Source organism: Crotalus tigris, unplaced genomic scaffold (genome assembly GCF_016545835.1).
Source record: "Crotalus tigris isolate CLP2741 ecotype Arizona unplaced genomic scaffold, ASM1654583v1 scf7180000017555.296843, whole genome shotgun sequence".
Taxonomy (NCBI): domain Eukaryota; kingdom Metazoa; phylum Chordata; class Lepidosauria; order Squamata; family Viperidae; genus Crotalus; species Crotalus tigris.
Window position 1 is genome coordinate 1 of NW_024096471.1, and position 72,089 is coordinate 72,089.

Here is a 72,089-nt window from a genome sequence, read left to right on the forward strand (position 1 = left end):
TTTTTCAACACAGTCTTTAACAGAGAGACACCAGCATTGAAATGTAAAGCCAAAAAATTGTACCGTTTCTTGAATAAGTCGTTGTATCAAATTTTGTCAGATGTCTGAAATAGAGTATAGGCTGTAGTTCCTCAAAGATCTAAATAAAAGTTTTATTTTTGATGAGATCAGGAAATGAAAGCAATATCACAGTGGGTATTACCACTTTTAAAGAATTATCAAATTAGCAAAAGCGAAAAGCATTTTGTTTATGATGCCTTGATCTACAAATGTTTTTGGGGGGCAAGTTCAAACGCAGAAAATGAACATAATGTACATCATTGGGGAAAAAAAAATAGCTACAGTTCTTAGAAATGTGGGCTTGAAATTTGTGAAACTCAAATGGCCTGTGACAAACTATTTTCTTATGCAGCTCTGGAACTGTTGAACCAGCCTGTATATAACTTTTGGGGTGAAAGACTATATGAAGAGATGTGCCTTCTTATTTGATGCCACTGTATTTACTTGCAAGCTGTGACAAAGTGATTGGCACAGTTACCTATATGCTCTCTGGCACTTCTTGTGGAATTTTGCCCAAGTAAGGAGCACAATACAAGAATAACCATGTTTACTGCAACAATTGTTGGATGTCTGCTTTGCAAAAATGAGGAACTGGAACAATGGAAAAGCAAAGATTTCTATAGAAGTTGAGGGCTACCACACAGAAAATCCTAAGAATCTGATTAGCTGGCCAGTTTGGAGAAGCTGGGCAAGTGCTTGTCAATGAGGGGGGTGTGTTCTATTGTTAGGCAAAATGGGCTATCTGGCTGTGGAATTCTGGGAATTGAAGTCCTCATGCCTTAAAATTGTCAAGTTTGGGAAACACTGCCCTAGATGAAGGCATTGGGGGGGGGGGGAGAATTGTTTGTTTTGTTTGTGGAGGGTGTGTGTGATATACCAGCAGAATCAAGTTAGGCGCTGTCTGAATTTTTTATTCCAAAAAGATTCACCATCACTGGATTAGAGACTTCGGGGGTTTAACAACTTTAATAAATAAAGATGTGTAAATGCATGCGCGTCACTGGTATTTATTAGCAGCCAATCAGATTGGATGGTTAGCACTCACTCATATATAACACTGATGTGTTATATAAGTTACTACACAAACAGTCTGAGCTGCTTAGTACTTGTTACCATATATACTTCAGGACAGTATTAAAACATTAAACTTGACTCTATTGACTGCTTTGGGAAAATGGTACTGAAACAGCTGATAGAGCAGGCAGAGCGCACCTGTTTCATAATGCTGAAAAACCAGTGAAACCCTGAAAATGGTTCACAACACGATTTCATCTGAAACTACAACAGATTTCAATTCTGGCATAAAGCTTTACGGTACACAGGAAACCTTCCTTCATTTCTATAGTGCGTTACCCCTGAATATTTGCTCGGATACTATCAGCTTATATTAAACAATAAAATTACTCAGCAGTGGAAAAGTTCCAGAATATGAAATTGTCTTTCTACATTTCAGTTCTGTTCAGATAGTCAATGAGATTAAGATGAGTTTCATTTTCTGCGCGACAGTGACAAATAAAAGAACTATCACCGCAGGTGAAATAGCAACAAAAAAAATAATAATAAGACAAAAAGATATTGTGAAATTTCCTGAAGTGTCTGCTTACTTTATTTGCAGAAATATTGGTGAAGTGATTAGTTTGGTAGAAGGCTACGCTTTTTTCCCCCTTTGAATGTTTGTGGAACTGTAGTTTTGCTCTCCTGCATTCTTAGTCTGCTGTCTCTCTCTCTCACACACACACAAAAACACAGTGGTGCTTTTGGCCCACCATTTCCTGCAACAACCAAATGTCTGATAATGATTGAGACAGAAGCTAAAACAATGGGAAAAGTTGTGTTTTTAAGTTGGCTCAGACTCTTCATTCTTCGCATCACAAAATAAATTAGAACAGTTTCAGTTGTGTTACAATGGCACTGTGCAACTGGCATGTATTTATGACAGCTGCAGTGTCCCGGGGTCATGTGATCGCTTTTTGCAACCTGACATGCAAAATCAATGGGGAAACCAGATTCACTTAACAACCATGGATGTAACAACTACAGTGATTCACTTAACAACTGTGGCAAGAGAGGTTGTAAAATGGGACAAAACTCACTTAACAACTGTCTTGCTTAGCAACAGAAATTTTGGACTCCATTGTAGTCATAAGTTAAGGACTACCCTCTGTATTCCCTTGTTGCTCAAGAAAAGTTTTGAGTGCCCTGCCTTTCCCTAAAGGTGTCTTTAGTTAGTTACATAATAGAATTGGAAGGGACCTTGGAGATCTTCTAGTCCAACCCCTTGCTCAAGCTGCAAACTTTAATTATATAATAGAGTTGGAAGGGACCTTGGAGGTCTTCTAGTCCAGCCCCCTGCTCAAGCTGGAAACCTTATACCATTTCAGACAAATGGCTGTCCAGTCTCTTCTTTAAAAATTGTCCAGTGATAAAGCACCCACAACCACTGAAAGCAAGTTTTTCCACTTGTTCATTGTTTCTCACTGTTAGGAAGTTTCGCCTTAATTCTAGATTGTTTTTCTCCTTGATTAGTTTCCACCCATTGTTTCTTGTCTTCTGGTGCTATGGAAAATAAATTGACCCCCTTTTCTCTGCGGCAGCCCTCACTGGAACACTGCTATCATGTCACCTCTTATGCCACGATATCTTGTAAATGGTACCATCAATTAGCCAGGCATCCCAGAGATTTATTTTTTCAGACAGCGTTGATATTGCCTATCACAGGAAAGAAGGAGAAGGGACTTTCATAGCATTGCAGATAGCAAGCCAAGTGAAAATATAAATGGGAAAGGATTTGGAAGCTACACTGAGGAGAGTCTGGATTCAGGGCATGGCAAGATCCAGTCCTCATGGCCTTTCAGGAAAATGGTAGTTTTCGAAAGCCAATTTGACTTTGGATGCCCTATTTGTATCTGCAACCTGCTTTTGGTTTATTAGGATTGATATTCTTTTGGGCCTCAATCACTTGCAGCACTATTTAATTTTGCCATCAGCACCCAAAAGAATATTAGAAAGTCAGCTTTTTATAATAGAAACAGCTTCAGGAAAAAAAGTGTTATATATAGTCAAAAGAGCATGGTTGTTTTTTAAAAAAACCCATCTGTGGTACAAACAAAATTTATATTATATTTATACACTGCTTCCAACATCAAAGAATCTCTAAGAAATTACAGTAAAAGCAGTATAACACATAATACATAAAAGGATATGGAATATGAAATAGTAGCATTTGCAAGAGGCATCTAGATGACTGTATAGAACAGGAAGCCTTCGTTTATTATCTGTCTTAGTGACTTTTCAGAGTTACAATGGTAATGAAGAAGTAACTTACGTTTACAACTGTCACAAGCTCATAAAGCAAAGGAAAGCTGAAGTAAGATCTATAAACACAGCAGTGGTTTCACTTTGTGACCACTTTGCTCCAAGTCCAAGTTACCAGTCCCAATTGTAATCACTAAATGAGGACTACCAGAACTGCAGAGGGAGAAGTCTAGAGTGTAGTTATCACCTCAGAGCACTTCCACCATCAGTCTGCATTTAGCAGTTCTGCATATTATCTTGGTGATCAAAGAGGAACATAACAGCGAAGACTCATTTGAGATTTATCCTGATCCCAAACCATTAATATATATATAAGTGCAATATATACACTAGGGAAAAATAGTGAAACAAGCAATGCCTTTCTAATTAACCTCTATCCAGACAAGCCAAAAATATTTCAACTACACCAAAAAGAAAACAGCAAAATCATTTTTTTGCAATTCTGTTGGAAGATATAGCTGTTATAACTGGAACATCAAAATCGAAATACGCTTCTAGAAATAGACTTCTAGAAAACAGCTCTGCAGATAGCAATTTACTGGAAAAGGCTCATTTAATTGGGGGCCGTCTTCTCACAAAATACATATTTGCATAAGCAGCGATAAATAAACTATCTATAGAAAAATGTACGGCGTTAACTGGGAGGCTGCTTTTGCCCAGAAATCAAACATCTCCCGCCGCCTCCACAGCCGTGTATCAAAGAAGCCGCCGGCGCTTACTCATCCTTTCCAGGAATGAAAGTAGGCGGAGCTCTCACACTTTGTGTACGTGATCAGGAAGGTGGAACCTAAACTTGTCGCTGTGCATGCCGGGCGTTGTAGTTTTTCTATCCCGCTTTCAGCCAGCGACCGAATGGGCATAAAACTACGAATCCCAGAAATTTTAGCGCTGTTATTTGGGGCAATTTTCACGGCGCCTGGAGTTTAATCACACGTGGGAGTGGTAAGATCAGAAAGATCGGATTGACCGAGACGTAATTCCTGGCAGTGTAAACTTGTAACTAGTTTATCTGGGCTTTCATCCAGAGAAATCCAGGGGCGGATTCCGTTTATAAAAAACACCTGAAGAGGAAAGTCCCGGCTAATTCTGATGGATGGGAGATTTTTTTTTAGAGCTCCTGAAAAATAGTTAACAATATAATCGTTTTTATATTTGATTGCTCACGCATACAGAGTAAATACCGTTGTTTCCCCGCCCCAGTATTTTTATTTGCAGCTTCCTATTCAATAGATTGCTTCCAGTCTCTGGTGCTAAAGTTTCAGATCGTTTAGAGCCATGGGGAATGGGATGAATAAGGTAAACTCTGCTTATCTTTGTTTTTTATTTTCGGGGTTGTGCTCGCGTGCGAGGGTTTAGGGGACCCCCCCCCTCCAGGACAGAAGCCTTCCGAGTGCCCCCCCCCCTTTCGGGTCCTTGCTTTGATCAGTACAAAAGGCTATGTTGAGTAACCCTTTGAAGAACATTCTAGATGCTGCAAGGGCTAAACAAATTACAGTAGCGTTTCGTTTGGAAAGCTGGGGTGTTTGCGGAAATCGGACGCGTGTCCGCCTCTCTGCGTGAATGCCATCTACACGTGCAACCAGATCCAATGCCTATAATGTATTCGGAAGTGGCTGGCGCTGAGTTCAGTGGATTTTGATTGCCGTTTACTCCTGCCGCTTCCTAACGGGGTTGCTCAAACAGTATAACTCCCGTTGGTTTCTAAATGGGGCTTACTCGAAGGTCGGTGGATTTAAAAGTTGGAAACCACGCGTTTTGCACCGCCTCTGTTAGAATACCTTGGTTTAGCAGAGAGTGAGAGAAAAATAGTTGTCCTAAAAATAGAAGACAAAAAACGCCCGCCTCGCTCATTAAAACTGCGCCGAGGCCCCCAACGCGCAGCTTAATCGGCAGCTTCGAGGTCTGCATTTTCAAAGTTTAAAGCTCAGCTCCCTTCCTCGGTGACTATTGGCGTCTTTCTCATTTGCATATAAAGCCGGAAATGCTTGTGATCATCAAAGATCTTGCAGCTGGGTTATTCAGCAGCTGGGCGAGGCTGCCTGGGCGCTTTAAATCGCTCGCATACCTCGGGAGCTTTTGCGAGTATTTTGTCTGCCGTTTGCTCTTTGCCAACGATGCTGTGATACGAAAAGGGAGGCCTATTGCCTCGATCTCCACACTCCTCCTATTCCCCCCCCCCTCCAAAATCCATTATTTCCATTTCCATTATTCTGTCTGCTGCTTGGATTGGTGGGAGATGTTTATACGTTTTCATTTTCAGTTATAGTGGAATAACTTGAAGGTAATTTGTGACGGTACTTTTGCACCTCCAGGTAGTCCCTGATTTACAAGGGTTCATTTAATGACTGTTCGAAGTTACAACCGCAATGAAAAAAGAGACTTACGACCTTTTTTCACCCTTAACAATTGTTGCAGCACCCCTCTGGTCACCTGATCAAAATTCAAAGGTTTGACAACTGACTCATATTTATGATGGTTGTAATGTCCCCTGGGGTCATGTGATGACATTTTGTGACCACCTGACAACCTAAGTCAATGGGGAAGCCAGATTCACTTAGCATCCTGTTCCTAACTTACCAGTTGGAATTATTTACTTAACAATTGTAACGAGAAAGGTTGTAAATTCACTTAAGAGCGAATTTTGGAAAGTTTAAAATGGCAGAGGTACCTGAAGGAAGTTGAAGTTATGTTTGAGTTGTAAATCAAAAATAGCATGCTGAAATTGAATCTGGGGATGAATAAAGTCAAAATTAACAGGTATGATACATTCAGAATTTCTAATTCGGGTTTCCACAAGCTATGAAATTTATTGCCAAGAGATCATTTCTATCATTTTAGTCAAAGTGGTTGTGATGCTGAGGTTAATAAGAATTTTTGTGCTATATATTTGGAGATCCCCTAGTTAAGGGGTGTCAAACTACCGGCCCGCAGGCCAGATGTGTCATCCGGAAGCCGTGCCCACCCCATTGCCGGCAATGGCAAAACCGTCCCGATATGTTGCCATGTCTGCCCTAGTTAGAGAAGATTGCTATAAGTCACTCCCCCCCCCCAAAAAAATTTGGTAGCATATACCAGTTGAAGTTTACAAATTGTTTTAAAGAGGGCCTTGTCATGGATTGTGTTATTGCATTCAGTTCTTTAGATAATCACATAATTAGCCTAAGCCACATCAAGACTTTTTAAGGAAGGTGGTGGGATGCAGATGCTATTTCTATTTGCTGATGACTCATAGAATCAGCTCATAGAATCATAGGGCTGAAAGGGATCTTGGAGGTCCCTTTTAGTCCAGCCCTCCTGCCAAGCTGGAGTCCTTATACCATTCCAGACAAATGGTTGTCCAATCTTGAGATGGAGCACCCACAACTCTGGGAGGCAAGCTGTACTGTACTATTGGCAAATTCTTTGACTGTCAGGAAAGTCCTCCTTATTTCCAGGTTGAATCTCCCTCTGACAAGCTTCCACCCACTGCTTCTTGTCTTCTCCTCAGATTCTATGGAGAATAAATCAGTGTCCTGTGACAGCCTGTCAAGTATTGGAAGACTGCTGTCATGTCTTCTCTGAGCCTTCTCTTCATTAGGTTAAACATACCTAGTGCCCTTAGCCGTTCATTGTATGATTTAGCTTCCAAATCCCTTATCTTTGTTGCTCTTCTCTGCATTCTTTCTAGGGCCTCAGCATCTTTTCTGAATCATGGTGACCAGAACTGGATGCACTATTCCAAGGGTAGTCTCACCAGTGCAGTATAAAGCAGTATTATCAGGTCCCGTAATCTTGATGCTATCCCTTTGTTGAGGCAGCTTAGAATTGCATTAGCTCTTTTGACAGCTGCCGTACGCTGCTGAGTCATATTTACCTCCTATTCTATAACTATGCATTTGGTTTTTCCTGCCTAAGTGCAGGACCTTACATTTCTCACCACTGAATTGCATCTGTTTGGATAGGGCCCAATGCTCGAATGTGTCAAGATTCAGAAGAATCTTGAGTCTCCTCCAATGTGTTGGCTTGTCGTCGTCCCCCCGCCCCAAAAACAAAACAAAAAAAGCATTGCTAGGAGAACCATTAACTTGCAGAGTTGATCTTTTGGGCCAATGCATCAGGTTTTTTTTCTGAGAGGAGATGCAATGCTTAGCTCCCAAGAAAAGAGTCTGGCCACAAACAGCGTTTCTGACTTGTCTGTTTTAAGGCTTTTTAAAGCGTTGGTTGCATTTGTAGGTTTCCACAACTAAAAAATGTGTTGCATGTTTCCTATAACCTTAAATGTTCATATAAATCCGGATTGTTTACTTATAACTTATTATTCATTGTGTATAAGCACCATCACTTTTTCTGTTGTTTTTTTAAATTTCGTTCACTTAAGTTTTTGGTTTTTTTTAATTGTCCTTTTTATTAGTTTATAATATAAAATACAAAAATACAAAAACAATAGGAAAAATAGGGGAGGGAAAAGAGAAGGGAAGAGTGCAGAAAAGAAGGGAAAAAGAAAGAAAAGGCGTTGACTTCTATTCCCTTTGGTGCAGTAGAATAAGATACTAACATCAAACCTCAACTTTTTACTTTTACCTAAATAGTATAAACTAGCCATTTACTTATTAGATAGATTTGTTGATATAGAAATGGCACTATCACTTTTTAAAATTATATATCATGTAATCATAGATTAGCTAATTTGTAAACATAATTATCCTATCTGGATCTTCAAGATCAGAAAACAGCTGTTTTGGATTTTCCGTGCTTCTCTAGTATCAGTTTTATTGATTGATTGCTTTGCTTTCCATTCAGTTGTGTCCAGTTTTTGGAGATTGCCTGCAACATTTCCTGCAGTTTCCTTGGCAAGGTTTTTCATAAGTGGTTTGCCATTGCTTCCTTCCTAAGACTAAGAGAAAAGGCCTGGCCTAAAGCAGGATTAAAACTCACAGCCTCCCATTTTCTAGCCTGATGTCTTAACTCCACTATACCAAGTGACCCTCACAGGATATCATATTTAATAATGGCCTTTGTCTTTAAAAATGGGTTTATCTCTTATATTTGAGCTTTAGATTTTATTCATTTTATGAAATTCCCAATATTTGTACAACAGAATTTATAATAGCTAGTGGTGCAGGCTTATGAAGGTGAAATCCTGCACATACTATTCATTTCATGTTTATCAACATAGATATTGACAAAGTACAGAAATAATGTAACTGATTTGACTGTAAGGTTGGGTAGAAGGTGAATGCCTGCTCTAGAACTAAATGCACAAATTTTAGAAATGAGGTTTGAGATACATATCTGCAAATAAGTAGAATGGAGAGATTTTCAAGAAACCATTCATTGTTCTAAATTTCAACATGTCCATGCAATTGTAACTTTATTAGCCTATAAGGTTTGGAGAGGAAACAGGGAGTAGCTTGAATGTCTATTGTTGTTTAAGCTGTGTTTAAGCTCAGTTGTGATGACTTCATTGCAAGGTGTGAGGGGGGGGCACAATAAGGGAAGTGGGTGTGACCATAACAAACCCCATCCACTTTACACTTTGATACTTCCCTTTGTAATACATGGGCCGTCTTGGCACAAGAACAAAGGATAGGTTGTAGCAGTTGCCCTATTGTATTCAGGGTCAACTTGGAATGAGTAAAGGAAGTTCCTTGCTGAGTGAGGGGGCTTGGCCATATTTTTATTCAATGACAGTAGCTAGAGCAAAACTCTGTTTGGCACTAAAACAGCATGCAAACATCTAATGAAAATCAAGTGCTAAAACTGCAAATTTATATGCCTCTGGATCTGATCTGACCTTCATAAATTGCCTTAGTTGGTCAACTGAGTCTATCCTTTGGTTAAAGCTATATATGGTTTGGACAAGAAAAATCTGCTGGAGGGATTACTTCAATTTTCAAAACTCCCTTTGTTCTTAAGCCGGGGAGGCTTACTTCCTTCCCCTTACTGACCAGGACCAACCCCCAGAGCTTGCAAACAGCTGCTGTTGCCACAGTTGGTGCTTGGATCATCTGGCTATTGTTTGTTCCTGTCTGACCAATTGGTAATGCCACCCAAGGTAGCATGTCCGCTCTTGGAACCTACATAGAGTGGAATGAGAGACATTCACTCCACATTCTTCCCTCTTCTCTCTTCTCTCTCTCTCTCTCTCTCTCTCTCTCTCTCTCTCTCTCTTTTTGTCTCCAGGTTGTTTTTCTTTTTGCCTTATTTTAGATTAGACGCTCTTTAGCATCATAGGCTCGGCTGGATTGCTTCCTGCTTATTCTAGAGGATGGTGTAGCTCAGTGGTTCTTAACTTGGGCGATATTGCCCCCCAGGGGGCGATTTCATTTTTCAGGGGGGCGATGGAACGAAAAGGAGCGACACGGGGGCAAAGGAACAAAAAGGGGACGATATGGGGGCGATGGAGCAAGAAGTTTTGGGGACACTTTTGAGACTTTTTCGTACAGTGAATCGCTGTATATCTGTCGTACAAAAACATCAGATCACTCGCTATTAGTGGATTGAATTATGTTTTCAAATGTTCCTCCAGCTAGCTTCAGTACAGAACACCGTACATATGTGAAGATGCATCGCTTATCTTCATGCGCGTTGCGCAGCAGCCTCTACCCATACAGTGGCGCGCCATTGGCCAGAATATGGGAGATATGGGGAAAAGACTGGAAATAAATTATTTGCATCAATATGTCCTGATGACAGTTTTAAAGAAAACAAAAAAAGTGTTTGCATAAATTGAAGAATTATTTCCTATGTTGTGATTGAGGTTATGTTGGGGGAGGGGGGCGATGACAACTTCCTCATTGGCTCAAGGGGGCGATTCGTTCAAAAAGGTTAAGAACCACTGGTGTAGCTCATCTTGCCCACTAAGATGCTATAAAGTAAGAGGCAACCTGGTGTCTTCCCTTTGGCTTACATGGGCCAGTCTTGGCACAAAAACAGTGGCCAGGTTTTGCACTGCAGCTTCTTCCATAAACCAAGAGCAATGGGGCTTCAGAGCAAGCATTGACTTGGGGCCATTTTATGCTACCATATGCCAAAATGTGATATATTACTTGAGTTACTGTCATTTCCCGGTTGACATATATATATATATATATAAATATTTATTAGTTATTTTATTCATGTGTCATTTCTCTCTTCAAACTAACTCAACGTTCTCTGTTTTTTTCCTCTTGCCATTCTGAGCTGGGCATCGTCTTATCAGAGTGAAGGCTGATTCATGGCTTCCAGACAAAATCAGCCTCTTCTATTTTCTAAATTTTCCTAGTGGCAGTGTTTACTTATGAACAGGCTTTAAATTATATTATGAGAGCACATTATAAGACATTTCCCGCTTTGATTGTAATGTAAAAGCAGGAAATACGTACATACATACCACCCAAATTATTATACTTAAAAGACGTAAGCGTTCTTCCATACATCATCATTTTCATTTCCTGAACCCTCACCAAAAACATTTTGAAACTCAATTGCAATATTGAGAATAAGTGAAAATTACTGTGCCACCTTAAACTGTTGTGGGTCCCGCAGCAGCAGAAACCCTCACCCACATTCCTTTTGAGGAAGAAAAGAAAGAAAACAACTGAATAGTTTATGACTTTTTCATTGTTTTCATGATGGAGAACATACAAAACTCTTGTTCATGTTGTTGCTATTCATCTTGTGTGAAAGGAAGCTGCAGAGGTCTCAAGTTAGCATTACTCTTGCAAGACCTTAAACCCAGGAATTGGAAAAGGGGGTTAGTGTAGCAAAAAAAAATCCTCTTCAGTGGAAGGAACATCTCAAGTAATAGCAGAATCCTTTTTAATCTTAGTTCCCCTGGCCATATTTCCCAGTGAAGTAAATCATTCAAACCTCTGAATAAAATCAAGTTTGAAATGTGAACTCTCTACACTGCATAATTGCACAGGGTGCTTTCTAATACCCCATCTTACATTTGCTTAAAAAATTATCTGGGCAGGTAGGCACACATCCAAGCAAGCATTCATGGTTTTTATTTTCCAAGAATTTCTGTGTCACGTATTCTTTGCAATTAAATTGATACGAGAAATTAGTGCTTTGTTTTTCAATATTCTACAACTATCTTTAAAAAAAAAAAAGTCAGTTGGGGCAAGGAACCTGGCAGGGTTAAATAATGGTGGACTTGTAGTGTATTAATTTTTTTTAGTTTGATTTGATAATGTGCCACCTAGTCAGTGCTAACTCTTAGCAACCACCTAGATAGATCTTCAGTTTGATCAGTCTCTGACTTGGCTAATCCTGTTTTTCTTTGGTAATACAGAGATACACAAGAGCTCAGAAGTCCTACTGCAAAATCTAGAATAATGTTCTTGCTGCAGAATAATTGTACCTGCTTTGTGATCACATTATTTTTATCCTTTCTATTGGATTGGGACAGCCTCCTCCCCCTGGTCCCCCCCCCCATATTTGGGCTACCCTGTCATTATTGCACTTTCAAAGAGCCTTGGAATTCTCGATCTCCAGGAAGATATATGGGGACACTTGAAGATCTTGCTGTCTATTAAAGGATGTTGTCAGGTTAGAGTTAAGTTAAGTTAAGTGTGGATTGTTCATTTTTTAATGTTATGTTTATTATCTGTGAGCTGCTTGGATTCTTCAGAAGTGGAATTGCAAACAAGATGAAGTAATAAATACCTCTGATGAACTTTGTCAGTATTGTTATGAATGTCAGTATTAAACAGTAACATTGTTTAATGAAGTGGAAACTGTCATTCATCTAGAATTCTGAGATATCATAGTTGGTCATGCTGGCTTGGGTTTCTGGGAGTTGTTGTTCTGCTACAGCTGAAGCACTACTAGGATCGCAACTTTGTAAAGGGATGTATTATTGGCCTTTACTACATTATACTCCTAGGGCAGAGTTTCCCAACCCTTCTAGCTTTGTGGACCAGCGGTGGGGAGAGGGGGATGGTTCAGCAAGTGGTGGGCAAGCACATGTGGCCACAATTCACCCAAATGGGGTTCATCTGCTTGGCCACTGCTCACACAAGTGAGGATGCACACACATACATTTGCCCACCACTTCCGTAGCCTGGTTCCAAACAGCTCAAGGCCTGGTAGTGGGCCACGGCCCAGCGGTTGGGCATCACTATCATAGGGTAATTACTATGTTTGGTTGTCCATGTCTGTAATTTCCATATCTGCTCATTAGGATTGGATCGATAGGAAAATAGTTATCTACTAGAAATACGATTCTGTCTAATGTTTTTTATTATAGGATAAGGAGAAATTAGGAATCTTTTCATAATATCTAGCTCTAATGCACTTGACTATGGGGATACAGAAGTCGTGCTATGGATGTATTAAAATACATTGATATTGCTCATTTAATCTAAAGTGATATCTGGTTATTCCTGTAACTGTTGGAACTATCACCCACATGTTAATATCTGCGTATGCATATTATTATTATTAATCATCACAGAGTCAGCCAGATGTTCAGTCTGGGTTTGGCGGTTTTGTCTATCTATTCAGTCCTTACCAAGGACTTGGGATAGGAAGATGTGGGTGTTTGATGGTATTACAGATATTATTGCAGGATGAAGGCTGTTCCCAGTAAAGCTGCCTTTTGCAATTGACTGATGGCAAATTTTTCAAGGGCAGGGGTATTCAAGTGGCGCTCCAGTTGTTTTGGGATTGCACCCAAGGCATCTATTACTATTGGTACTACCCTTGCTTGCCTTTGCCATAGTCATTCTATTTCTATTTGTAGGTCTTTGTATTTTGTTATCTTCTCCACTTCTTTTCTTCTATCCTGCTGTCTCCAGGCACTGCCATGTCCACTATCCAGACTTCTTTGCCTTTCTTATCGACAAATGTTAACTCTGGGGTGTTATGTGACAGGTGCCTGTTTGTTTGAGTTCTAAAGTCCCAGAACAATTTAACTTCTTCATTTTATATGACTTTCTCTATTTTATGGTCCCACCAGTTCTTGCTTGTAGGCAAATGATATTTCTTGCAGATGTTCCAATGCACCATTGTTGCTGCTTCGTCATGCTGCTGCTTGTAGTTAGTCTGTGCAGTCTTCTTGCAGCAGCTTACCAGTTAGTGCATTGTTTCTTCAGTCCTCTCCTCCTCCTCCTCCTCCTCCTCCTCCTCCTCCTCCTCCTCCTCCTCCTCCTCCTCCTCCTCCTCATTGTGGGGTGCTAGTCTGCAAGCATCCTATGTCATGAGAATGTGGGAACAACCCCCAAAGTAAGCCATGCTCAACAAAGAATGGCAAGGATGTGGTAAAGGAATTTAGCATTGGTAACGAGTTCCTTAAAAAAAAGTCTATCCTAAATATTTTAGCAGTGTTTTATTTTAACAATATGACGGGACCAGTCTTTCTTAGAGGTGTTTTCGTGGTAGCAGAAATGACAGCTATGATGGCTAAATGTCTCTATGTTATGATTTGTAAATAAACAGGCCATTAGGTGCTTGCTGGCTTCCTCAGAGAGAAATTTATAATAGTAGCCGACAATTCTAGGACCTATTCTGCTAGCAGTTTAGTAGCTGTTAAAGAAAAACAACAACAGTAAAACCAAAGAAAATCTCCTACTGCTTTAAGAGGCATTTGCCACTTGTCCTGATTTATCACAATCTACAAGGCATAGTATTCCAGGCAAATGTCGTACCTCAGATATCCTGTACGGGGTGCATTCCTGAAATGATAAACAAGTTTCCTGCCTCCTTCTTTCCCATTGTCAAAGGAGCCGAACTAGGAAAGATCATGATTGGCAAGCTAAATTTTGACAGTGGATTTTGTGGAAACAAGTAGGCTTTTTGGTATGTTGGGTTAAAAAAGGAGAGATCTCTGCAAAGCTGATGGTCTTTTTTTTTTTTTTTTTTGGTCCTTGGTTTCCCTTTGAGTTCAGGCTTTTCCATGCCTGCCAACATTTCAGAATCAGAAATAGGAGCGTGGTAACCTCTAGGCAAGATGAGCAGCATTCAAGTCTAATAAATAAATTCATTGTACCTTGGGCACACCTTTCAACGTTATTTTGGGTGATCTTCCTAAGCAGCACCCAGCATACTAGACATCCAGATGGTATAAATGTTCCTTGACTTAACAGCCATTCCTTTAGTGCAGTGTTTCTCAACCTTGACAATTTTAAGGCATGTGGACTTCAACTCCCAGAATTCCACAGCCAGCAATGCTGGCTGTGGAATTCTGGGAGTTGAAGTCCACATGCCTTAAAATTGTCAAGGTTGAGAAACACTGCTTTAGTGACTGTTTGAAGTTACAGTGGCACAGAAAAAAGTGACTTATGACTGTTGCAGCATCCCATGATCACATGATCAAAATTTGGACACTTGGTAAGTGGCGTGTATTTATGACAATAGCACTACCCCAGGGTCATGTGATCATGATTTGTAATCTTCCCAATCGGCTTCCAACAAGCTGAGTCAATGGGGGAAAGGGGGGAAGCCACGTTCAATTTCTTACTAATTTAACCATTGCAGTGATTCACTAACAACTGTGGCAAGAAAGGTTACAGAATAGGGCAAAATTCACTTAACAAGTATCTCGCTTCGCATTGGAAATTTTGGGCTCCATTGTGGTCATAAGTCAAGGACTACCTATATTTTGGGGGAAATTGGAAGCACTCTACTATTGACTCACATCATGGATTGCAACCTTCTGGGCCTCATTTAGAATTGTGTGAGTGTGTTATGAACTTCAATGAGGCAATTTCTCTTTTCACAAAATGGCTGCTATGGTGGGTAAGACCAAGAATAAAACTGGTAAGGTAGCTCCCACCCATCTCTGCTTGTCTTGTTCTAAGAATTCTTAAGCTGTACAGAGTCCAGAAATATACAAGCAAACCAATTTAGAAATAACATATGTCAGTTTAGAGGCAGAGCAATTAATCTTCTAACTGTTGAACTCTGAGCTATAAATATTATCTTCTATTGGTAATTTTCTAACCCTCAGATGCTTTGGCCTATAGAACACCTAGAGGGAACCAGATTGTATACCCATGTTTGGAGTATTATTTCTTCTTACTGTTCTTAAATTATGGGACATTGTAATTGAAAGGTGCAAACATGCCACTGTAAAACAGTGTGGGAATGTGACAAGAAATAGCACGTAAACCTTACTGTGCTTGAGTGGTGTTATGTTCCCCTCTGTATGCAAATTGAACTGCGTCATACCATATTACCACAAAAGATTGACATTTGATATTATTTTTTTCCTCTCACAGATACTTCCTGGTTTGTTCCTTGGAAATTTTAAAGGTAAGATGAATTTTATTAGCAGCTATTGCAAAGTACTCTGCATTGCATCCCCAACATTGTCCCCTTAGAGGTTTTGCTTAATGCTCCCAAGGAACAGTGGCTCAGATTGACTTATTTGAAAGAAATATGAGTGCCCTTCTGATCAATTTTTCAAGCAGTTTTAAATAACAAATATAAAATTAAAAACAATCTTAGCTTCAAGGGCTAATATCCTATAGTAGGGGATCTCCAAACTTGGCAACTTTAAAACTTCTAGACTTCATCTCCCAGATTTCGCCAACCAGCATGGCTGGCTGAGGAATTCTGGGAATTGAAGTCCACAAGTCATAAAGTTGTTAAGTTTGGAGATACCTATTCTATAGGCAAAAATCTGATTTTGTTAAAAATTCAAACCTTTATGGTCTGCGTTCAGTACAGCGGATCTTCCTTAGAAGGGAGAATTGGACCAGAGAAATGCCATTTGCTCCACCTTATCTAAAGCGCTTGCTGATCTTACTTTCTTTTCAAAATAGATCCATTATTATTGCAGCTACTCTCTTCTCCTTAACTTTTATTTTCCTAGGGGATGTTTGGCACTTCCAGGCTGTTCCCTCCCCTGCCAAATATTTCACACTGAGTTCCAGAACTTGAAAAATCTAAATAGGTAGAAACCCATGTCCCTGTTAGCTCATTTGAACATTGTACCATCACAAAAGTCATGTAAGAAAGAAAATAATTTCACTTTATAGTTTCCATTAAACTTTAGTTTCATAGTTAAAAGGAGAACATCATATCAGTTTCATTTCTTCTGTGAATATTAGAAACAGTGGCCAGAAAATGAATCCTGCCCAGCCTTGATTTCACATGCTGTTTTTTCATTTTCTCCAGCCATCACTGAGGAATGCAGCCTTTTTAATATATAATAAAGTGACCAACTTTTTTACAATGAAAAGGAGGACACAAATAAATTGAAGAAAAAATATCATAAATAAAAGAAACATTTTATTCATTGCAACAATAATACAGACAACTTGCATGTGCAAAGTTTGCCAGCCGGGTGTTTTGGCGCGCTCAGCAGCAATTCCTATTGGCTTTCGAAAACCAATAGCGGGAAGTAGCACAGCTCATGCAAAAGTTGAAAAAAAAAACCATCAAAAAAAGGTGCCAGAACGCCATTCTGAGCGTTCTATGAGAAAAAAAAAAGCCCTGCAGATTAGTCTTCAAATATTGAAAAGGAGGACATGTAGGAGGACACTTTTTGAGGGAGAACAGAACTTACAAAAGGAGGACTGTCCTCCCTAAAGGAGGATGGTTGGTCACCTTATCTATGACCTCTGGACAAAGTGTGGTTAATTTTAAATATCATTTACTCGAGTAAAACCACTTCGAACTTTGGCTTATGAAGCTAGTTTGTTTAATTGGCCATATTTAATATTCCTCGTGGTTTAGGGTTTTGACAGGCCCTCTCATCCAGGCCTGACTGAAAATAGAAGCGAAAGCTGCAGGAGAAGGTGAAGGGACCAAAACTACTTTAATTCAGTTAAGTTGTGGTTTCATAATTTGAACCAGTCTGGTATGCTTCGTTTGTCTCTTAAAAGATGAAATATAGAAGTGTTTTCCATTTGCTTCAGCATTCCCCTTTCGATTTTGAGACAAAAATGAAATGACAGACCCCTTTTGCTGAAAAATTGTTCACTGTTATGTCAGAGAAATGGTGTGCTAGAACAGCAGACCTTTGAAGGTTAACCACATAAGGAAGAGAAGACAGAATTGTAGGCTGTTACTTTGAAAAGCACAATTCCATGCTGCTAAACCATGCCTCTCAAGTCGGGTGAGAGAGTGCACCATTTCTGATCAGACTTTGACAACTGTGTTCCTGTTTCATCAGAAACTCCCCAATGCATTACATTTTATATGAATGACATCAGAATGATTAACACAACTGCTAAATCATGGCCTTCTCTCTGGTTAAGAATACTGCCTTAGATGTTTGATGGAGTATAAAAAATAGAATAGAAAATAACCTGAATGACCACTTTTCTAAAGCTAAAAAAACTGCATCAAATGGGAGATAGGTAACCTGGATTTATTAACAGAGGGGATGCAGGTTTGTATCTGTAAGAAACAGATAGTGGATTGGTGCACACAATCTCCTCTGAAACTTAGTAGAATAATACTGTGAAGAAATTTGCTTTGCAATACAAGCTTAAAGTCAGAGGCACCCAATGTGATGAAACCAAGACCTGGTATCTGTTTCCCAATTTGGTTTTTTAAAACCTTTCCTTCTGTAGTTAGTGAAGACCAAAATATAGCTTAACTTTTTTTTTAAAGTGTTTATGGCTATAGCAAAAGTCAGAAGATCTCCAGTCTTGCTGTTTGTGTTGTGTAAAACGGTCCTTGAGATACTCTAAGCCATTCCTATAGGGGTAATACATAAATAACTTGAAAGTAAAGATAAAAGTATTTTTGTGGTTCCCCCAGTAGCCAATATATGGAAATATTATTTGTTTTATCAACTCAATATTATATAACAGGATTAACATAATTTCTTATTGAATATCAATATTAATATTCCACATGGATATCTATATGAAAGGGAAGATTATTCTTAATGTTTAAATTAAATATACAGAGGATGCTCAAGTTACATATATTGAACTGGAAGTAGGGTTAAAATACTTTCTCTCCCATTACCTGGAGCTTGTTATGGTCTGAAAATAATTCAATCTCAACATGATAGTGTAGCTTTGTGTCTGACAATCTACTAGTTCTCGATTGATAACCATTCATTCAACAATTTCAAGTTATGAGAGCCTTGGAAAAAGTGACTTGGCACCCATCTTCAGAGTTACAACCGTCGTACCACCCATGCAATCACATGATTGCAATTTGGGCACTTGGCAGCCAGCTTGCATTTATAATGATAGCAGCATCTTGCAGTCACGTGATCACGGTTTGTGACTTTCTCAGCCAGCTTTCAACAAGCAATGTCAATTGGAGAAGCCAGATTTACTCAATGCAGGGGTCCTCAAATTTGGCCACTTTAAGACTTGTGGACTTCAACTCCCAGAATTCCCCAGCCAGCCATGCTGTGATTCATTTAATAATGAGCCTTGGTGGCAAAGTGGTTGGAATGCAGTATTGCGGGCTAACTCTGCTCACTTTGCCAGGAGTTCAATTGCTTTGATCCTGACTGGCTCAAGGTTGACTCAGCCTTCCATCTTTCCAAGGTCGGTAAAATAAACCCAGGTTGTTGGGGGGCAATATGTGCTGACTCTGTAAACCACTTAACAGAGGGCTGTAAAGCACTGTGAAGCGGTATATAAGTCTAAGTGCTATTGCTATTAATATTCATGGGTAAAATGCAATAAAATCAGATCTGGTCACGTAATGACTCAGTAATGACTGCGTCACTTAGTGACCAACATTCTGGACCCAACTGTGGTTGTAAGTCAAGAATTATCTGTATTCCATTTTTGATTTGGATGGGTCACACCTGAGCAGAACTTTCTCTATTTTGGAATCTTCTTGAAGAGCTTTTGCTCAAGGAACAACCAGCTGTGGCTAAAAGGCCTTTTGCTCAGCTCCATCCTGGTGCCAGTTGCAGCTTTTTCCAGCTCAGAAAACTTTGTTTATGATTATTCATTCCTTAGTCATTTTTTCTTTGGATTCTGCAGTGTGCTGCCTGTAGGCTTGTCTTTGAAGACTATCTGGAAGTTCTAGCTGCCCCAGAATGCATCAGCTTGGACATTTATGAATACCAATATTTTGCCCATATAATACAGTTGCTTCAGTTAGTTTCTATGCGCAATTCAAAATACTACTGGTCATCTTAAATCTCCTCTTAGCTTGGGTTCTGGGTATCTTTGGGAATGTCCAGTCTATTATATCTTTCTAGTAAGAGCTGGAAACTGTGAAAGCTCTCTCTGACTTCCTGCCTAGAGAGAGTTCTATCTGCAGGGACCTTGGGCCTTCTCTGTAACTCTGTCACACGCTATTCTATAATGTTCCCCTGAAGACCAAGCCAGCCCCATTCCTTTTGAGCTTTCAAAGCAGTCAAGATTTCCAGCAAGTCTTTGGGACCTAATGTGTAAAATGGATCCTCCTAGGAGGAACGGTGGCAGTTCCAGGGGAATTCTGGCAGTTAAGAGTCCATACATTTTTAAATTGCTGGGGTTGAGAAATACTGCCCTAAAATATTGCAGGGGAAATTTTCCAATTTCTTTAGAATTAATATTGACACAGCTTGTTTGTTTGTTTGTTTTTTGCTCCTATAGCTACACCAGGCAAGCTATTAAGCTGATTATTAATCCAGATTTATTTTCTCCTCATGACATAAAATTCACATGATACTAATTTTGAAAATAAGTGCTACTTTTAAAAAATAAAAAATTAAAACGATTAATCAGATTATTTTGTTTCAAGGATTACATGATCATCAGCAAGTTGTTTTGTGCTAGTTTAGTGTTCGTAATGGGAGAAGCCTGGGAGTTTCCCTTTTGCAGAATTTTTTTTCCTCTGACTATCTATGTTTAAGCAGCTTTTTCTATTGTAGAGAAGTGTGATGAAGGGATAAGCTATTGAATGTACTTGTTCAATTAACTGTAAATAGTTTGCAAATAAGTATATGAAATTCAAAACATTTCAGGTAACTTTAATAATGCTAGAATCCAACTACATCATGGTGGCAAACTTTATAATAAATCATGTTTTCTGATTCGATTAATTTCATGGAATCAAAAAATCAAAACGCCTCTAAATTATATTTTGAGTTCATCTTCCATGACCTTAATGGGTTAGTATGATTCTTCCATATTTTACTTTCATAAAAACCCAAAGTGGTAGGTTACACTAGAGAAAGGCATCTCAATGTTTTTTGGATGCTTGTAAGAAGCAAGATAAGTGCAGCTGATAATTTTATTTCCTTGTCTCCTCTTTGTTACAGATGCTCGTGACACCGAACAACTAAAACAGAATAACATTACACACATTCTTTCAATCCATGACAGTGCTCGGCCCATGTTGGAGGTAGGGTAAGAAACTTACCAAACTTAAACCAATGTGGTTTCAGTAGGAATAAGCAGGCAAATGCTATTTTAGCATTAGTACAATATTGACTTAGGACTATTTCTGTAAAGGGCTATGGATAAGAGGAAGGAGGAAGTTGTCAACAATGATGTATAGATGCAGGGAAGGGGCTTTTTCTCAAGAACTCTGATTATCATTTTTCCATTAATCTGCTCAAATGAATCTAATGTCATAATCACGTCACGATAAGTCAGTGTCATCTAACTTCCATGTGATTTAACCAGTGTTGATTGTAACTGTACTTCTGGATTTCTGATTATCATCAAATTGGGCTACAAATGGCAATGTGTATTCCTCCAGACATTGAACCTCAGCTACTGTCAGCTTTTGCGAGTATGGCCGATGGTAAAGAATGATAGAAGTTGTAGTTCTAAATAATAATGTGGCCCATTTCTTGGGGTTCTGTTCAAAAAATAATTAGATCCTATAAACAATGAAACTTTGTTCATTTCAACTTTCAAGATTGAAGATATGTCTGTTTTATTGCATAGTCAAAAAATTAATGGGAATGTTACTCTATGTATATCCTGTAATTAAAACTTGTCAAGTGAGCTTCCTATTTTGAAAATCATGATGCAAGGATTTTATTTTATATATATATATATATATATATATATATATATATATATATATATATATATATGGTCTTTGGTTGTTCGGGTTTTCTCCCGCGTATATATATATATATATATATATATATATATATATATATATCCCTATCTATCTTTCATTTATATCCCCTTGAGATCAGTAAGCTTAGTCTGGGATTTCGTGATATATAAGCCTTGAGACAGAGAGAATGTGTACACAAGACAGTACAAAAAGTCCTTGACTTATAACCATTCATTTAATGACCATTCAAAGTTAAAATGGCACTGAAAAAAGTGACTTGTGTCCATTTTTCATTCTTATAACTGTTGCAGCATCCCCATGGCCACGTGATCAAAATTCAGATGCTTAGTAAAAAAAATGGATTGGCAGGTAGAAGAGAATACATTGATCAAATAATGAGACATAGTGTCTGGAGAGTGTTGATAACAGTAAACTATCCTCAAACTTGGAGCGAACACAGTTTGAAAGACTAGTAGTGGTATTTTCTCTTTTTTTGGTATTGCAAAATGGTCTTTGGTCTTTTCATGATCACGGGAGTTTTATTCATATTATGAATTTCAGTAAACTCTCTAGAAATAAACAAATACACAAGTAGAACTCTCTCCAAGAATGAAGTTATCCTTCAGAATATATAGTATACTTCCTTTTCATTCTTTTTCCTAAAGGAGGAGCAAGCTTTCTGCCTGTGTTTATTTCATTTAGTTGATAAGACTATAAAATAAATAGAATGAGTCCTTGTGGTAGACATGAATCCCACCTACACATCAAGAAAGAGTTCTCTTTGAACATGATTGCTAGGAACTGATGGTATAGCTCCTACCGTTTTAAAGTGGGAAGCATATAAAATTTGTACTGTGAGGTTTAAATCTGGCATATCAAAGTTAAAATACAGAGATGCCACTCTCCCTTTAAGACCCAGTCGTACAATTTATGAGATGTGATTCTACCAGTTTGAGGTCTCTTTCTCCATGTTGACAGCCTTTGGTCATCAAACGATGCTTCCATCTCTTATTTGCAAATAAGTATATAAATCCAGAAACAGAGAATATCATAGATACAGCAAGCTTACAACAACCCTCATATCTTCACAGATCTAACTCCCATAAATACAGTGATCTGAATTAAAATAGATTAAAATAGAAGATTTTTTTTTTTAAAAAAAAACCAGTAAAAGAGAGAAAGGACTTCAGCTAGTACTTCCCAGAAATTAGTAAAATTTTGTGATGGAGAGCACTGCACTAATATCTCATACCTATTCATTGTGTTTTGTTTGAGAGAGCTATATGTAGAAGAAGTCTGGAGTAACCTTGGATTCCATCAATGCTGAATTTTGGTACAGGGCTGGAAATGAAATTTTTAGGTCAACGTTCTTCATTCTTCACTAGTAGCTACTAAGATGGCTGAGATTATGCATTCTTTGCACACATTTGTGCCAACTCCTTAGAAAATCTCACTGGCTTTTCTTTAAACACCAGCAATCAAATTACATTTTTGCTTATTTCTGTTTAAAACATACAAGAATTGAAGTTAATATGTAAGGACTTTTTTCATCTTAAATATTTAAGATAAAATATTTATCTTCTCTCATCTCACAGGAGGTTAGCTGTCCTAACTGAGGTTCATTTAGATTGTCCTTAATATCCTTTATTAATAAGGGGACTTTTAAAAATAGTTTAAAATTTCATAACTGTAGTCTTATGGGAAATATTGCTGTAAATATCATCAGATCTTGAACCATAATTACCATTTTGCCAACACGAAGTTACAGTCTGAAGATTCAGAAATAATATATCATAAATCCTAAATGTTTCCATGTTTTTATTAAAACTCTTCTATATGTACCTTACATATTAGCAAGCCCATTTGACTTTTAATCCTGTTCACAAAACTAAATGTAGTTCTTCCATCTTTTTTATTCCTAAGGAGTCAAACAAAATCAACATTTGAAAATAAATAAAATAAATAAATTTGTTGATCTGGGAGAAGTCTACTAATCTTCAGTGGGGAAGCCTCTTCTTAATCTTTTTGGAGAAAAATTAAGTTTCAGTGATGTGGGCGCTTTTTTCTGAAATGGCTTTGAGTCTTTTGGCTTACTAGTTACTTTGATACAATATTCCAATGATATATATATGACCTTTATAGACATTTCAATATAATCTAAACTGGAGAGATTCATTTAATTTTTTTTAAAAGCAAATACACCCCAAAGAATATGATTCAGCAATTGTTTCACTAATGTCAAGATCAAAGAAGCTTTGTGATATATTCAGAGCAGTAACATATTGCATAACCTCCAACCCTTCGTGGTATGTGTGTGCATGTGTGCAACAATCTGTTTTCTTCATATAGTAGGATGCTCATCCTCAGTGGTGAAGTAACGGTACATTGGCTTCCCTTATTGCTGGAATGTTTGAATATTTTCAATAATAAAATGAGTCAAGAATCTCATGTTTTACCCTGCGTGACTGCTCTTTAAAGCAACTGAAAGGACAAAGGAACAAAATTACTCTTCCCCCACCTGCCCTAGTTGGTCCTGTAGTTGCGCTGGCCAGAACTCTTGATAACCTCTTGTTGTTTTAGTTTTGAGAAAACCATGAGAAACCAACTGCTTCCTACTTGGGCCGTTTCTGACGAAATGTCCCTCCTGAAAGAAGAGTATCCATTTCTCATCTGTTGATGTGGCATGTCAAAATAACATATGGGGGCTTTTTGGGTTAACCTGAAAGAACTTTGCCAGGTGTTTGAGGCTTCTTATTTGCATCTGGCTTCACAATTAGGTACCCTGAAGTTTTGTTTTTGGCTGTTAAAAATATTTCTTGGAAGTCATCGTTGAAAAAATTTACATAAATTTTAATACCGAGAAGTGCTATGCCAAAAATAATGTAATGCTTATTGCTCCCTCTCCCCCCTTCTCTCCCCCGCTTCTTTTTTATTCCAGTCTAGAAATTTGTACTGAGGTTCAGACGGTTAAAAGATTTCTTTATTACCCTTTAAATTAAAAAAAAAAGTAGTGATTCATTGATCTGTAAATGGATAGGGAACTGAAATGTAAAGTTATTGTAGTGGCTAAGAGAATTTGCAAAACGGACAACCAGGTTCCTATAAATTGGTTGTTTCATTCAAAAGAATGTATTTTCTAATTCTAAACATAATTATAGAAAATGTCTTTAACAGAATGTGCTTAAAATTCAGTGGCCACATTTTCAGCATGTGGATTATTAATTTTATGCAATCAAGCCATGCACTGTCAGCTAAAAACAATTCTTATGAAACAGATTATTGAAGGGTTTTAATATGACTTGTTTGCTCAAGCAATACACTTTGTCAACTAAAAACAATTCTTATGAAACGGATTATTGAAGGGTTTTAATGTGACTTCTTTGCTGCATCTGTGATTGTTTGAAAGTAAACGATTTCCTATTGACTTCATTTTTTAAACAGATTAGCCACAGCAATAGTTATTTCTAGGCATTCTTTGAACCGTATAAAACATGAATGAATGTCGTGATCTCATAGTTTTGACATTTAGTTTTTCCTTTCTCAAGTTCTCCTTTAAAAATAAAAATCGTACAGTTTATCCATTCCATTAAGTAGAATTTACACCCTGGTTGCCACTAAAAACTAAGAAAAGGTTTTTAAAAATCCAGATAAAAACAATATTAACTGTAGAAAAGAATGATGATTATGTGGTAACCAAAGTGGAATTGCATGTTCCATGGTACTGAACTCTTAAAGCAAAATAAAATGCCTTTTTAAAATATTAAACAAAATATACATATTAATCTTAATGAGTAACTTTGTTTTACATCTATAATTTGTGATTAAAAATCCAATAAATATAGTTCATGGTGAACTATAAATTACCTAGCTTAAAATATTGTTATTGTTATATTCTAAATAAAGAGTATATTTGGATATATGTGTAATCTGAAATTCTTGGACATACTAATAATTAAGCATAGTGTTTCCAAAGCAGGTTTTGAGCAAACTTTCCTCAAACAGTTCATCAAGGTTTATTGAACTGGTATGATTTTCTAGGCAGTGAGTACGAATGTTAGAAATTTGGCTGAACTGACTGCCAAACTTGAAAGAAGCAGATCTTGAAATCAGAAGACTTGCGCTAGTTTTGTTAACTCTCCCTTTGTATCGGTTTAACTGTTTTCTTGACTTTCAGGGCCTAAGAGAAATAAAAGGTTTATGCTTGTGGTTACTTTTCTCTGATGAAATAGAAAACTGAGAGGAAAATGAATTTATTGGCTTCCCATTCTGTCAAGCAGATTTAGATGCATTGGAATTTGGAAGAATGGATCTAGAGTCTGGCTTTTGTCAGAAACTACATTTGGTTACCTGTTGTTTTATATGCTCCTGGGGTTATTCCAGCATCCTGATGTGACAGTTTTTCTGGTGTGTTCTCGTTTATAGGATGTGCTCCATTGCCATTTCGCGAAATTCCTACTCACAGGTGTGGCCTGGAGAGAATGAGTGTGAAACTACTTCTGCTTGATTGTTTTGCATGCATACAGAGTTGTGTTTGCTGCCACTTTCCACTACACTATTATTTATTATCCATATTCTGATTTCCAATGCTTACTCAATGCTTCTGATTTACAATGCTTTCCTTTGTAGTCTTCTTTCCATCCATTGCTGGACACATCCACGTGCTGCAAAGATGCTATTGAATCAGATGGTACCAGCCAGAATAGTATCTGCTGGCAAAAATATTGCATGAATAGCAGAACTTCATGGGAGACAATAAGTATATATATTTTGAATGTGTGTGTTTCTAGTTAACACGAGTGATTTGATGTGGGATTACTCTAATTTAGAATTGGGGCAGGGAGAGAAATGCATTTTTAATTAATTTTACGTACCAACTAATCTTGATTCATCCTGAAACTAAATTGTTTCTGCTAGGGCAGGGGTAGGCAAACTTGGCTCTTTTATGACTCGTGGACTTCAACTCCCAGAATTCCTGAGTCAGCTGGCTCAGGAATTCTGAGAGTTGAAGTCCACGAGTCATAAAAGAGCCAAGATTGCCTACCCCTATGCTAGGGGAATAAAAACAAAGAAAAAAATTAGAGGAACGTTGCAGGTTTTGGAACAGTAAAGCCAGATCTCTTTTTCTTTCAGTAGTTTGTTAGATTTCTTCCAGAAATTCAAAGCATAGCATTCCATTTTTCCAACAACAATCTTCTGGGCTATATTGGTCCAGAGGCTCCAATGAACGTCCTTGACTAAGGATGGACTCAAATAAAAGTCTTCATTAACCATGATGACACACTGGTTTCTCTTTCATTTGGAGTAGAACATAATTCTGGAAAGGTTGTAAGTTTTTCCAAATTATGTAGACCATAGTAGTATTATTTGCACTCACCTGCACGTAAATGTTTTCTCTTTTTTGTGCCCACTCTACTTATTTCCTGATGTGAAATAGCTTTCATCTGCCCCTTCTACTTACTAAAATTATCAGGAAAGTAAGATTGAACAATTGCGGGATGCTACAAATGCTGGATTAGTCTCCAGAAAAACAGATAACATTTGTAATAAAATAGTTCAAGAGGCCTACTTGGTGTTTGTCACAGAGACTTTCATTGTAGAAGTTGATTGCCTGATGCAAAGAGAATGCATATGACACATTATTTACATCTGTCAATATACTGTATTGGGAAAAAATCAGTGGACATCAAATATTGGAGAATAAATAATAAAGCGATATGTACTTCCATGGTTATAGAAGCCATGTTTAAGGGGTTTTTTTTTGAGAGTAGCAGAATGTAGGATTACCACAGTGTTGTTTTTTTTAAAGGGTTTCTGACTATAGGAACTGACTATACATAATAAGTAGATTCATTCTGTTAATGAACTGATAAGAGGCAGGAGTAAAAATTATTATTTTTAAATAATAGTCTTTAATAATTTTAATTTTAAAATTAAAATTATTAAAGAATATTGTGGGCCAAGAAGACATACAAAACTGACTATATTAAAACTGGAGTAGTAATATGTACAAGTTAACAAAGTAGCTTTTAACTTATTAGTAGCTAAGGGGAATATTTCTCTAATGAGTATACAATGTACAGCCCACCAATGCCTTGAGTATCCTTTGTACTTTCCAGAGGTTGCAGTTCAATTGTAATTTTAATATGACAGAAATGGAAAATTATTAAATATATGGGGAATAATCAAATTCATTGTTTTTCATCAAGTAAATTACATTTAGATTTTTTTCCTTGACCTCACCTGCTTTTTTGTAGTATGGCTGCTCAAAGGCCTTTTAGATTTTGGATTTAGGTTCCTGCATAATAGTTGGGGGGAAATAATGGTTTTGCAGCCAAGTTTAGGCATAGCACTTCCCCACTTCATCCCCTTCTCCTATCCCCGTAAGTAGGAAGGATGATAATATGAATCGCTAGGAAAAAAATCTGAATGTAAACGCTAGCTTTCGATTCACCCATCCAGCAGCAAGTATCAATTGTTTGGAAGAGATTTTGAGTTTTCAAAGATTGGGCAGCCTGATGTAGGAATGCTGAAATACACCAGCCACTTTCACATATGGTTTGTAGGATTAGCAGTCCAGAGGATTGCATAGCTGGTTGTACAGTGCTGTCTCCCATATCTGCCAGTGATGAAGCCCAGGTAGTTGAGGAGTTTAATATTATGCTTGTACCTGTTATGGAGTTGGGGACTTGAAAAATCAAGGGCACATCATTTGAAGAGATTTATATGTAATGAGATCTTGAACATCTACTTTTCATATATGAATGTTGACAGGCAGGCTGATCTATGACTTTACTGGCTTTCAGTGTTGGTTCTCTTTTACATAGAGAAAGCATCAAAGAGTTTAATGATGTTGTTTGAATCTAGCAAGGCAATTGTTATATGATTTTTCACTTTTCATTCCCTCTCTTTTACGTACAATTTTTGGTGAGGGCTGACCAAAAAAAAGTGAATATAGCTTATCAGAAACAGATTAAGACTTTAGGACAGAACTTTAATAATCTTCAAAAAGGAAAGTGTCTATTTTCAAAAGCCCATACTAGGCTTTGTTTGATTTTTTTTTTTAATAATGAAAACCAATTATATATAGCACTAAAAATAATAACTATCTTCCCCAAGGGACACGTGCACTTTATTTTCCATATTCATGTAAGAAAGGAAGAAATACATGTCAGACAGTTGGTAAGCAATTTATAGCATTAGAATTTAAAAAAAAGATACATTAAAATGTGATAAATAAAACAAAAAAAAAAAAGCTGACTGTTTCCATTCCAGCAAAAAATCAGGCTGCATAAAATCTGGTTGATGAACCTTAATCTTAAAATGTTTTCTGGGCACCATCCAGAGCAAAAGTAGGATCCTATCTCTGAATATGTTTTACTACAATTTTCCTTTTTCCTTTCTTTACAGGGAGTAAAATACCTATGTATCCCTGCTGCAGATTCACCCTCACAGAATCTGTAAGTATTTAAAGCAGTGCTCAGTTTCACCACTACATAATACTCCAGTGTTGTTTAATGGAAGCAAAATACACCTGATTAGATTTGCAAATATATCTAGCTCCTTGTCTTCTTCAATTTTTGGAAACAACAGCTAGTCTTTCTGTTACAATGTGGATATGGGTCCCTATCTCTGTGATAAAATTTCATGCAGCACCTAGTTGTTATAACTATAAAAGAAATCGGCTCCAGGTTTTATGGGAAGAAATCTGTAGGATTAGATGAGTAATGCCAGTACTGAATTGAGTCTACTAGCATCTGACTTTGATTAGGAAGGGGAAAAAAACCCTGCACAAACCAACTTGTAAAAATTGGTTTGTGCACAACAACTTGAAAAAGATCAGTCTGAAAAAGAAAGCATGTTCTTGAAGGTTGCATAAACAAAGGGGTAGTTAAATTTCTCTGAAGTAAACTTTTTTTTTTAAAGGAGGCTTTAAAAGCCAACAACCAAGGAATTAATATATAACATAACAAAGGAGGACATCAAGAAGAAGCTGAAACCTTTTATAAAATGGTTTTGGGATGAATTGATGCTAAAGCTGCATGTATTACAAAACACTGTACAATATTGTAGTCTCTCTCTATTAGGGAAAGCTAAGAACAGAAAACATCTATGAATCTTTCCTGTGTTTATTTATGGAAAAAAAAATACTTCAAAACTGATACACTGGAAAACTGATATATTAATGCAGTTTACTAAAATGGTCCTGTTTGCTGATGTGTTGGTGGTTAAAAGAAGCCGCCTTGTAGTTTGTGGTTATGTATCTGGATAGATGAATAAGAAATAGGTGGCCTTTTTGATGGAAACACTTGTTCTACCCAGGGTAATGACATAGCAGAATTTGAGGCAGCCTCTCAAATGTTTAATTATCTCCCTTTCTTATCTCCCTTTCTTTTTGAACCCACTTAGCCTTTTGAGGGCTATTTAAATGCCTGACCTTCCATAGTACTTGGCTGTTTGGTGTGTACATTTTTGCTGAATCACAGATGAGCCGGGCCTAGTCTCAAAAGGCTTTTACTTCGCAGCAGAGCTGCCCAGACTTGCAGCTAAAGTGGAATGATACAAGCTGCCCAAGAATATTTGAATGGCAGCTGTGCTTTGGGTAGCCTTCACTGTTTGTACTTACAAGAGGTAAAGAAGAGGAAGGGGGGGGGGAGAGGCACTTCCTGATAATCAGATTTGTAGAGAAACAAAAGTAGTTTCAAAGGGAGCCCACGGAAGGAAATGGAGCGCTGCCTTTTCGCTCCGAACAGAGTGCTGCCTCTTTCACCCGATGCTTTCGAGATATATTTTTAGCATATTTGCTTCTTTCATAGAACAGTGAGTTCCCAGTTGCATCACATCAGTTGACAATTTCATCTCACTGCAAACATCAACAGGACTCATGTTTTTTTTCCCAATCTTTTTCCAAGTGATGGTTCACGGTACACTGCCCACTGCATCAGCTTCTTAAAATGATCCCAATATTCCCCTATGAAAGGCATTTTTGCTCTTTCCACATGGGTCAGTGGTTAAATCCAAAACCAGAATGCTCTTCTCATCTTTATCACCTCTCATCTTTCTTGCTGTTGGTATATTATGATTTAGCAGTTGTTGTTGGTATCTTATAATTTATGATCTATGACTTATCACTTTGTTGTTTGTATGTACACTGAGAGCTTATGCACTGGAGACAAATTCCTTGTGTGTCTGATCACACTTGGCCAATAAAGAATTCTATTCTATTCACACAAGCAGTACAGAGCATGTCATGACCTTCCCCAATTTTCTGCTCTTCAAATGTATTGGACAGTGATTTCTGGGACTTAGTAGCCATTAGCTGTCGGGACATGTTGGATTTTCCCCTTTACTGTTAATTTTCAAGGGAGATCAGTATTATAATATTGCCTTCTGATTTCATAAGGCACCCAAAGCAACTCTATCTGATCTCTGTTAAAGCTTGCTGGTTCATTCACTCATTCACTCATTCACTCACTCACTCACTCATTTATTCATTCATTCATTCACTCATTCATTCTTAGTATATTAGTTAGCTTTTGGACCAAAGAAGACTTGCTATTTAGATTAAACTGTTAATTTTCCCCCTCTCCCCAGCTTTACAGGTAGTGTGCTAGATGAATAGGAGAAATAGGAAGGAAATAATTTAAAACTGAGAGTTTAGGTACATTTAAATTAGTTGAAATGCTAAGCTTTGTTAGGAATGCTAGGCTTTTCATAGACTGCCTGAAGTGAAATAACAAAGGGGCCAAATTAGCCTTCCTCAAGAGGGAGTTTCAAATTAGTGCTCTTACAGAGAAGACTCTCTAGTCTATAATGTTGATGAAATTGAGAAACAAGTTATGTAAACTTTATTCTAAGGCAGTGTTTCTCAACCTTGACAATTTTAAGGCATGTGGACTTCAACTCCCAGAATTCCACAGCCAGCATTGCTGGCTGTGGAATTCTGGGAGTTGAAGTCCACATGCCTTAAAATTGTCAAGGCTGAGAAACACTGTTCTAAGGGATTCTGGACATCACCTGAACTACTTCAGTAACCTGATCTAGGCTTCCATAAATGGCCTATTATAGTCTCCAGGTTGTTCCAGGTGCAGTTCAACCTGACTCAGTATGCCAGATCTGAAAAAGGAAATTCTTTTTTAAACAAGAGAAGAACAGGAACTTTGGGGATGGTTTTATTCCTGGGCAATTTCTCCATACATCCAGTTCTATGTCCAAGACAATCAACAGTAGCCCAATTACAAGGACCCAGTCAGATTGTAGCCAGGTCTTTTTGTTATTTAATCTTTATAGTTCCACTTCCCCACCAGGGTGTTTTATATATACAACAAAATATTTATGAGGGGGGCACTGATGCTATGTTTTCCATTTGTTGCAACAGACCTTTACAATCTGGAGCTCCATAGATGCCTAGAATTGGAATGGACCAAGTTCAGATCCATCTGCTCTGCCCCATGTAAATGAAAATCTGTTCAAAATCATTGTGCTTTACTCCTGGTTTTGCAGTTTACACAGAAGACATGTTGACCTTGAGTATCCTGGCTTCTCAACTATTTAGTTACACTTTTGCCCACTGTTAGGTCATGCAGAAAATAAGATTTTTTTGAAGATCCATGATTATACCAACCACTATCTGCATTTTGTGGGGAAGGTACTCAGGCAAATATACTGGTTTACATACCCTTGAATGACATTGAGGATATAGATCCATTTCAGCATAGTTTCTGCTTGGATTTGGCCTTGAGTTTCCTTTATTTGCCTTGGGCCGATAGAAGAATGAAGGAAATGCAGCATTGTTTATTCTCCTGTCAACAGCTTTTAACACCATCATCCACAATAACCTTCTAAAGCAGGTGCTTGGGATAGAGTTGGATTGGTGTGCTTTAGTTGTTCCAGTGTGGAAGTCAGCTTTTATTCTTAGCCCTTTTTCCAAAGCAGTGGAATTCAGTTTGGATCACTTATATTAACTAAGGGGGGAAAAAACCTTGTTTATTTGAAGGATAAATGAATTGTGAACTTTTTGAAGAACATCCAGATAGAGTCACTGAAACTTTGCTTTCAGAAGTATTTTAAATAAACAAACAAACCCTAGTTGATTTGTAGTCTTCAAAATAGGCAGTTTTGAAATAATTTTTAGGACATCAGTTCTATCCCTTGGTGGATAGTATTGAAAGATTTCACTTTGATTGTGATGTGTTCCCTTAATGGGTCTTGCTTACCATTTGTCCTCCTGAATTGTTTGATTTGAATTAGTGAGAAGTTTTTTTTTTTTTAGCTTTCCCCAATGGCAGACATGTGGGAATCCTGGGGGGGGGGAACACCCACACACCTACATAGAATTCTGTTTCAGGTATGGCATTAGCTTATTGTTGTGTGCTCTAGCCTTCATAGAAGCTTATCCTCTGAAAGCAAGGCTGAGAATTTTCTCACTATTAGTGCAAATGTTTATTCCAGACTAAGAGAAGGGAAAGAAAATGTCCCCCACTTGTGTTTTAAAGAACAGTGAAAACTGTACCTTAGCAGAGCGCTAAGCATGGAGTTAATTATCACTCCAATAATCCCCATGTGCCTCATACACTACTACTTACATTCTTTTTATTGTAGATGACAGCTAGTAAGTTAATTGTCTGTCTAAGGCAGGGGTAGGCAACCTTGGCTCTTTTATGATTTGTGGACTTCACTCCCAGAATTCCCGAGCCAGCATGGCTCAGCATGGAAACTTTTCCATTTCTCCTCAGCATGGCTGGCTCAGGAATTCTGGGAGTTGAACTCCACTAATCATAAAAGAGCCAAGGTTGCCTACCCCTGGTCTAAGGCTACTCAGTGAGTTTATGGCTAGATTGAATATTTGAAAGAGCTCAGACTTGGATGAAAATATTGTGATAACTAGAACATGTTTTAAATTGTTGTATTGTACTCCTTGTGGCATCCTTGATTGTTGGGTAGTGACTGACTGTGACATGTTTAATTATGTAATTGAGTTGAAAAGCGCCCAACTAGTTGAGTTTAATATAAGGCCAATCTCCATAGACCTGTCTATGTAGAGGTGGGGAATCTTTTTCTTTCTGAGGATCACATTCCATGTGACTCTGCTGATTGTGAGAGTAACCAGAGCTAAGTGGAATTTGAGTGAACCCTTCCCCCCCCCCCTTCCTTTCTTCTTCCCTATTAAAAGGTCTGAACTCTCTGTTAAGGGTATGTTAATAATACTTAGAAATTTAAGGCAGCTTTCCCAAATTTTGTTTGGGATTAGAGAGTTGAATATCATGTAGTGTTTTTTTCGGAATTTATTTCAAAATGATTTTTTGATTGCAGTCCTTTCTTACCTTGCCTAGTAAGAGAAGCTTTATTCGGTAATGTATGAGTCAGACATTTACGTTCTATGGACATAGGGATATATTATGTATATTTTCTGTTTATATCGCAGTTCATGTAACAGAGATCTGCTTCAGCAGTTTTAACTGTCTAAAACACCGACTGCATCCTGGAACGTTTAGCTTAAGTATAGTAAACTGAGATGTTGGCAACCCAACACTAATGAAATATCTTGGGTAGGGTTCTGTCAAACTTGCACACCCAAGAAACTTAGGCAATACACTCACACATTCATTGCAATACCTTTTTAAGTCCGTCCAAGTCAATTGGATTACGTTCACTGCTGCACCAAATTTGTCCCAATGCAAACTGCTCTTAACTTCTTAAATTCTACTAATAATCTTTCTTCTTCTTTTTCTAGAGCAAGGCACTTTAAAGAAAGCATTGTTTTTATCCATGAGTGCCGGCTTAGAGGTGAAGGTTGTCTTGTCCACTGGTATGTACTTAACAAGGAGGTTTTCTAAATTGTGTTCTTTTATTGATGGATATACAGTGTGGGTAGCCCTCAACTTACAACCACAATTGACCTCAAAATTTCTGTTGCTAAGTGAAACATTTGCTAAGTGAATTTGGCCCATTTGATGACCTTTCTTGCCACAGTTGTTAAGTGAATGATTGCAGTTACTAAGTTAGTAACATAGTTGTTAAAGGAATCTGGCTTCCCCATTGACTTTGCTTGTCAGAAGGTTGCAAAAGGGGATCACAGGACCCCGGGACACTGCAACTGTCGTAAACATGAGTCAATTGCCAAGCCTCTGAATTTTGATCATGTGACCATGGGGATGCTGCAGTGGTCATAAGTGTGAAAAATGGTCATAAGTCACTTTTTTCCAGTGCCGTTCTAACTTCGAACGGTCACTAAATGAACTGTTGTAACTGGAGGACTAGCTGTAATACATTGATTTCCTTTTGAAGCTGTTCCATTTCTGTTTTGTGACCCTACCGGATATAGTAGCGTTACTCTCCCTGTAGATTGTCTTTTGTACAAAAACCCTACCACTTAGAAAAAAAATAAAGCTTGGCTAAATTCCTCCCAAAGTCATTCCTTCTAGTATGGGATATAATTCCATCGTTCTTCCCCCAAAGAACTTAGAGAACTATATTCCTTTAAGACTGAAGCAGGAATCTACATAACACGACAATAATTCTTGGAGTCTGTGTCAGTTAAATTAGTGAAAAAAATGGGGATGTTTTGTAGGATTTCCCTCACTTAAATTTTCCTAACTTAAACACTGATGTTTTAGAGACTGTTGTGTATTTCAGTCTGTTGGTGCTGTTGACTGACAGCTGTTGTCCACAATTTTAGAGCTTTAGAGTTTCACCAGCTTGACCTGAAATTGCTAAGGATTAAATATGGGATGTTCTGCATGCAAAGCATGTGCTTTGTCACTGAACTAGAGTTTCTTTTCAACATTAGTTCATTCATACAGTATCTCATGTTTGTTTTGTTTATTCTCCTGAAATGTTTTATCATGCTTCTTTTCTACCGAGCAGTGGTCTTCAGGCTACTTTACTACATATTTTCACCTTGCATCTCTTTCCATTTGTATTGGGATGGTGATGCAGTCTTGCCGGTGTTTCCAGGAGTGCAACCTTGGTTGTGGCCTATATAATGACCATCACTGATTTTGGCTGGGAGGATGCATTGTCTATTGTCCGGGTGTCGAGATCATGTGCCAATCCAAATACAGGCTTCCAGCAACAGCTTGAAAACTTTGAAAAAAATGAAGTGGCCCAGGTAAGTTTTTGAATCCTTGGCATCGCCAACTTAAATTAGAAGCCATGAATCAACTCTCATTACCATAAGAATTATTTTTGTTTGCTCCGAAATAGGAATTTTGCAAACCCAGTTGCTGTGCCGCATAACTTATTTTCATGGCTGGGATCAGAATGAGTTTTTCTTAAATGTAAAATGTTGATTTGGTTTATGAGTCTCTTGCTTCCATTCAGAAAAGAGATGGCCATTCCATGGAATGATTTATCTTGTACAGATGCCAGTAACCTTTCCAGACTGGAGGACTTGAAGTGCACACATTGTTACTTTGAATACGCTCTGTTGTGCATGACCTTCTGAAGCCAGTCTTCAGATTTTTGGGGAAATTGGCATTTATTTTTTGTTTTGTAGGGCACTATGCTAGCAAATGCTGAGATGTGGATGAAGGCTGGAATATAGGCACCATAAGACAGTTGCTGGAGGCTCATATGACTAGGCACCTACCTTGGTTTAATTTTCCATGTGTCTCAAAGATGCTTTTCCAAAAGACAAGTGGACTTTCTTGGTTGTTTTTTTCTTTAAAATGTTTTGCTTCTTATCCAAGAAGCTTCTTCAGAACTTCCTTATAAGTTTCCTTATGAAAAAGCACTTTTGGGACAACAGTGATCTGCATGATTGAGAATATCCACAGACAATTCTCCATGTGGGACAGCCGGATCTATCCATTTCTGTTTCCCTAGTGCCCCAGTGTGCTACTTGATCAAACACCCTGAATGGATTAGCCATCAGACTAACGTTGCTGCAGCTCTCAATTCATAAATCTAAAGCAGTGGTTCTCAACCTTTTTAATGCTGCGACCCCCAACCGGTCGTAAGTCGAGGACCAGTCAACTGGTCATAAGTCGAGGACTACTCAACTGGCGCAGCACCGTTTGCAGAATGGGACTTTTGGCGGGCTCAGCAGGGCAGAGACAGCCTGGACAATTCCTATTGGCTTTTGAAAGCCAATAGAATTAGACTCTATTCAAGAGAGTCTATTCTATTGGCTTTCAAAAGCCAATAGAATAAAAGGGAGTAGCATAGCTAAGAAAAAGGGGAAAAAATGGCGGACTGCGTTGTTTGGCGACCCCTGTGAAATGGTCGTTCGACCCCAAATGGGGTCCCGACCCACAGGTTGAGAACCACTGATCTAAAGCCTTCTCTAACTGATCCTCATTCCCAACATGTCAATTTTGTTATCCAAGTGTGAAAAAATTGGGACTCAAATCATGTTTACCTGTTTCAAAGTCTTGGACCCTGTACCATTAAATTGTAATAGTAATACAACAGAAAACAAAGCAATGTTGAATACTTGGGGCATAATAATAGAAATAAATTAATGCTAAATTAGTATTTGTAAGTTTAAGCAGTTTTAGTACTAAATATTTACTTTTCAGAACTGTAACCCATTGCACTTTATTGAGAATTAGAATAAATGGAAATATTGCTGACTAGGGGCATTAAGGGAATTTCCAATCTGGATATCTCCCTCATTAATTTTCAGGCCTTGCAATAATTTTATAGTTAATAGTTAATAAAATGCCCTTGCATTACATAAATACTGTATCTTTTTAAGAAGATCAGTGGATATACTGTAGATAATCTCTCTCTCTCTCTCTCTCTCTTTCTCTCTCTCTCTCTCTCTCTCTCTCTCTCTCTCTCTCTCTCTCTCTCTCTCTCTCTCTCTCTCTCTCTCTGTGTGTGTGTGTGTGTGTGTGTATGTGGTTGAATTTCAGTGTCATAAGATAATTTCTTCACTTGTCCTCAAATGAATATGTTGACTTTAAAAAAGGTATTACCTTAGCATAGCCATGTAGCCTTTTGCAAATTCGTGGCCACTTAACCAGCCTAGTCCGTGTGTGAGTACATTTAAAAAATGCAGCTTAATCATGACTTTTCTGCTCTGAACCCCAGATTGCTTTGCCTCCCCCCATATTTGAGACATGCCCAGTGATCATCGTGGTATGACGTTAACGGGGATTTACTGAGGGACAAAGCCGAGAGATCTTGAGATCTTACAGCCTCACACCCATCTGCCCTCATTCACTGCTAAATTGTGACTTTTAACGTGCTAAAAGGAAAAATAGGTGGAGAGTCCTAAATCTGATTGGGTAGCCCTGATCTACGGATGGGGCGTGAGTGTGATAATATGATTGTCAATGAGATCTCGTTTAATTTCTCAGTGCAGATATATTAAAATGATTTGGTTGTTTTTTGCGCAGTACTTTCTAGGGCCCTGGTGCTGTTTTCCTTTGCACAGATGTGCTTTCATGTCACAAGGAAAAGGAGCTTAGACCAAGCTTTCCTTTGAAGCTGTCTTGAGCCATTTCAGAATGAGGATCTTTTTTTCTCTGATTCTTTTTTTTTCTCCTTCAGAAGAAGTCTGTCCCAGTCCCACAAAGGGAGATATTTCCTGTTTGTATTATCCAAAGAACAAACAGGGCGACTTACATCCTCTTTCCCTAGCACAAAATAACATGTTGCTGTGGATTCAGTATCCTAGTATGGAAACAGCTCTTAGAGAAAACTTCTCTCTTCATTGGGGTGGTCAGTAGAAGCCTTTGTCCTCAGCACTGTCATTCAGATATCACGTGGCCATGCAGGTAGTCCTTGACTTACAACAGAGCATTTAGTGACCGTTCAAAATTACGACAACAAAGAAAAAATATGAGCTACGATCATTTTTCACACTTATGACCGTTAAAGAATCCTCATGGTCACACAATCAAAATTTAGCTGCTTGGCAACTGACTGATATTTATGACAGTTGCAGTGTTGGGGGGGGTGTCATATGATCACCTTTCACAATCTTACGACTACTAGAGGCAGTGGGGAAGCCAGATTCACTTAACAACTGTGTTACTAACTTACCAATTGCAGTGATTCACTTAACAACTGTGGCAAGAAAGGTCGTAAAAGGGGGGGAAGTCATTTAATAACTGTCTCGCTTAGCAACAGAAATCTTGGGCTCAGTTGTCGTAAGTTGAGAACTACCTGTATAAATTATATATACGTTGTATTCACTGAAATAGTAAACACACAGAGGGCAGATTTTATAAAGCCCAATAGTTTTTGTTGAGGTAGACCAGGGTAGGCAACCTTGGCTCTTTTATGACTCATGGACTTCAACTCCCAGAATTCCTGAGCCAGCCATGCTGGCTCAGGAATTCTGGGAGTTGAAGTCCACGAATCGTAAAAGAGTCAAGGTTGCCTACCCCTGAGGTAGACAAACTGATCTACTTTTTAAATGGCTGATGTGACTGGAAGGCATGTACACTACACATACCCCCGTTCAAAATTTGAAGTTAGGTTGAGCTGAGGAGGACCTGTATAGCAGCAGAATAACATGAGAAGAGCCCCTTCCCTTTTCTTCCCCAAAACTCGGTTGTAACTATAGTGTGGGTGATCCAGAAAATAGTAGCTGAACTCATGAAACTCCATTAAATCCTAAACTGAATTAGCTATGTTCAAACAAATACCATGTTGGGCATACCTACATAGGCTTGTCTATAGAATCAGTTAAGATCCACAAGACACTGGGACACAAGAGAGGAGAATATCTATAGCTCAGGTTTGGACTGTGGAATTCTTGGCACTCACTGAGCTTGATTGTTTGCTTACAGACATTACATTACTCAGCTAGGTAATCTCATTGGTGCAAGGTATAACTTCATGTTGTGTGAAGCTAGCCATTGTGTAAGGCAGGGGTCGCCAATCTTGGCAACTTTAAGACTTGTGGACTTCAATACCCAGAATTCCTCAGCCAGCAATGCCAGTAAAGCTGGGCTGAGGAATTCTGGGAGTTGAAGTCCACAAGTCTTAAAGTTGCCAAGGTTGGAGACCCTTGGTGTAAGGGTAATTTTGTCCTTTTCCCATGTTTTGGAATCTCGCTTCCTTTATTCTCGTGTTTTTATTTAAACTAGTTTGCTTTTATTTAATTTTGGTCCAAATCTTCTCTTCTTGTGCTATAGCACCTTGTCTTCCATTTTACTGGACTTGGGGGAGAAAAGGTCAAACGTCTTGATCATGCTGTTGTTCTTTCTGTTGGATTATATCAAATTGTATTAAAACAGAATGGCTTCTGTGTAGATTTTACATGCATTTTATAGAAGCCACTTGATCATTTCACTAAGCCAGTTGTTGCTAGGTGTAGCTGTAGCTGTTGCAAAAGGACTAGAAAAATGCAATCAAACTTTTTTTGCAGAGTTCCAGATTCAGTCCCTAACATCACAGGACAAGAAAGATCTTGAGAATAAGACTGCACAAGACCTTCCCATTGCTATTCCAGCTATGTAGCTATTCTTATTACGATTATTTCTGGACTGCCTTTCCACAAATATCAGCAAGATGGTGTGATATAAATCAACAGACAGAAGTTAATAAAATATTAGATATTAAAACAACATTGTGTTTGTGGATCTAATTATTTTTAGAGCTGCTCTACAGCTATGTACGTGTCCTTATTTCGATTATTTCTGAACTGCCTTTCCACAAATATCAGCAAGATGGTGTGATATAAATCAACAGACAGAAGTTAATAAAATATTAAATATTAAAACAACATTGTGTTTGTGGGGATCTAATGTATTTCTAGAACTGTGCTGCTGTTTCAGCTGATCTCTGGTGCCTATTATATTACATGTGACATGTGCTTTTCTTCTGGAAAATATCTTCTGAATATTTTAATGGTTAAAGTGTAATGCTGTTTTTTTCAGGTGCTTTGCACTGCTCTGAACAGCTTCAGTAAGGGTGGTGTAGAAATACTCTTTTTAAAAGCCACTACTAGCAATTTAATAAGCTAGGTCAGGGGTAGGCAACTTTGGCTCTTTTATGACTCATGGACTTCAACTCCCAGAATTACCGAGCCAGCATGGGTTTTAAAAAGAGTATTTCTGCACCACTCCTACTGAAGTTGTTCAGAGCAGTGCAAAGCACCTGAAAAAAACCAGCATGGCTGGCTCAGGAATTCTGGGAGATGAAGTCCACGACTCATAAAAGAGCCAAGGTTGCTTACCCCTGAGCTAGGTTTTTTAAAAAATATATCGGATTTATTTCAGTGCAAGGTAAGTAAGTCTCATCTTACACTAAGATAAACTGCTTTGATATAAAGCAGTTTCATGCACAATGGCTGGCTTCACATTCTATGTTCATGCACAATGGCTGGCTTCACTTTCTACATTACAGCATGGCTTGGTTTGGTTTGGTTTGGTTTGATTTCATTTAGTTAGATAAGCCAGCTGTGGCTTATTCATTCTTCTAAAGGAGCACAATTTGTGAACCTAGCTTTATAGTGGTGAAATCTGGGAGAATGTCATTCTAAAGCAGAGGGTCTTCAAACCTGGGCCTTTTATGACTTGTGGACTTCAACTTCCAGAATTCCTCAGCCAGCATATGCTGGCTGAGGAATTCTGGGAGTTGAAGTCCACAAGTCATAAAAGGGCCAAGTTTGAAGACCCCTGTTCTAAAGAAAACAAAGCCAGATGTTGGCCAAGTCTACAAAAGACAGCAAACATGAGCAAAATTTCTCAGCTTCCTGCAATTCAGTTGATGCTTTCAGAAGTTGTCTGCCTATTTGCTTGTTACTAGTCATTTTGAACTTTGCAATCAGTGTGACACTTGACCACAGTCATATGAAATGTGCTGTGTGTCATGCCATTTCACTTAACCGTTAGACCAATTTGGAATATCATTGAATATGCAGTAGGTTTTCGGTTGTATTTTTTTTTTCTACTGGTGAAGTATGTTAGATTTCTCCCTTGGGCACTGGAGCCATCTTTCTGCTCCACACAGGCAAAATGTCTTTATTCTTTCTTGGGAGAAGCTGTAAATTAGTTATACATTTCTTTCACACATCTGGGACCATTTCTAGGGCTCATGTTCCAAGAATAGAATATTCTAATATTACTGATCCAATATAGACTTCAGCTCAACTTCTGGTCTTTGCTGTGTTACTGCAGATTGAATTTATTTTGTGTTTGCATAAATTACACACACCTCATTTTGCCAAAATATTAAATTGATGCTGAATAGCATTTGAATAAATTCTGTGGCATGCTAAACTTGTATTAATTAGAAATGAAAAGTTTGGCAATATTTCAAATTGGGGGGGAAGGTTGGCACTAATGAAAATTATCAAGATTAAGTTATTTGATTTAAAAAATAGTTTTGCGTTCATGCTGCTTTTCTGAATAGGAATTTCCAGCTTGGTTTATTTTAGCCCTAGTGAGTTGAAGTCTACAAATCCACAGAGTTGGAAAAGACTTTGGAAGTTTTCTAGTCCAACCCCCTGCTCAGGCAGAAAACCCTATACCGGTGATGGCAAACCTTTTAGAAATCAAGTGCCCAAACTGCAACCCAAAACCCACTTATGTATCATCGGGTGCCGGGTGGGCGTGGCCCATTAGGGGGGTGTGGCCCATTGGGTGCGCGTGGCTGCAGTAGTAATGGCAGACTGAGTGGGATAAAAAGTTCAATCAATCAATTCCAACTTTGTGAGATCTTTTTTTTCTCCGCTAAAAGTTGAAATTGATTGATTGAATCTTTTTTTTTTTTTTTTTTTTTTGCACATGGAGGCGGAGGCCTAAAGCGAAAAGGTTTTATAAAACCCAGCTGAAGGCCTAGGACTGGGGCGACAGTGCGTGTGCTCACAGAGGCCCTATACCATTTCAGAACACACTTAAAAATAATGAATCACATAAAAATTAAACAAGACTAAAATGAAGAAAGAAAACAAGAAAGACTTTTTGAATAAGCTAACTGGAATTCTGTGTTTGAATATAGTCATTCTTTAAAAGATTAAACATCCCCATAATGCTGCTGTAGCAATTTACAGTTCCAAAAAAATAATAATACTGCAATCTTAAAGTCCATGGCAATTAACTTGATCTTATACTGTTTTCAGAGGATCCAAGTCTCACATATAACAATACTCATAATTAATAATCCTGAGTATTATGGCCTCTACAGGCTTCTTTGGTTATTTAAGGGGATAGAAAATTGCTTTTTTTTCATGGTAGACACAGCCTTCAGTGTTTTGCTATATGGGCAATACATGTTTGTAGAAGAAAAGTACCATGTATAGAAAAGACTTAAATATCTGTTTCTGTCTATGGTTCTTCTTATTAAATATCCCTAAATATCTTATCTAAATGTAAACATTGCAGGAAAAATTAAAAATCCTGAAACCATTCTATATTCATCAGAATCATAGCCACATTTATTACCAAATTATTATATAATCTTACACTTCTTCCTTAAAAATAACTATCTGGTTGAATTCTTGATTGGTTTGATGTCCAGTATATGTATTTTTGTTTGGGGGAGATTTACAGCAGAATTGGAAAATCTGTAACCTGACTGTTTGCAGTGTTTGTAAGCCATCCCTACCATTAGGGTATTTTATTCAACAAGGAATAAAAGCAATCAAAGAACAAATTAAACTTGCCAAAGCCAGTACAGTATGATACAATAATTGAAAATCACCGACAGCCATCCCAGGTCCACAGAATGATAAACAAAGCCTTGTTGGGTTTGGATCATGTTCATAGCACAGGGGCTACTACTAAACGGACCTACTGTCTGACTTGCATCCCTTTAACTTCTTATGGGGTGAGGCCTTCTGCAGTGCAACCGATATATTGTCTCCTATGTGCATTGTATTGCTTCTTATATGACTTGTATTATTAACATTTACCTACGTAATTGGACTAACTCGAGTGTTGTCTCTTGAAATTTAATGTGTAAATTGTCCTTACCCAGCTTCCTTTAAACCCTTTCTGTGTAAATTGTCCTTACCCAGCTTCCTTTAAACCCTTTAAACCCTTGTCTCTTGTGCTTCACTCTTTCCAGTTCCGAGATTGGCTTAAAGCAAACTATGGCGAAAACCCTTTGCAAGACAATCAAGAAGCCCAAGCTCTTCTGCAGAAGTACAGACTCCATGCAGCGGATCCTTACAAAGAGTTCAGGAAGGCAGTAGAATGATATTCTTGCTTCGGTGACTGCAGATCATTTATTGTAATGTTCAGGATATAGTTACAACTAAGCAGGGCAACTTGCACCCACATCTTCCTGCACCTGCCGAAAAAGGATTGCTTGAAAAGGAATAATTGGGGGGAGGGGCACAGGGGCTATTTGGGTTGTTATAGTACACCTTTCTTTAAATATTCGAGGAGCGGGACTCCAGAACGTGGACCCTGTTATACTCATGGTTGATCTTGCCTTTATTATGTGGAGGGCCTACTCTTTTCCAGCGGTGTGAAAACAGCATGCCGCACTCTGATGGCCAAATACACTTTTACAGATCCCTGCTCTTCAGGCTGCCTGCAAAGACAGGGTTTGGCACAGCTGCACTTTTTAAATTATGTAGGGTTTTTCTAAAGGAGGGGGGAATGTGTACCCCAGGGAGCGACTTGTACTCAACGGGAGTTCTGGTTTCGCTACAGCCAGGCCCAGAGCAGAAGAAGCAGCCTGTTTAAAATAGCAGCGATGTTCTTCAGCAGTGAGAAAACGTTGCAACCAAATTAAGCAAGGTTCTGTTTATATGCATGGTTGCTACTCTCGTGCATATATCTTCATTTAGAAACGATTTTTAAAAGAGATTCCTCTCAAATGTTTGTTTGAATCAACTCCAGCAAAAATATTACAGATAATGTTGCAGTATTTATTGCCTTAGTGTTTGTCTCAGACAAGTTGCTCACTCTCTTTCTTTCATCCTTTTAATACTTCAACAGTGGAGGACTCTGAAAGTATATTGGAATGTACAGAATATATTTAAAGATTAAGAAAGAATTGTCATGGCTACTGTGCTATAATAATGTTGAAAATTCCCCCAAAATATTACTGACTAAAATATTTTATTGTATATTGGTTATCTTGATGAAGTTTCATGTTTGACTGCTTTCCTCAGTGGAATATATTCAATAAAAGCTTCAGTTTTTTTAAAAAATAAAGTGTGATAATATGTTGCCACTTTTAGAGATTACCAATAATTGGTAAAGAGAAAACGTTAAATCAGTGGTCCCCAACCTATACAGCTTGGTGGCCCGGGGGGGGGGAAGGGGAACCAGCCCGCCGCTTGTGCAAGTTGAACTGCGTACCCGCCCATGTACCGGTCAGCTGCTTGCATGGCCCGGTTCCAAATAGGCCACAGCCCAATAGTGGACCACAGTCCAGGGGTTGGGGACCCCTGCATTAAATGGTCAAACAGAAGAGAATATTCTGCAAAGACTGGAAATTATATTGGAAATGATTTGGTCTCTGAATTATATCCCACACTAGAAGGGAAAAAAATTCTTTCAGCTTCATGCTTCTCATTACATCATAGAATCTGACATTCTCTGCAGATCATTTGGATTCTTGGCCAAGAGCAAAGCATTGCCTTTTTATAAAAGTACACACACACACAAAGATTGACATTCCTAAATGCATCCCAAAAACTAAAGGGGCATTACCTTTCCCTGTCATACTCCATAGTCAATGTTGAAACACCCACAATGCATTTAATACAGTACAGTCCTGTGTGTGTTTTTACTTCTCTCATATACTGCTTTTATCATGTTTAGTGATCAACTTGCAATTCTATATTCACATAAAATGTTCCATTATTCAAATGTTTTGAATTTTATATATTTATTTAAAACACGTATGGCTGCCCAGCTTCAATAAAGCATGAGTGCTTAAAATATATAGTACTTTATACTGAAAATATAAAGTAATATAATGGTGAGCCAATGCACCATCATCCAATTGGAATAGCAACATATCATGATCGAAAGACCCAGGAAAGAGCCAGGGCCTTTTAAAGCCCAGTATGGTCAGAGTCAACTGAAGGTCAGGAAAAAGATCATAAGATGGGGGCCACCATACACCCAATTGGAGCACACGGGGCAGGCAGATAGCCTAGGGATCCTGCAAACAGCATCTTGCATTGCATCAGAAGCCTACTGGGAATCAGTATAGTTGGTAAAGTAATGTTGTCACATGGGAATAAGTACTCGTGCTGCATTCTGGACCAATTGTACCTGCCAAGTCTTCAAGGGCAGTCCCATGAACAGTTGTTGACAGATGGGTGACCATAGAAACTGAATGAATATAAAAAAAAATTAAGTTCAACAAGAATTAGATCAAACACAGTACTAAATACATGAACAATTCAGAAGTGAGATTTCCCTTACTCTATCAGAAATCTCCAGTGTAAAGTTCCCCCATTGGACCCCCAGCCAAGTTTGGAGACCCTTTCAGATATCCAAGAGGGTGGGGGTGGATTTCACTTCTAGCAGCCAAGTTCCCAAGGGTGGGGGCCACAGCAGAAAAGGTTCTCCTATACCCCACCAGCTGAAATTTCTCAATCTCTTCTGGGATGAGACGGTTGCTCAGATAACTTGGTCCCATGTCAATTAATGTTCTGCAAGACTGATAACCCTATATCAAAAACCAGCCCAGCTGATAGGTTGGTGGGTCAGAGGAGTGATGTGGGATGAAGCTCCCCATTGTTCACATTTACCAATCTTGCAGAAAACCTATAGAAGCGTTTACCATCTTTTGTCCCCTGGAGTAGAAGGGGAAACATTTGTCAATTTCATTTAGGATCCCAAACGTCTCAAACTTATATATGGCAGCGAGGGGCTGTAGCACTTGCACCTAGAAGTATCCCATAGAGTGTGCAAAAAGGTGTTAGAGCAGGCAAAATAGTTCTGCCTTACTGCAGCTACCTTGAATTTTCTCTGTTGGGGGATAAACAGGGACAAACAGGTTAAAGCAGCTATCCAATTGGCCACTCATAGTACCTTCATTTCGGTAGTGGGCTGGTGTTTTACCAAGAGCAGATTATTGTGCTGGTGTCTCAAAATACTGGTGTTTCCAGGTGTAGATGGAGTCTTCAGGCCTGAGATATCTCACAAAGTGAAGCACAATCAGGATGGAGGTGGGAACATTCCTTCTGAACAGGGTCCGGCAGCCCAGGGTAAAATTACCATGAGAAGGCAGCTACCAGTGATTGAATGGGAGAAGCAGATCTGTAAGGGCATACACTAGTCAACAGTAGTGGGGGCATTACCTACAATGAAATGAACTGTCACAAACACTCTATACTGCACTGCGTATGCTGACAGAAGTTTGATTTGAAAGAAGAAGGAACAAGGGTCAGATCAAGGACATTAGGTGTTCCTATCCTGGGCAATCAGTTAGTCAGCATCTTTGCATGGGGCAAGCAGGACTTGTGGGTGAAATAAGAACATTTTTTCCAACCATCAGGCACAAGTAGCACCTTCAAATACCATCTCAGATCATTGTGGTCATCCAAAATTCTCCACTGAAGGCTAGAGACATGGGAAATCAGTTCTAGAGACCAATAAGCTTAGAATTTCTTGACAAAACTGTGGATTTCCTATTTGGGCCACAATACTAGTAATGTATATTAGTTATCAACCCTAATAATGATAGTAGTGGTATGTTCTTTTTTTGTATAGATTCAATAGTATCCACATGAATATGAGAAGTTTCTGCAAACAGAACAGCTCAGGGATGAATAAATATTTGTGCTGATCACAAAATATTTTTCTTAAGAAGAAGTGCATTGAATGGAACAGAGCATGCTGAAGAACGGCATGGGTAGTTGCTGGATTTGTAGGAGCAATTTATCGTGGGTCCCAGTTATTATTCAACTTATTGTGCCTCGAGACTCCAAGTACATATGGCAGCCAAGTAAGACACATGAGAGTTGTTATTTTATGTTCCAAATGGGACATAAGACAGCCAAGCAAATTCTGGCAGAATCAAAATTTGAACAAGTAATTATAAACAGAAAAAGTCATTGCTGAGATACCTCTCTTTCAAGTTGGTTTTTAGTAATAGTAGTACAAGGAGGTGGAGGAAAAGGAAGAGGAGGAGGAGGAGTTAGTGATGTATCCAGAATCTTATGTGGGCTGGGGATAATAGAAATTGCAACCCAACTCACTTGGAGGGTCTTTGGATTGGAAAGATTGAGAAATTGTGTGTTCATGTTGACATACACTGGCAGATTTTTGAACTTGAGAGGGCTATGGATGTAGCACAGAATTCTGGCTTCTGAATAATAGTTGTTTGTGATATATATGTAGGGATCAACCCACATTTTTCTTCAGCTGTACCCACGTGGGGTGAAAAATCATCCCCTATATGATGATCGAATTAAATAAAAAATAAATTAATGATTAAGCAGGAGTTGGTCAGCGAGTCATTCAAGATATGTTGATGACAATGGTTAATGCTTTTGAGAAAGAACATGAGGGAAACCGAAAGATCACAGTCATTGGTGGTCTGAGGCCTATGCTCAAAAATTCCATGCTCTTCTTCCCTCTTTCAAGTCCTCACTCAGTACAAAGCATTTCTAATTTTTTACAGGCTTCATACTGATTGTTTGAAGTAACCGATTAATTTACTGCTAATGCTTCAGTGGATCTAAGGGACATTCCAAGATGAATAAGTATCATGCTGGCCTAAATTAATCCAGGTAACTGACAATTACTTTTTATTCTTTCTTCTTTCTCCTCCTTTTATTTAATTCTGACCACTACTAAAGTTCTTATTAATGGGCCTTCTACCTTCACTATGGGTCTATAGATGTAAAATTTCCAAAATTCTTAAAATTGATCCTGAAGATTGGAAATTCTGAGAATTCCAGTTCTAACATCTATCTGGTAGTTGCCCAGTTAAGGCTCTACCTTAAGAGTTCTCTAAGAGTAGCTTGCTTTGCATTTGATAGGTACAGGATTCTTCTGTAAAGCTCCACTAAAGCAATAGAACTTTTTAAAGGTTGGCTATTCTGATTCACAATTCCCATTTATGCTCTTCTAAAATCATGCCATGTTGCAGTCATTTAACTTCCCCAAGCTGGAATCATTCAGGCTTCTTGATTAGCAAGTCCTCCAGGATCAGTATTTATCATACTAGGTAATCACTACTCTTTCCACAAATGAGTGTTAGAGGATATGTGACTATCACTGATAGAACTTTTGTGTATGTATGTGCTGCCTTCCCCTGAAAAACTTCGTAATTGACACTTTCCCATCCAATGCCTCTACTAATGGACTAGTAAAAAAATGTTTTTACATTATTTCTGTGACTTGGACTGGAAGAGGAACCTACTAGATCGCTTGTCAGTTTTTCCTGGTGAAAAAAGAAGACAGTTCCACCCTTAGTGGACTTATTTCATTAGTCAATTTATTTTTTAAAAAATCAGAATTTTACTCTTAATCCTCTCACTTAGCCTGTAAGGGGAAAAGGGGGAAAACTCTTGTCAAATTCACTTTTTCTTAAATTTGGCCTTTAAAAAAGATTCACAGTTCCTTTAGTGAACCCTTAAGGAAAAATAAAAAAATATCCAGCCTATCCCTCTTATACCAGTAAGAAAACCTTTCCTTCTGCCATGCAGGATAAAATAGTGGTGGAAGTCACTGACTGGTGATTGGTGGTGAAGTGACACTGAGGTAACTTGGTTGTACAGAACAGTCCATGGCATTTTATTGAGCCACTTCAATTTTAATTGCCTCTATCTAATTTGCCATTTTCTGTAAACCACAACAAAGAATACTAATTGGAAATGGAGGGAATTATGAATTCTATTAAGTCTTAGAAACGGAAATACCTGGCTCATCTTGTCAGGCATGGAAAACTAAGCAGGCCAGGCCTGGTTTGAACTTGGATGGGAAATCCTTGGGGAATTTTAGGATTCTAGGTTACCCTGAGGAGTTGAAAATATTGTTTCAGAATTTGCAAATTATTGCTGTATTGCTGCCAAGAAAATTACTGGATATATCTATGAAGTCAGAGGTGTCAGTTCAAAGGAGACTTCACTTATTTAGGATTAATATCTTGGATATTTTACTCTTGAATTGTTAAAAGAGAGAGAGAGAGATAGTACCAGTAATATGGTTAGATTATGTTATGAAGATGCATATCATGAAAGCAGTGGTGGGATTCAAATATGTGAACAACTGATTTTCTGTGTAGATGCCACTTCCAGAAGTCCATTCTGGGCCTAGGCCACAAAAAATTAGCTACCAATTCTGCCAAAGTGGTGCGAACCAGCTGAATCCCACCACTGTATGAAAGTCAGTGCATTACATTAGTGGCAGCAGCCTTGCCTACCAGGATGCTTTTAAGATACATTGGATGTCAACTGCCCTTATTCCCAAAGTCAGAATGCTGTGTTGGCAGGTGTGATCAATCAATCTTTATTACAATTATAGACCAGCAAATAAAAGCCTTAAAACAACAATAATAGTAAAAAATAAAAATAAAAGGCCAAATAATATATTGCGATTTGGTGGTGAATTAACATAAGCTTCATGCCAGCATGACATGAGGATAGTATCGGGGGGGGGGGGCTTTTTGGCCCTTCCCTCTGCCCTGGGGTGCTGATTATTTTTTTCCCCCAAATCAAAACAATACAGTTTGGAGAGGGTTAGTTGATACTGGTTGCGCTCCCCAATTCATTAGCACTGTATTTCTAGGTTGGTTGCAGTAATGATAAAGGCTGGTCAACTTTAAACTTAGCAGTCTGGAAGACAGCTGGATTTATTATTTACAAGATAATTTGAGCCAATTTACTCATAGAAGAATAAATTTAGGGAAGGGGACGAGGAAAGGACTTACTGGAGAATATAAATGCAATGAATGAACCCTTTTAGTAATCATAGGGACCTATTCTGATTCCCATCCTTCCTTGATACAGAAAGTCCTGAGCTTACAACAGTTCATTCAGAGTTACAACAGCACTGAAAAAGTGACCTATGACTCTTTTTCACACTTATGACCTTTGCAACATCCCCACGGTCATGTGATTAAAATTCACGCGCTTGGCAACTGAATGACTCATGACTTATGACGGTGGCAGTGATCACTTTTTGTGACCTTCTGACAATCAAAGTCAGTGGGGAAGCCAGATTCGCTTAACAACCATGTTATTAACTTAACATCTGCAGTGGTGCACTTAACAACTGGGCAAGAAAGGTTGTAAGATGGAGCAAAATTCATTTAACAACTGTCTCATTGAGCAACAGAAATGTTGGGCTCAACTAAGTCGAAGACTACCTGTGATTCCATTTAGGTATTCCTCTACCAATTTAGGTTTAACTGTTTTGTAACATTCATCTAATTTTTGGGGCTTTGGGATTGTGAATGCCTTTGTGTTATGTTTCCCTTACTAGTCCGGATATTTTATTAACTAGTTATATCCAGTGGTGGGATTCAGATGGTTCGTACCACTTCGGCAGAACCGGTAGCTAATTTTTTGTTGCTCAGGCCCAGAATGGACTTCCAGAAGCGGCCTCCACATTGTTCACATATTTGAATCCCACCACTGGTTATGTCTTAACTGCTGTTCAATTCATTGCTGTTCAGTGCACAGAATTTCCTAGCCTTATGATACTATTGCATAGAAGCTTCTACAAACTGCCAAAGCGGTGTTATTTTTGCCTTTTCAGTGAAAGCTTATGGAGGCCCCCCAGTGGCTGCCTTAGTTTTTTATTTTTTAACCAGCTCCCCAAAGAAACTTCGTACAATTAAACAAAACAAGGAGAATAGTAAAGGGCTGTTACTGTCTTATGGTAAGGACTAAGAAATTTATTGTGGCAGAGTAAATTAGCTAGGTTTTAAAGAAAGAAACAGTGTGGTTATTTATTTTGTGCAGTTTGTGGCATACAATTCCAGGCTCGTTTGAGAAGGAGTATTTTTAAGAAGTGCCTTTATTATCCTTGGAAATTAGGTTCATATTTAGATTTGAGCTAAGGTAAAAAATTTCAATAGAGAACATGGCAACATCAAAGTAGCCAGATTTATTTTCAGATATGTGTAAAGCAGAGGTCCCCAACTTTTTGTGCACCAGGGACCGGTTCCGTGGAGAGAGATTTTTCCGTGGACCGGAGGGTGCATGGTTTTGTGTGCTGCCTGCATCTCGTGGATGGGGCTTTGCTTGTTCGTGCGGACCAGTTGCTAGCATTCCACGGCCCGGTATTGATCCACAGACCCCTGGTCTACTCTAAAGGATCATAGAGAATAGGCTCTCATTGATTAAGATGTAAAATGATTTACCTCTGTGTATAAACACAGCCATTATGTCTTGTAAATCATGGTTTATTTTAACCTTAATTGGTTTTGTGAATATTCAACAAACATGGCTTCAGCACACTATGGCTTAATGCCAAGTGCATCCATATTTTTCTGTATCCAATTTGATCCAACTAGGGTTACCAGATTACTAAGGCAAAAATACTAATTTTTGTTTTGTTCACTTCATCATCATTAACAAAACTCAGCAGACTAAGGTTTTTGCAACTTTGAAATAATTTAGCAGTTTTATCTGCTAGCATATAAAGGATAAGATGACACAAGATGCGGTGGGCAGTAAGCTGCTAATAAATGCAGAAAAAGGTTTAAAAAAGGAATTTTCAACCTTAACTCTATATATGGAAAAGTGAAATCATGAGGAAACTTGGGGTCAATGCAAAAGATAGTGTAGCATGCTGTTTTTTTTTTTTAAACAAAATGTGCAATAAAAGAGGAAAAATTATAGCAGTGTAGCTTGGCGTGCCAGGGAGGAGTTGGGCTGCAGCTGGTACGAAATTCCCCTTTTGCATAACTAATAAAGGTGCAATAATTTTGTTCCCTCTTTTGCTCCTTCTTCAACCTGTGTTCCCTAGTGAAAATATTTATTCTTTGGTGCATAAAGGTCTGTTTAATCACTAACCTCCCTGTAAAAAGGTCAGCTCCTTGATCAAGTGTGGATAAGCAAAATTTCATACACTGTAGAAATGCCCATTGCGAATTACACATATGAAAAAGGCTCAATAAATATGATGTTGGTCTAATCTGGGAGTCAAAATTAGTTCAGGTTAATTATAGGGTATTAGCATCACCATGTTGCTATCCTGTTCAAAGGCAGGATCAACCATCTTCCGGCAATCCACCTACATGATAATTCTTGACCCAGGGAGCAGGCGTCTTACAGAAAGGTGCTTATATCGGGCTAGCAGTTTGACATCATGGAAGAGGAGCAATCAAGCCATCTTGTTACAAAAGAAGGAAAAACATACTCTCTAGCTTGCAACTGTCCCAAAGACTATTTTTTTCCCAATCTTAAAATATAGGTAGTCCCTGATTTATGATCATAACCAAACCTGGAATCATGGTGGTAAGTCATTGAGGTTGTAAGCTGAGGCATCACATGACCTGATTTTTATTTTATTTTTTTACATTTTTTGGTAGCAGTTGTTAAGCGAATATCACAGTCCTTGAGCAAATCAGTTTTCCTCAATGGAAACTGGAAACTGGAAGCAGATGCGGGAAAACAGCAAAAAAAAAAAAAAAAAAGTCACAAGTCATGGTCACGCAACTGCAGGAGGCTGTAAACATCTAAAATTTGATCATGTGACTACAGGGGTGTGTGCAGCCATTATAACATTGAAAACAGGTTGTAAGTTGGGATCCATCATAACTTTAAATAGCCATTAATTTGACTGATCGTAAGTTGAGGACTGCCTCTAATCATTTTGTTCCTGTGAAGACCAATAATGTTCAATCATAGGAATAAAGTTCTGTGTATAGAGAAAGCCGGGTCTGCTGATGCTGTGTCTTCCCAACTTCCATCTGCTGGAGATCTACTGAGGTGATGATCTTTCTACCAGCAGTATCATTATGTTATCAGTCACTCCTGGAGTTTAGAGTTACAAGATACATAAAACAGTAAACCAAGCTAATTTTATTTCAGCCCATCCCTGATATATGAACCATCCCCAGTTTTGTCCATAGTTTAGGAGCAGAGTAAAACTGAGAAGTTTGCTGGAGAAGACTCCTGCAAGTCCCTTGGACTGCAAGGCATTCAAACCGGTCAATCCTAGAAGAGATCAACCCCGACTGCTCTTTAGAAGGCCAGATCCTGAAGTTGAAACTCAAGTACTTTGGCCACCTAATGAGAAGGAAGGATTCACTGGAGAAGAGCCTAATGCTGGGAAAGATTGAGGGCAATAGAAGAAGGGGACGACAGAGAATGAGATGGCTGGATGGAGTCACTGAAGCAGTAGGTATGAATTTAAATGGACTCCAGAAGATGGTAGAGGACAGGAAGACCTGAAGGAACGTTGTCCATGGGGTCGCGATGGGTCGGACACGACTTCGCAATTAACAACAACATAACAAAAACTGAATACAATGCTCATGCAATTGTTGGTTTCTTGTTTGGCCAATTTGTTCCAATCCATACTTCTGATGCTGATGGAATATATAACAAGACAATTTCATAAGATCATCCCTTCCCCATTTGAAATCAGGAAATGCTGGATCAGCAACCCTTCCTTCAGTCAAAGCAAGAGGGTTTTCCTTTGCTCATACAGTATGGAATTCTAGTATTTATTAGCTGCCAACTTTTGCACTGATACTATTGTATCTGTATTTAACTCCAGCCCAATGGATAAAAAATTATAGAAACAAATATAACATAGCACAGGACAGAAAGCAAAGGATGTGGCTAATAAAGTGATAAACCATACTAGAAGCTATGAATTCTTGCCTTGCTAGAACTATGAGACAGAGGATAGCCAGTTGCCAAGTTGTTATTATAGCTTATGTATTAAGCAGAGGAAAAAGGGAAAAAAGGGGGAAAAAAGCTGACCAAGGAAAATCCATTGTTTTCTATAATCAATACAAGGCTGTCACTGAGAATCCTGTTTGTCTCCAAATTATGATAAGCTTCACATGGAGATAACCAAAAGTCATACTGTTATTGGAAGAACAGGAATAAGAACTTTAATTTGATTTTGTTTGTTGCTGGCAACTTTGCGGGCTAGACCCTCCAACAAAGTGCCCTGAAGATTATAAACCCCATAATTCCCAGATAGTGATGGCACTAGGTGATGGAAGTTATCCTGCTCAATAAAAGAAGGGTAGCATTTAGTTTAATGCCATAATTTAGTTTAACTGAATAGTAAACAAAGTAGTACTGAACTGTATGGGCAAGTTATTACCCTGTAAGAGTGTGCCACATTTCATCAAAACATTATTTCCATGGATTAGTTTGCATTATCAGCAAAGTGCAAAAGTATGTTCTCTTCTTAAAGTCGGCAGTCTTCTTTTATGAAGATGAAAAAGATGTCTAATTTTAATAACATTTTTTGTAAAAAAAATAGAATTATGTTCAAAGATGTATGATGTGAGGCATGTAAGCATGCACGCACTTCTATCTATAGTTGTCAATAAAGTTACAGCTATATACACTTCCAAAGACCTCATGGAAAGTTTGAAGAATGGAAAATCCGCCACAAGGAGGGATCAGGAAAACCACCCCTCAAGGTCTGCTAGTTTGTGCATTCAGGAAGTGATTTACAACGTTCCTAACTCAGCTGATGGTATGTGAACTCTGTAAAAATCAGCTTATTTGCATAACAGCCAACAATCATTAAGGAATCTGTATAGTCAAAAGTATATTTGTCCACATGTGATAACTTATGTGTCAGAAAGTAATATTTTCTCTTGCATAAGAAAATGCAGCAGTAGAAAGGACAAGCACAATCCTGATCCGGGATGGAAGAACTATGAATTTGTCAGATCTTATTAGTTCTCTTATTGAGTATAGGAGAAAAATAGTGATCTCTGAAAGAAATGTTTCTCCTGCACAAGCAAACTGAGGAATAATTATTCTCTGAGTCATGGATTACTTTGTCCATCAAAACAATGGTGGTTTTTTTTTTTTTTTTACTTTTTTTAAAAAACGAACTGATACTCTGTTCATGTCCTTGGGCTACCTTTTAAAGTAGAGTTTGGATTTATGCTGTTTTATTACACTGATACTTTTTTAAGCTTTGGGCAATCAAACAGTCAATGAATGCAACAAGTAAACTATCCTTGCCTACTGCAGAGCCAATGTGGAGAAAAAATGGAAAAACAAGACAGCTGCAACTTTCCCTTATTCCCTTTACTGTACAGTGAAAGGCTGAAGCTATTGTAAAGAGTGGACACAGATCCCAAATAACTTTCTAATGTTACACAGGTCTGGGTGCAAAACCTGCTTGAGGAACTCCATGGAATTGTGATTGCATGGTTAAAGAAATATGAACTAGTTAGGTGCCAAATAAATAAATCTATCATAAATATTGTCCAAATCATCCTGTCTCAAAGGAAGACATTAGGGTAGAATCTCCCCCATGCAATATTTTCAGAACAGGATGTGTGGGTAACTGGGAAGACAGCAGAGTGACAGAGAGGGAGGTAATAGGGGACAAACCAATTGTAATGATTTTCGCCATCTTGCAATAACCTGGATTCAGAAAGGCCACCACCAGAAATGTTCAAGTATCTTGAAAGTAAGGCAGAAAAGTAGAAGCCCTTTTCACAGGTGATGCAGGGTGTCCCCCCCCCCCCGGAAATTGATTTCTGCCTCTGTTTTCATTGTTAGAAAATCTGACAAGATTCCACTCTCCATTAGTTCTTTGGTGTATGTTATCTATGCACATGTGTCTTACTTTTGTACTTGTGGCAGGGTTATTCTCTTAATTTTTTTTTAAAAGAATAAATAAACATGTTTTTTTAAAAAAAACACAGAGAGAGAGAGGCATGCTCAGCCATGCTCGTAGCTCAACCTTTCAAGTATTCTTCCTGTTCGCAGGAGCAACCAAGCATTCAAGCAGCATTCTTGTTCGTGAAAAGACAAAGGCGATGCACTGTTGGATCTAATGAGATGCAGTTACGATTCTATCAGCTGTCAACAGTTATTGCAGCTGCTGTTTAGAGAGGGAAAAAAATGTGCATCAATATTAACTGTCAGACAAATGTAACAATCTGCTCAGAACCTATTTATGAATTTCTTCCAGTAAGATTGAAAGACTAGAACAGGGTACAGTCCTTACCGCTGTTTGCTAGAACGGTGCAAATTTGCAAAGAGATGTTTCCCTTTGACTTGAAAGCCCCTTGGCAGTGCCTTGTACCTATCAGAGCCTTGGCCTGGTTGACTTACATCATAAGAAGGACTTTTGGTGGTCTTCCATGCTTGTATTTGCTTAGCTCAAAAAATATTTCTGCTGGCATTTCCAGCGAAGCAGTCAGCCGAAGGGAAGAGGTCCACTATGAAATGTGAAGGTGCCAAGAAAGAGTGTCTCATTTTTACAGGCTGACGAGCTGCAGTAAACTAAAGTGAAATCGTACTGCTTCACAGGGACCTACTGTTTCTGTACTTCAAAAGAAATATGTTGAGGTAGATTTGACCAGAGTCAGAGTACACATGTATAGGATTGGGTTGGATATATTGGACAATGCATGGAGCCATAGCGGTGCAGTGGTTAGACCAGTGGTTCTCAACCTTTTTAATGCCGCGACCCCCAACCGGTCGTAAGTCGAGGACTACTCAACTGGTGCAGCACCGTTTGCAGAATGGGACTTTTGGCGGGCTCAGCAGGGCAGAGACAGCCTGGACAATTCCTATTGGCTTTTGAAAGCCAATAGAATTAGACTCTATTCAAGAGAGTCTATTCTATTGGCTTTCAAAAGCCAATAGAATAAAAGGGAGTAGCACAGCTAAGGAAAAGAGGGAAAAAATGGCGGACTGTGTTGTTTGGCGACCCCCATGAAATGATCGTTCGACCCCAAATGGGGTCCCGACCCACAGGTTGAGAACCACTGGGTTAGACTAAAATAATGCAGGGTAACTCTGCCCATAGCCTGGAGTTCGATTCTGACCGGCTCAAGGTTGACTCATCCTTCCATCCTTCCGAGGTCGTTGTTGGGGGCAATATGCTGACTCTTTAAACCAATCACAGAGTGTTGGAAAGTGCTATGAAGCAGTATGTCTATGGAGATTCTCAGTCATCCAGGTCATGGTTGTCCCAAAGATGCTTTTTCAAGAGGCAACTTGACTTCCTTGGTTTTTCTTTGAAGACCTTTCGCTGCTCCTCCAAGAAGTTTCTTCAGCTCTGACTGCGAACAGTGTACTCTGGCAATCAAGGAAGGAATTTGTCCTTGCAGACAGCTGGTCATTTGCATTCTTTTAGAGAGCCATTGAGGCCACTTGGGGGTTTCTCTATGTCCTCAGGGTCACCTGATTAGCGCAAATGGGTGTGGAGCCTTCTTGGAACTGCTGAAAGGACTGTGCTGTGGAGCTGTGCTTTCTGCAGGATGTTTCCTGCCCTGTGTCCCTTCACTGACAAAGACAGGCACAGGCTGTTGGGGATGAGTCTCTGTTGCCTGCATCTCAAACTGAAGTGCAAATGGTTCCTGTAGTCTGGAAATTGGTTTGTACATCTGCACCATTCTAAGGGTACTCATCCCAAAGTGCATAGCTAAATGTCTATGGAGATTCTCAGTCATCCAGGTCATGGTTGTCCCAAAGGTGCTTTTTCAAGAGACAATTGGACTTTCTTGTTTTTCTTTGAAGGCATTTTATTTCTCAGAAGCTTCTTCAGCTCTGACTGGATGAAACGGTATATAAGTCTAAGTGCTATTGTTATGGCTGAAATATACTGTGGTGGTAATACAGTATCAGAGTTGAGTGAGGATCAGCCTATTGGCAAGTTGTAGTTGTATAATTCACATTCCTCTCTCATATTTTCAAGTTTTTCTCTTTCATTTACTCTGTCTTGGGGTTTGGGGAAACTTGTTCCATATAGACCTAAACACCTGCAGCAATGGAAGAGGGACACATGTTATGTTTCGTATGTCTTAATTGTAAGCCATGCAATTATAATAAAATCAAAACAGGTGGGTGTATATATCATTATCGCACATAATTAGATAGTATAGGTAGTCTTCAACTTACAATAGTTCGTTTAGTAACCATTCAAAGTTACAACGGCACTGAAAAAAGTGACCTATGACTGTTTTTCACACATATGACCATGGCAGCCTCTTCATGATCACGTCATCAACATTCCGATGCTTGGCAACTGACTCATATTTATAATGGCTGCAGTGTCCCGAGGTCATGTGATGACCTTTTGCAATGTTCTGACAAGCAAAGTCAATGCGAAAGCCAGATTCAGTGGTGGGATTCAACCAGTTCGTACCACTTCTGCATAACAGGTAGCTAATTTTTTGTTGCCCAGGCCCAGAACGAACTTCCAAAAGCAGCATCCACACAGGGAACTGGTTGTTCACGTATTTGAATCCCACCAATGGTCAGATTCACTTAGCAACCATGTTGCTAACTGCAGTGATTCTAACTGCTGTGGCAAGAAAGGTCATAAAATGGGGCAAAACATAACAATTGTCTCATTTAGCAGAAGAAATTCTGGGCTTAGTTGTGGTTGTAAGACAAGGACTGCCTGTGTATCAGGCATGGCCATAATTTGGAGGAGTTATTCCTCTCTGAATGTTGCACCCTTTCCCACTCCATGATGCAGTGGTTTGGTACTGTGTTTGTGAAATGAGATGATGCTGAAGTCCAGATCATCTGCTCTGGTGTCTCTTCAGCTTCCTATACAACTCAGCTTCCTATCCTATATACCAGTGATGGCGAACCTTTTAGAGACCGAGTGCCCAAAAACTGGCCCTGCCCCCACTCCACCCCCTGCCTTGCCCCTGCTCCGCCCCCACCCCGCCTGCCCGCAGGGCCACTCACTGCCTACAGGGCTCGCCATAGATCGCCCAGCTGTGCCATGGCAGCCACGCCCTCTGCCTGTGCCCCACAGCATCAACTGTGCGGGATGGGGCATGAAGGCAGAATCTTGTCTACGCTGCCTGGCTGCCATGTCCTTGGCTGCACTGCTCCATGTGGGCCACGCTCGGGGGTGATTCTCCTCCAGGGGGGCTGCTGGTGAGGGGGTCACAGGGGAGGCAAGTCTGGGGCAACAGCACGTGTACCCACAGAGAGGGCTCTGAGTGCCACCTCTGGCACCCGTGCCATAGGTTCGCCACCACTGCTATATACAGTAATATTACCTTTCATACTAAATAACTGTGAAAGGACAATAGCTTTCAGAAAGCAAGAAATTTGCTGGAGGTCTCCCCAGATGAAGGCTTCTAGCACCTTATCCAAAACTTGTTTGTCTAACTGTTCTGCCGGGTTTAGTGGCTCTTTAACTCAAAGCAAAGTATCAGCTTGGCACAAACTTGTATGGGCTGCTGTGTAATTGTGAAACAGTCCCCATGCTCCAGATTACAATAACAAAGTTGAATTAAGTTAGCGCTTAAAGGGCTTACGGAGCTAATAATGTCCACCACCTGTCAAAACCAGTACTTTAATTGCAAAAAAGGGTTATAAATCTCGGCTAAAGAGGAAAATTTATATAATTGGTGAAAACAAGCCCAGGTTGTCGAGTATAAGAACTCCTTGTCTTTTTTTTAGGTCTGGTAATGTAATGTAATCAATTTCTTTCCAAAAGTTTTCTTTTGGCCTGTTGGATCAATTCTTCACAAGGACTGGTCAGCAATTTCGTTAATTTTCTTGAGACGTCTTTACTTATTTCTAGATTGTCCTCTTATATCTTATGCTGAGATTCATAAATTTTTCCTACAGGTAACTGAGGTCATTTTCAGCAACAGTTCCATTTTTTTAAAAAAAAGAAAAAGCAAATCTGGCAAATTTCCATCCTATTATTCTCCTAGCTTTAGTTATAAAACTCTTTGATGAAAACCTATAATAGAAGCTGACTGGTTGGCTGATCAAGAAAGTTGTCGGCTAAGGAATAAGCTATGTTTGATACATTCGTAGTGATAAATCATGTAGCAGGAGAAAAAATTGATCTAGAAGTGCCCTACACATTGCTTGTATTGATTTAAAGGTGGCATTCTACTTTTTATTGATTTAAAGGTGGCAGAGATAACCTTTGAGAAAAGTATTTCAGATAATATGTTACTTCTGATCACAAAACATCATGTATTTTATGCAATTTGGCATCCTCCAGAGTGCCTTTTTATGCCAATCATCATCCCACAAGAAATAATCTCAAATCATCTATCATTTCTCTCTCCCCTCTATCTTTCTATCATCTATCGTCTGTCTGTTCTACCTACAGTATCTATCTACCCACTCAGTTCTTTTCTGTCTTCTGTCTACCTATTTATTGAACAGCCTAACTTTATTTTACCGCCATCCTCTTCACAATCCAACAAGACTTAAAGTGGAGCCTTCAAACTTTTGCTCTAAAGATAAAATATTTGTTATTAATTATTCTAAGACAAAAATAATGTTTTTTTAAGTTTTGCCAACTGCATCCGGTGCTGGCAAATAAATAACATGACCATAGAATAAATTGAAATATTTGAGAATGAAATCTGGGAATTATTTTTTTTGCCTGGTGGGAATGAATAAAAACTCTTACTGACCAGCTCATAGGACCACTAGTGCCATTCTGCATTTTGCAGGGTAGCAAAGGCAATTATTATGTAGCCGCTTCTACTGTATAAATGTCTGTAAAATTCAAGCAAGTAGATTTTTGCTTCAAGTTCCAAGATTTGTATTTCCAAAAATGCAATAGCCCTTGAAGAGTTCTAATCCAGAATCTTAAGATCTAGATTTTGAGTTCCTTGGAATGTATCTGGCCCTTGGTTATGTTTGAAATCTGCCTATCTTCTTTATATGTATATAAGGCTACGATTCTGGTCAATATTGATATTTAATGAGAGATTTCTGGCTTCCTAAGCCTTTTGGAGTAGTTTTGAGTCTTCTTAGGCATTCTTGGTATCAAATTAGAAGCTGGATACGATGGCATTTCAATCCAGTGTTTATTTTTACCCAGGAATAGGGGAGCCAACATGAAACTGAAACAACGCCTCATCCACTTCATCCTCCCTGCTCTGGTGCCAAGATGGCCTGCTAACAATTTGTGAAGATCATGTCAATGTGATCCAATGTTCTTTTCCATTTGAGAGTACAAAACAGCCTTTCTCTGTGAACATTTTGATTCACCTGGAGGAGGAATCTGAGGGAGGCTCCAAATAGTCTGGTGCAGGAACACCCTCTCTATGACCACTTTTGCCTTGGCTGCCAAAGAGCACAAAATCTTCCTAGCAACAAACAATGTTTGTTTGTTTCTTTTCTCCTTCCTTCCTTCCTTCCTTCCTTCCTTCCTTCCTTCCTTCCTTCCTTCCTTCCTTCCTTCCTCCTTCTCATTCCTCTCCCTCCCTCCCTCTCCTCCTCCTCCCTCTCCCCTTTCTTCTTTTCCTTCTTCTCCTTTTCTCCTTCTTCCCCTTCTCCTTTTTCTCCACCCTGACTTTGGTTGGAATATTTATCTTCTGGACAGTATTCTGTCAGGTCCCCCCTGCTATAACTAATATCTGATGCTACATTTCACAAGACCTCCCCATCTTCCTCCCACGAAGCTTGCTAGATAGAGGAAAAGTCAAGAGTGAGCTCCCTGCTCTTCTCTTCACTGCACTTGCCCTGACTGGCATACTTCCCTTGCAGCAGCCTCAGACAACCTTATTTCAGAGACACAGCAAGAAGAATGGTGTGAAATGGCTTCCAATGCATTGTTTTTTTTTTTTTTTACTCCCATGCAAGAAATATACATCACTGAGGATATAGAGAAAGTTTAAGTATGCTTGATATCAGTCTTCAGGGTGATTGAATCGTATGTGTTTTCCTTTTTTATGTAACCCGGCTTTCAGTTTCAAATTTTCAAGAACAATCTCCCCCCCCCCCCCATGGCTGAAGAGAAAAGTTTTCAATCTGTGTGTGTTACCTGTTCTAACATATGCCGGTGAAATATAGATACCGTATTTTCCGGCATATAAGATGACTTTCTAAAGCACGGAAATCGGCGCCGAAGTCGGGGGTCATCTTATACGCCGAGTTGTCTTATACGCCGGAAATTATGGTAGTTTCCGTTGTATAAGACGACTTTCTAGGTATGCAACTCGGCGCCAAAGTCGGGGGTCATCTTATACGCCGGGTCGCCTTATAGGCCGGAAAATACAGTACTAACTTTACAATTGGTACAAAAGCTACGAGTGGCACAAAAAGCCATGGAAAGATACATGCTCAGCATTACAAGGCAAGATAGAAAGACCCGCACGTGGATTAGAGAACAAATGAAAGTACAGTATATATGATATCGTCCGGAGTGTAAAAGAATTGAAATGGAAATGGGCTGGTCACCTAGGAAGAAGAACTGATGGCAGGTGGACCAAAGCAGTTGTAGAATGGATCCCAATTAAAAAGCATCCACGAAAGAGACCTAAAACAAGATGGATCAATGACATCAGCAAGTATAGTGGGCCTAACTGGCAAAAGAAAAATCAGGACCGTGTAGGTTGGAAACATACGGAAGAGGCCTTCATTTTGTAGTGGATAGATAATGGCTAGAATGATGATGATGATGATGATGATGATGATGATATAGCCTGACATGTATAATCAATAGTTCATCTGCTGAAAAATTGCTGTAGAAGACCTGATCAGGAAAAAGTCTCTTCTTGATCTCTTATTGGATGATGTACCTACAAAAATTCTAGAAAAGTAGCCAAATTCTCCGTGATCACTACTGTAATTGACAATTGAGCCTTTCTCATTGTGAAATGTTCACTTCCCTTTACTCCTCCTAAGATAAGATTAAATCATTTCCCCATTCTTGGTGATTTTTAAATTAAAAAATTTCTTTTGACTATTTTATTTTTCAAATTGTGCCTTTTCTGATATATGTACTCTTTCTCTCGTCCCTAATAGTAAATCAAGTTATAGTTATCTCACTATATTCAAGTTGATAACGATCCCTGTCCCACATTAAAAATGTGAAATGAAATATTTTCAAGTTCTTGTTTTACAAAATTGGCTGCCACTGATGAACCTGGGACACCCAGAAGGTCTAGTAATGCAGGGATAGGAATCTGTAACCCTCAGGGGGGAGGGGCAGTTAGTCTATTGGCCAGCTTGATTGGTGCTGATGGGAATTGGACTCTAGAACGTGTGAAAAGTCACAGCTCTCCCAACTCCATTAGGTAGGAAGGGGAAGTCCAACACAAGGGCTACCAATTTGGGATAGCAGTCCTGTGTTTCTTGGTTAAAATGTGAACATTCCCTCCCCCCCCCACCAACCCAGGCTGAAGAAAATTGCAAAGGAAAGTCTGGATGAACAGATACTCCTCAACTGAAAACAATTCATTTAATGACCATTCAAAGTTATAACATCCCTGAAAAAAGTGACTTATGACCGTTTTTCACCCATCTGACCATACCAGTATCTTCACGTTCACGTGATCAAAATTCAGACGCTTGGCAACTGACTCATATTTATGACGGTTGCAATGTCCCAGGGTCATGTGATCACTTTTTAAACAACCTTCTGATAAGCAAAGTCGATGGGGAAGCCAGATTTACTTAACAGCCATGTCACTAATTTAACAAGTGCAGCGATTCACTTAACAGCTGTGGCAATAAAGGGTCACAAAACGGAGCAAAACTCACTTAACAAATGTCTCGCTTAGCGACAGAAACATTGGGCTCAATTGTGGACGTATGTCGGACACTGCTTGTATGCTAAGAGAGAAAAGACTTGGCAGAAAATACTGAGAAATCTTCACGGGGAAAATTGTCAAAACTTTCCAGAAGTCTCTCTTGTACTCAGCAGGATAACTATCATAATAGCATTCTGGAGACAGCGGGGTGTGTTCTGATTTAGAGATAGTCACCAATAATTATGGCAGCTTGGCTTCAATAGGCTTTTGCCAGGCAATAAAAAAACCAATCTGATTCTGCATTTCCCTGTCTACTGAGAAGCATTCTTGTCACAGCCACATTGATAGGAGTCTGACTCAGAAGCTTCAGCTGAACTGCAAGCATCGCAGCTACTTATTGAAACATACACGTTTCATGGCTCCTGTGTAGTAAATTCAGTCCGTAATCTTATTAACCTCAGGAATAAATGAATTTTATGGGGATATTTCCAGGAGTCTATAAGAATACATATGATTGTCACCCACTTCAGAAAGTACATACTCAATCCAGATGCACTTAAATGGATGAACCTGTAAGCCTACTCTATTTCATAGTTTTGGAAAATAATTGGAATCTTTTTTTAAAAAAAAATCTTGTAAAGAATAATTTTTGTTAATTAATTGTCAGCTTGCTACCAGGTTAGTGAAACCCTTTAAAAAAGGAAAGCCCAATCTTTAAAATGTGAAGCCCATTCTCCCCCTAGGAAAATTAACTCCAGCTGATGCTTCTGCCTCTGACTCGCCTCAGCCTATATAGACCAACAACGATAAAAGTCCCTGACACCCATTATGACACATAGGGGCACAGTTAGGCCCCTCTCAGTTTGCAGCTTTTTTGTATAAGCATGCCATTTCCCCCAAAGTTGTTGAAAACAGTGACTCATCATTTTCTGGAAGGTGTTGGACACACGAAATGGTCGCTGATGGCCTTGAGTTCTCTTTTGCATAGTTCCACAGTTTGGTTTTTATGCATGCTAACACCGCCCACTCCCCACTGAACCAGGTTCATTTCTCTAAGTTACATGGACATCTTCCTTCCAGTAACAGGCTTTGCTGTGAAAAAGGCAGAAGGTTAGATCAGAGGAAAAGTGTAGATCAGAGCCAAGATGATCAAACCACTGCTAGAGGGTGATTTTTTTTCTTTTTTTAATTTAAATGATATCTTGTGGCCGGAGAAAATGGGTCAAAAATGCCTGAGTGGAAATAGTACTGCCGCTGACTACCTCACCCACATTTGTGCTCTTAAAATGATGATCTTCTGTCCTTTAAGTAAGCATTCGTGAATTTTCATGAATTTACTTCCTCACAGAAAGACTGGAGGATCCTGTGATAATCTTCGCCAATTGGATGTGGAGTATAGCTTCTATTCTCTCCAGAAAGAATGCCCACTTTGTATCTTCTGGGAGCTTTCCCCAATTTGCCACAAACTGAATATTTTAAACTTGTCCAATTAGTGTCCATAGGAGTTGGATAGCTAATAAATTCAAATAAATAAATCAATAAACTCATATTCACTAATCGCTGATATAGGCTAGAGCAGTGTTTCTCAACCTTGATAATTTTAAGGCATGTGGACTTCAACTCCCAGAATTCCACAGCCAGCAATGCTGGCTGTGGAATTCTGAGAGTTGAAGTCCACATGCCTTAAAATTGTCAAGGTTGAGAAACACTGGGCTAGAGGATGATGGGATCTCTGGTCCAATATATTTAAAAGACGCTGGTTAGGAGAAGCTTTTCTACATAAAGAAATTTTCCTCATATTTCTAAAATGCCTTATATAATTCTTTGAGGCATTTACCCAATGTCTTTCATTGTATTAGAGCTCATATTCTACTGCAATCTGTTCTCAATTGCCCATATATTCTTCTGGAGTTGCCTGGTGTCTTTCATTAAACTTACATATGGTGGCAAAAATCCAATTTCCAACTGATTTGCAACATGAAGTTGGCTTGAAACTGGCAGAATGTCTCCCAGGTAATATTATATAGACTGAATGGGATGAGCATTATAATGAATATTGATGAGATGATTGAAAGAGATGGAGATGATCAAACCCCTTTAAGGCTATCCATTTTACATTTATAACACCTTTGTCTGCTTTGTATAGTATCTTAGTTTGTATTTGTAAACAGCTGTACTGTACATGAACAGTAAGCATGCATTCAAGCCTGCATAAAGATAAAGTGTTTACAATTATTCCTCATAGAGATCGTGTCAGCTTCATTCACTTAGCGATTTATCGAAATATACACTTGGACCAAAACAGCCTAAATGTTTGCATGCAACTGTCAATGAGTGGGCCTATAGTCCAAAGTTGGCTCTATTTATGTTTATAACTGCCCAAATATTCTCTGGTAAATTATATAAAAAACACAAGTACTGACTAATCAAACTGAAAATATAATACAATCCAACAATCAGAACAAGAAAAGAAAAAACTGCATCAATGCAGCCATCCACACAGCATTGTATATGTCATGTCACATCATGTCATCTCAACAGTCATGTTTTTCTTTGGCGCAATTGATGCAAGATCAGATTTTGACCCAGATGAATCCAAGACAGGGGATGTTCACTAAATTTTGTATTACATTTAACTTTATTTCTTCAGGAAATTTTGTACCCCATCTTCCATTTATTGTCCAAATAGCTCAAAGATTTAAATCTAATGGGATCATCAGGAAAAAGTAAAAGCAAGGTGTAGTTTGTAGTTATTGAGAGAACACTAGAAAATAAAAAGGAATGGAATGATAGAAAAAGGAAAACATGAAGTGTAAAACATAACTGCTTTGGAATATTAATAATATTGCCTTAAGGAGCAATAGAAAAATTTGCTGAAGGAGCAGGGTATATATGGATTTTAAAATGAATAAATGGTAGCATTAAATTCAGCAAACAAAACCAATAATGAAAGCACTTTAATGCAAAGATGAATAGAAAGGGTTTCTTCTCTTATAAGCTGAGAACTTCCCTCAATTCCCAGGGGGTTTTATAGCTAGTTGAAGCACAGGTGGGGAAGCCCCTGAATTAAGATTAAAGAAGCAATATATCTAATCCTGTTACTATACACTGCTGTGACTGGTGAAAAAAAGTCCTCAGTTCAAATTACTATATTTGTCAGTCACTAAGCCAAGTTGTAGAGCCTGAGATTACAACCTGTAGCCTGGAGATAACTACAGGTTGAATAACAGAACAATGGAAGGGACCTTCAAGGTCTTCTAGTCCAACCCCCTGCTCAAGTAGGAAATCCTGCACCATTTCAGACAAATGGTTGTTCAACCTCTTCTTAAAAATCTCCAGTGTTGGAGTATCCACAACCTCTGCAGGCAAGCTGCTCCACTGATTAATTATTCTAATTGTCAGGAAATTTCTCCTTATTTATCAGTTGGATCTCTCCTTGATAAGTTTCCGCCCATTACTTCTTGTCCTACCTTCAGGTGCTTTGAAGAATAGGTTGACCCCTCTTCTTTCTGACAGCCCCTTAAATATTAGAACACTCCTACAATGTCACCCCCTAGTCTTTCTTTTAATTCAACTAGACATACGCAATCCTGCAACCATTTGTCATATGCTTTAGCCTCAAATCCCCTAATCGTCTTTGTTTAGAAAGCAAAGCAATCGCTTCATGCATGAACTGTACGCATGGATCCCAGAGGTTTTCTTGGAAAATAGAGTCATTGCACCAAGGCCTTTGTTTGCCTTCTGGTCAATGGGTGTTTTGTGACTGGTCACATCTACTGTGGCAACCATTATATATGAGTACCCAATGGACGCAGATGGATCACTGGCTCCAGAAATGGGGGGGGGGGAGGCTAATCATATAAACTGTAATGTGAAAATACAGATACTGGCCAGTCTCCCTAGCCTGTTGCTGCTCAAATCCTCTTCCTTAGCTGATCCTTCCAAATTTAGATGTTGGCTCTATTGATTGGAGATCGTAGAAACTGAAGTCCAACATACCTGATGGCAGCAAACTGGGAGAAAGGCTGAAGTATATAATTTTGAATGGATATTGTGTACCAGGCAGCTAAAGGACTAAATAAAGGTGGGATAAAAATCAAATCAAAGAAATAAAGAAAACGTATTTTCGAAATAATTTCCTGATCGACACTTGATTTCCCTTACTCACAAGGAAGTCTCCCTTGGAAAGACAAGGTGGCTTTTCCCACTATTTACATTTGTCTTTGTGGCCCACTCTTCCTTTGATTTGTCTAGTGACAGAATACTCCTGCCAAGAGAGTTTAATAAGGATCCAAGTTGTAACTCAATATAGAAACAAGAGTAATCATAGTAAAAAAATATGTAAGGATTTAGATCAGTGTTGGATGAAGTAGGGTTATCCAACTACTGCTAGTTATCATCACTGGCATCTTGTGTTACTTGCAGTGTTTAGCAACCATTGAAGAATTACTGATCCCATCTAAACTCTCATCTAAAACACATAAAATTTTAAGTGCACCTTCCAAAATTAATACTTCTGTTAAGTCTAACTTTTCAGTTAATTTCCAGATCCTTATTAATGAACATGGCATTTATTTATTTATGAGACTTATATACCGCTTTAAGTGCAAGCACTCTCTAAGCGGTGTACACCAGTAAGCAATGTATATTTATATATTTACATTGCCCCCAACAATCTGGGTCCTCATCTTACCTACCTCGGAAGGATGGAAGGCTGAGTCAACCTTGAGCCGGTGAGATTTGAACTGCTGACCTGCTGAACACAGTCAGCTAAAGTGGCCTGCAGTACTGCACTCTAACTGCTGCGCCACCTCGGCTCAGTGTTTAGGTCAGTGTTGGATGAAGTAGGGTTATCTAACTACTGCTAGTTATCATCACTGGCATCTTGTGTTACTTGCAGTGTTTAGCAACCATTGAAGAATTACTGATCTCACCTAAACTCTCATCTAAAACACATAAAATTTTAAGTGCACCTTCCAAAATTAATACTTCTGTTAAGTCTAACTTTTCAGTTAATTTCCAGATCCTTATTAATGAATATGGCATGGTATTCACAAGAGTTATTTATACTTCTACTTATAACCAACTCTGAGTAGTGCACCTACCCAATTCCAGGAAGAAGGTTAAGGTAAATATACAGAAATATACAACAAGTTGTCCAAGGAACAGCTCTACAACAATTTCTTACTTTTCCTCCGTAGATGGCTCAAAACAAATACACCAGCCATCAAATATTCCCTGAAAAAGCCAGGCTTCGATTGCTTTTGGAAAAACTCAGGAGTGCTGAAGCTGATACCATCTCCAGGGGAAGATTTCTTTGGATTTTGTAGAAAATTGGATTTTTCAGAGAAGAAGACAGCAGTTGAAGAGGCATTTCCTGTGGTCCCTCCAGATGACACTCCTTAGAGAAGAGGTCCCCAACCTTTTGGGCACCAGGGACCAGTTCCACGGAGAAAGCTTTTCCACGGACTGGAAAGTGCATGGTTTTGTGTGCTGTCTGCATCCCACTGATGGGGCTTTGCTTGTTTGTGCAGACCGGTTGCTGGCATGCCACGGACTGGTCCTGGTCCACGGACTAGGAGTTGGGGATCCCTGCCTTAGAGATAGGATCGTGGACGAATCATCCTTTTCTGGATCTTAATAAATGGGCAGAAAGCATCAGAAGTAGTAGGTGGTCTGAAAGATACCCATGGTTTAAAGATGATTACCAGCTCCTTAAATTGCATTTGGAACAAACTGTTAAGTTCTCAAAGCAATTTGGTTGCATGATTAAACCAACTGGCACCCGTGATCACCTCAACCATTGCAGTCTGGACTAGCTGAAGCTCCCAAGTACGGTAACACTCGATAGCCCCAATTTACAGTAGCCCAAACAAGGGGTGATCAAGATGTAAGTGAAAAGCGAACAGATTATCCCAGTCCCAGATAAGGTCATAATTGAAACACCATGCAAAAACCTTCCTTTCCACAACAGCATTTCTGATGATACCTGACCCTGTGCTAGCAGATGACTCTATTGAGAAGCCTCAGCTGTGGAATGTATCTGTATAGTTTACCTGGGATTTTAAAAAGGCAACTCTTATCATAAATAGCAGCAATTTCAAAAGCATAATGCTAGTACTGGATAGATAAGGCTGCATGATTCTTCCTTTAAATCTACATTAACACAAATGTGAAGATGTTCTGAATTAAAAAAAAATAAAACAAAGCAAAAAATAAAGCAAAACAAGCAAACAAAAAAAAACCCTTTGAGAAATTCAGTTATGGTAATGATGAGGCAGAGTGTTACAGAAATAGTACAAAATATTTAAATACCCAGCAATCTTGCACTAGATCTGGCGACGTGGGTGGAAATCTAGATTCTGATCCTTTCTTAGCATGAAACTGGCTGGTGTTCCTTGGACTACTAGACACTATCTCATGACCTAGCCTACTTATGATGAAACGGAGATGCTGGAAGGGTACCAAGAAAAGTTGAGTTCCCTGACAGAAAATTGATAAAAAGATGAAAGATGAAGGGAGTGCACGGCTGAACACTACTAAACCATTTACTGAACATGTAGAACAGGGGTGTCAAACTGCCGGCCCTTGGGCCAGTTGCATTATGCAGAGGCCGCGCCCATCCCAGCTCCGGCAATGCGAAAAAAGTCACGATATGTCGTGACACGTCACGTGACACAGCGAGTTTGACACCTGTGATGTAGAAGATCCCCAATTCAGTCTGTGATCTCTCTAGATTATCTCCTCAGACCAGCTAGAACAAGGGTCTTCAAATTTGGCTCTTTTATGACTTGTGGACTTCAACTCCCAGAATTCCTCAGCCAGGCACACTGGCTGAGGAATTCTGGGAGCTGAAGTCCACAAGTCATAAAAGGGCCAAGTTTGAAGACCCCTGAGCTAGAAAGCGGCGAGACAAATTTTTGGAGAGCCACTGTTAGGCAGATGTTTATATTTTGATGCAAAATGTTTATTTATTTTTATACTGCCTTATTATTTTTACAAATAACTCAAGGCAGCAAACATACCCCACAGACCTCCTGTTTTCCCCACAACAACAACACCCCTGTGAAATAGGTTGGGCTGAGAGAAAGTGATTGGCCCAAAGTCACCCAGCTGGATTTCATGGCTAAGGCAGGATATGAACTCACAGTCTTTTGCTTTCCAGCCTGGTGTCATAACAACTAGACCAGGGGTAGGCAACCTTGGCTTTTTTTATAACTCGTGGATTTCAACTCCCAGAATTCCTGAGCCAGCCATGCTGAGGGAAAAGGGAGAGGTTTCCAAACTGAGCCATGCTGGCTCAGGAATTCTGGGAGTTGAATCCATGAATCATAAAAGCGCCTCTGCACTAGACCAAACTGGCTCTTATAAAAGGCCATCATATGGAAACATCATTGGGATTGATTTTGAGGCCAGCCCTAACTTGCACCTAGTTGTCAACTGTTGAAGGGAGGATGTACTAGATAGATATTTGTCAAGTTCAGCAGAGCTTTTACTATTTCCATTTCCTCTAAAAGCTCTTCGTCATGAACATGACGGATAAGCAGAAATTCTATTTTATTTGGCAAAACTGGAGCTTGATGTATGCAAATATTTTTTTTTTTCAAAACCAGATCACTTCAAATATATGAAGGAGGAGAGGTGAAAGTTCCTGAAACCACCCAAATTTCTAAGGAAAGTCATGTCTGCCACATGGGGAACAGTATAAAACTCCTGGGGAAATTTCTCTTTCACGCCTGTTTGCCAGATCTGTGCAATGGTGGGGATCTGCCAGCCAACCGGATTCTTCCAGCTACACATGGCCAGGTTGGCAGGTGCTTTTGCAAACTTCCTGTTTTTTCATAATAGTCCTAGACAGGTGACAGAATCAGGAAGTTCATTAAACCAAGGGGGGCTATCCGTCTCTGAATTTGACTCGGTGAACAAGTCCTACTCTTCTTAAATACTGTTAATAAAGACAAATGTATATGTGTATTTATGAAATATATTTATTGGCTCGGTTGACTGGGGCTCCAACAAGTACTATGATGCCCAACACCCCAAATTAATGAAACGTAACAATATATATTACAGTACAAAATAAATTATAAGCCTGGTAAAACCATTTCAAATGCTGCTGGCTTCACAGTGATGAATACTCAAAAGCCTTTTAGAAAAGCGTTTACACGTTAACAGAGAAAGGAAGCCAGGCCACCACAGAAAACGGTAGCTGGACACCATCAAAGCTGACACCAGTTGGAGCCTAGAAAACAACAACAACTTTATTGTCACTTTGAATGTACACCAGTTGGCATACATCAAAATGAAATTTCATTGCATACAGCTCTCAAGGGTCACCCCCTCTG

At 38.9% G+C, this 72,089-nt stretch overlaps 1 protein-coding gene across 3 annotated transcripts; it reads left to right on the forward strand.

Annotated features, from left to right (window-relative positions):
* The first annotated feature begins 4,045 nt into the window (after positions 1-4,045).
* DUSP22 (dual specificity phosphatase 22) lies at positions 4,046-44,319 on the forward strand. 3 transcript variants are annotated; one of them, XM_039347128.1, is made up of 8 exons: positions 4,296-4,317; positions 4,576-4,671; positions 15,561-15,594; positions 20,519-20,601; positions 28,681-28,730; positions 34,004-34,078; positions 35,209-35,380; positions 43,243-44,319. In XM_039347128.1, exons 2-8 carry the CDS (start codon positions 4,651-4,653, stop codon positions 43,372-43,374), a joined length of 567 nt encoding a protein of 188 aa, XP_039203062.1. In that variant the 5' UTR covers positions 4,296-4,317; positions 4,576-4,650; the 3' UTR covers positions 43,375-44,319. The 3 variants fall into 3 exon arrangements, with proteins under 3 accessions (XP_039203053.1, XP_039203072.1, XP_039203062.1); XM_039347119.1 differs by lacking the exons at positions 4,296-4,317; positions 4,576-4,671 and adding an exon at positions 4,046-4,139; XM_039347138.1 differs by lacking the exons at positions 4,296-4,317; positions 4,576-4,671; positions 43,243-44,319 and adding exons at positions 4,046-4,139; positions 39,599-40,740.
* The last annotated feature ends 27,770 nt before the right edge of the window (positions 44,320-72,089 follow it).

Bases quoted from the DNA above. Each gene is read 5' to 3' on its own strand.
- DUSP22 (XM_039347119.1), top strand. From the start codon at position 4,110: ATGAAAGTAGGCGGAGCTCTCACACTTTGT. The intron at 20,602-28,680 runs GTAGGGTAAGAA...CTTTCTTTACAG, and splicing joins GTGCTCGGCCCATGTTGGAG to GGAGTAAAATACCTATGTAT. The intron at 34,079-35,208 runs GTATGTACTTAA...ATGGTGATGCAG, and splicing joins GAAGGTTGTCTTGTCCACTG to TCTTGCCGGTGTTTCCAGGA.